Source organism: Microtus pennsylvanicus, chromosome 1, assembly GCF_037038515.1.
Source record: "Microtus pennsylvanicus isolate mMicPen1 chromosome 1, mMicPen1.hap1, whole genome shotgun sequence".
NCBI classification, from domain to species: domain Eukaryota; kingdom Metazoa; phylum Chordata; class Mammalia; order Rodentia; family Cricetidae; genus Microtus; species Microtus pennsylvanicus.
The window spans coordinates 198,935,399-199,007,487 of NC_134579.1; the positions used below are offsets into that span (position 1 = coordinate 198,935,399).

Genomic DNA, 72,089 nt, shown 5'->3' on the forward strand with positions numbered 1-72,089 from the left:
GTGGAATACAAGGCTGGTACCAGAGCGAGGAAGGCAGCAAGTGCCAGGCAAGGCATCTGAGTCCAGGCCATTGGTGCCGCCCTGAGTCCCCTGCCCTCTGCCTGTCAGGCATATCCTTGTGAGCCAGCGGTTGTAATGCCCTGGGAAATTTTTTGTTTCTGGCCTCTTTAAGTTAGCCTGCCAAAAATTTTGTTTGAGAAATAGCAATTTTGAGAATTTTGTAAGAAATTTATGCTTACTGTAAAGGGCATTGAGAAATGGAGGGAAAGGTATAAAGCAAGAGAAATCATTCCGGTTCCTAATGCTCTAACCCCATTGGTAATGCTGACATTTTCCAGCCCCATTTTGTTTCTGTTCCTACCTGGGTTTTCTAGCCTAACACAAATCGTATACTCCCCTATGGTAGAACAGTTTTTCCAAAAACACAGTATTATATCAGGCACACATGACCTATTTACCAATTTTCCTGAGGGTGAGAAGGTCAATTACTCCTGTTTATTTTGTGTTAAGCAACTTTTCCGGTTGTGGTGGTGCACATCTTTAATCCACAGCTCTTGGGAGGCAGAGTGTCTTTGGGATTTCAAGGCTAGCAAAGGCTTTATAGTAAGACTCTGTCTCAGAAAGGAATAAATACACATATAAATAAATAAAGTTCCTTGTTGATGGACAAGAGTCCCCTCCCCCCAATTTCACTGTGTGCTCTTCTAAGTAGTGCAGGGACAAAAATCCCATTTAATCTTTACAATGGTATTAGGATGTTGATATTGATTCATATTCCTATTTTGCAGATGAGCAAGTTACAAGAAAGATTAGGCAGCTTAGACAAAAGAGCAATACCTCGAACATCAAACCAAAGAAGAAACATCTAATAAGAAGCAATAGAGTTTCCCCCCCATACTTAGTGTCCTTGGAAAAACTGGGTCCAAAACTCTACATTTTAATTATTTCAAAAAAATAAATGATGATTTTTGCCTTCCACGAAGACTATGATATTCAGGTGGGAAATGAGTTTACAGCTTAACAGGTAATGACTAGTAGCTGTTTTCTTAAAGCTGTAGGTTAGAACGATGAATGTCTTGGGGAGGTCCTGCACCAAATTAGTTCCCCAGCACCTCCATGCAGGAACTAAAATCACCATGGAACTATAGTGGCAAGGTGTAGACTGGTGTTGCTTCATGTAGCTACGAGTAGCACCAACCAGCCCCTATGATGTGGACTCTGTTCTATCTCTGGAGCTACCAGTGGTTTGTGAGAAAGCTGAGCATTTTACCCAGACCACCATCCTCCTTCTTTCATAACTGAATTGTTCAACAAACGTAGTGAGGGGTAGAGAAGCAGTTGCTGGTTCTTTGGCAGAAGTAAATCCTGTATATCATAGGGTAAGACGGACTCCGAAGTCTTGTTTTACTCCTGTACCCTTTGGCTCACCGTGTTTTTATTGCTGGCTCTTCATAAAATACTAAATGGTTAGGATGGAGACCTCTGAGTACCTGTTTTCTGTATCTATTTATTTATTTTCAATTTATTAGATTATTTTTGATTTACATAGTAATTTATTTTATGTGCAAAGTGTTTTGGCATGTACCTCTGTGCATTGCATGGGTACCTGGTGCCCACGGAGACTGGAAGATGGAATACTTTTGTCCCAGTTATCCCCTAGAGCTAGAGTTTCAGAGAGCTGGGTTCACATGTGGATGGTGGGAAACAAATCCAAGTCCTATGAAAGAGTGGCCAGTGTTCTTAACTGCTGAGCCATCTCTCCAGCCCAATACTTGACACTGTTATAGTCACAGAACAGAAGGAAGTCACAAATCAAGGCATATTCCAATCACATTGGCAGGAAGATGAAGTAGGAAGGCCACAGTCAAGCAGGGAAACTGTCGTGCGTCCCGGATACTATTTGAGGACGTTCTTAGTGTTGGGTTGATGGAAGATAGTGGTCTGTTGGCACATTTCAAAGTGATTGTCTGATAGATGAGAGGATGCTAGGTCAGCTTCTGAGATGGACAATGGATGTCCTTTAAGGGGTCTCAAGATAACGCAAGGATCACTTGGTTTTGTCTGTAGCTTCCCGACTTTCCGTAGTTACAATGTTGTCATCGATCTGTCAGCCTTGGAAACTTATCCTTAATGCAGGCATGACCTTTTCTAGGAACTTCAGTTCACAAAACATGATCCAAAGCTGAGGAGATAGCTCAGCAGTAAAGAGTACTGGCTTCTCTTCCAGAGAGCCTGGGTTCAATTCTCAGGACCCATATGGCAGCTCACAGCCATCTGTAATTCCAATTCCAGGAGATCTGACACCCTCTTTTGACCCTGTGGGCACTTGATCCATGAACAGGCATGCAGGCAAAACATTCAGACACATAAAATAAAGATAATCTTTAATAAACATATGATCCATTTTAAAGAAATCAATATATTGCTACTTTCACCAGGAATATGTGTCTGGGATAATATACATGCAGATTCTGTGGGTCACAATGTCCTTGACATCTCTGGGTCCCAATTTCCTCAAACATTCAATGAAAACAGAGTCACAAAATCAAATAGTATTAGCTCAGCTACCAGACAGCCCTGTCGCAAGGCATGAGCTGAATACTTTGGGTCTGGGAACATGGTTGAGTCCCGAAGGTCCTAGGCTCTAGTCTGCTCTCTGACAGTTCTTGTCCATCTGGCTTCTGTGCCCTGGCCTTGAGGTCTTTGGAAAGACAATGGCTTAGCCATGGTCCTGGGGTAAGTGTAACTTCACACCCTCAAACCACTGAGTCAAGGAGACAGGCCAGGCCAGTTAGATATCCCACCCCTGCTATGGAGAGCTAGATTCAGGTTGCATGCTGAGTTGCACAGGTCGTGACTTTGAACACAGCATAAATAGTAAGACACACGCTGCCTGGATGCATGTCTCCAGCTCTCACCGTCCAATTATGAACGGCTAATGCAGCCTGAAGAATGCTGGTTCCTTGTGCTCCCCTTCTCTCTGCAGACTTCCTCAGGGCATCCTGGAGCTGTGTCCAGCTGGGGACAGCCCCTCACCCCTGTCCCATCTCTCCTGTGTTTGGTGTGACCTCATCCCTGCCCTTCCCTATGCTCTGAAGATGCCAGGAAGAGCAGCAGTGGAGGCTGGGGAGGATTATGGGTTTTCTCTAGGAGCTGTCTGATCTCGGCCAGCTGTAATCCACAGCCTCTCATCCTTCTGTGGATGCCTTCCTTCTGGATGGCCACGTTAACACACGTTAACCTCTGTGTGTTCAGAGGGCAGCATACAGGTTTGAATTAACTTGAACAAACAGCATTTAGGAAGTACGGTCTGCTTGAGGACAACCTGTCCTTGCACAGCCAGGCCCAGAGGCCCAGGTAGCTGGAATACTCTCTGGAGATAGAGACAGAGACCTACATTGGAGCACCGGACTGAGCTCCCAAGGTCCAAATGAGGAGCAGAAGGAGGGAGAACATGAGCAAGGAAGTCAGGACCGCGAGGGGTGCACCCACCCACTGAGACAGTGGGGCTGATCTATTGGGAGCTCACCAAGGCCAGCTGGACTGTGACTGAAAAAGCATGGGATAAAACCGGACTCTCTGAACATGGCAGACAATGAGGACTGATGAGAAGCCAAGGACAATGGCACAGGGTTTTGGTCCTACTGCACATACTGGCTTTGTGGGAGCCTAGGCTGTTTGGATGCTCACCTTCCTAGACCTGGATGGAGGGGGAAGGACTTTGGACTTCCCACAGGGCAAGGAACCCTGACTGCTCTTTGGACTGGACAGGGAGGGGGAGAGGAGTGGGGGAAGGCAGAGAGGAGTGGAGGGAGGGGGAAGGAAATGGGAGGCTGAGAAGAGGCAGAAATTTTTTCAATATTTATTAGATTTTTAAAAAATACCAATCCAAGTTCCCAGTCTCTCCCCTCCTCCCATTCCCTCCACACACCCTCCCACTTCACCCCCATCTAATCCTCAGAGAAGGTAAGGCACATTGCCTTGTGGAAGGTCCAAGGCCCTCCCTACGACATCTAGGCTAAGCAAGGTATCCATCCAAACAGAATAGGACCCCAAAAAGCCAGTACATGCAGTAGGAATAAATCCTGGTGCCACTGCCAGTGGCCCCACAGTCTGCACCAGCCATGTAACTGTCAACCACATTCAGAGGAACTAATTTGGTACTGTGCTTGTTCCTTCCCCAGTCCGGCTGGAGTTGGTGAGTTCCCATTACCTCAGGCAAACTGTTCCAGCTGATGAACCCATCAAGGTCTTGACCTCCTTGCTCATATTCTCATTCCTTCCATTCTTCAACTGGACTTTGGGAGCTCAGTCCAGTGCTGAGATGTAGGTCTCTGCCTCCATCAATTACTAGATGAAGGTTCTATGGTGATATTTAAGATAACCATCAGTAATCAGTCTGATTACAGGGCAAGTCAAGATCAGGCCCCCTCTGCTCTATTGCCCAGGGTCCTAGGTGGGGTCATCCATTTAAATTTCTGCGAATTTCTCTAGAGCCAGTTTTCTGCTAACGCTATAATGGCTCCCTCAATCAAAATATCTCTCTCCTTGCTCTCATCTCTGTCCTTCCTCCATCTCGACCATCCCATTCCCTCAAGTTCTCCTCTGCCCTCCTTCTCTTTCCTCTTCTTTTCCTACCCTCTCCTCTTTCCCCACCCCATGCTCCCAACCCTGTCAGTTAGTCCTGTCTGTTTCCAATTTCCAGGTGGGCCTATATAGATTTTTCTTTGGATTCACTTTATTACTTAGCTTCTCTAGGATCATGAACTATAGGCTCAATGTTCTTTATTTATAGCTAGTATCCACTTATGAGTGAGTACATACCATATTCATCTTTTGGGGTCTGGGTTACCTCACTCAGAATAGTGTTTTCTAATTCCATCCATTTGCATGCAAAATGCAAAATTTGTTTATTTTTTTTACTGCTGAGTAGTACTCTAATAAGTAAATGTGGCATATTTTCTTTATCCGTTCTTCGGTTGAGGAGCATCTAGGTTGTTTCCAGGTTCTGGCTATTACAAATAATGCTGCTATGAACATAGTTGAACAAATGGTTTGTAGTATGATTGAGCATCTTTTGGGTATATGCCCAAGAGTGGTACTGCGGGATTCTGAGGTAAGTTGATTCCCAATTTTCGGAGAAACCACCATACTGATTTCCAAAGTGGTTGTACGAGTTTGCATTCCCACCAGTAATAAATGGATGAGTGGTCCCCTTACTCCCCATCCTTTCCAGCATAAGCTATTATTAGTGTTTTTGATCTTAGCCATTCTGAAAGGTGTAAGATGGTATCTCAGAGTTGTTTTGATTTGCATTTCCCAGATAGCTAAGGATGTTGAACATTTCCTTAAGTATCTTTTGGTCATTTGAGATTCTTCTGTTGGGAGTTTTTCTTGGTCTGCTTTGTACTGTCAATGTCTGCCTCAGAAAGCCTCTGAGGTCTCTATGTGCCTGCTCTCTTGGTCTTCTCTCCTGGTTTGCTCTCTTGGTGTTCTCTCTTAATCCCCTCAGTGTTGTGGCGAGCTCTTGGTCCCTCTTAAGTCCCCTCAGTATTGGAGCAAGCTGTGTTTCAGAGTTCCACAGAGGTTGCAGGAGGATAATCTGGTTTGGGGGCAGGGTGTGGCTAGAAGTTTGGACAGTGCCTGGATGGGTTTGAGTTTGGGGGGGAATCCTAGTCACAGGAGGAAACTTCCAGCTGGTTGGCTAGAAAAGCTATGGGAGTTGGGGGAGGGGCCCAGGATTTCGTCCCACTTGGGAGGTCCTAGAGAGTGGGGCATCCCACCATGTGGGCTGTTCACTCACCTCTTAAGTCCCTTCAGAATTGGAGCAAGCTGTGTTTCAGAGTTCTACTGAGGTTGCAGGAGGATAGGCTAGTTTGGGGGCAGGGTGTGACTAGTAGTTTGGATAACGGCTGGATGGGTTTGGGTTTGGGGCATCCTAGCCACAGTAAACTCCCTGCCCGTTGGCTAGAAAAAGCCAAGGGAGTTGGGGGAGGGGCCCAGGGTTTTGTCCCACTGGGGAGTTCCTAGAGAGTGGGGCGTCCCACCCTGTGGCTGTTCACTCAACTCTTAAGCCCCCTCAGTATTGGAGCATGCTGTGTTTCAGAGTTCCACTGAGGTTGCAGGAGGATAGCTATTTATTTAATTTTCATCTCAAATTCAAGAATGGGTGAGTCTGTGTCTATAACTACCGAAAAGAAAGCAGGAATAGGGAGCATGAAATTCCGTGGGATGGTGTCACAATTGTTCCTTATTTTGCCCCCCTTGGGAATGTTCCATTTTGACATAATAACTAATCTGTTTATGTTTGCAAAGGTTTAGCTACGAATCCTACTTCTGGAGGAAAACTCAGACAAGGATTTAATAAATCTTCTTTAAAAGATTAACTCCTAGAGGCCAGGTAAGAATGAAGCCACGTGTATTCCAGTGCAGCCGGTCATGTAGGCTTGTGCAGGCAGGGCTCAGTGAGTAACCACTAAGGGAAGGGGCCATGAAAGCAAGCCATGAAAGGGCCTGTCAAAGCATTCTCTTGAAGCCCAAGTCAGTGTCAGCCTTGGGTTTCGTTCTTCAGGAACTAGCAGCCTTTCTTTTGAAGCAATAGTTCTCTCAGGCCTGGAATGCAACAAGTAAAAAAAAAAAAAACTGGATGGGTATTGAACACCAGGACCCCACCCATCTCTGCCTCCCTAGCACTGGAATTATCAACACACTTCACCATACCTGGCTTTAAAAGAAAAGAAAACATAGGTTCTGAAGATTAAAATCACATCTTCACACCTGTGAAGCAAGCACTTTATTGAGCTATTTTAGGTCTTGACTGGATTGGAGAGGGAATACTTCTCTTTGACCTGGAAGCTTTTCCATTTTTTACAAATATACTTCCCCTTTTAAAAAGGTATCTTAGCCGGGCGGTGGTGGCGCACGCCTTTAATCCCAGCACAGAGGCAGGCGGATCTCTGTGAGTTCGAGACCAGCCTGGTCTACAAGAGCTAGTTCCAGGACAGGCTCCAAAACCACAGAGAAACCCTGTCTCGAAAAACCAAAATAAATAAATAAATAAAAAATAAAAAAAATAAAAAGGTATCTTGTGCTCACATCCATGACTCCTACATCTCTGTCCTTAATAGTTCTGCTGGGTGTGCATTGAAATTTACTTTGAGAGACAAGGTGTCTCGCAGCATGACGGCTTGCATAGAGGCTAAGCAATCACGTTCCCTGCAACTTCAGAATCTGACTCCCTAGTTACCTAACATCTTCCATGTGGAGACTGAGGTAATGCTCATGTACTGTTTTCTGTCCTCAGACTGGCTTCCTGTTGCTCTGCAGCTTGGACAGTTGGGCACCCAGAAACACCTACCACAGAAGACCAGAAATATCTGTTCTCATCTGGCATCATTAGAACAAATGATAGACGTTTAGATCTCAAGTTTATCTACTCCTTTGATGCTTTTCAAAAGTTATTAAACTTATCAGCCTATATCATAATGTTCGGGTTAAAGATTCAAAGATTTCCTTGAAGTGTCTTTCATTAAAGAACGATGGCGTGTTTTTGTGTTTTTGATATTTGTATCTTTTTGTGAACTAGTCATTGAAGAACTATAGTTATCAGCTGGGAACATCAGGTTTTAACCCACTTCATTCAATGTAAAAACCGTAACATCCCAGTTTTGATATTTGTATCTATTAAGCTATAATTAGTAATTATTTCTACTTTATTTTTAATGTTATAAATTTTAGATACATTTAAAGTGTATGACATGTATTTAGATTGTATGCAGTATGTATATGTACCACATGTGTGCCGAGTGCTTGCAGAACTCAGAAGAGAGTGTCAGACCACCTGGAACTGGAATCACAGACATTTGTGGGCAATCATGTGGGTGATGGGAACCAAGTCCAGGTCCTCTCCAAGAGCAGCAAGTGGACCATCTCTTCAGCCACCCCCCATTCTTTACACGCTCCTCTATACACCAGATAGAACTCTTTGGGTTAAGCCAGTCCACCAAATGCTGTCTGCCCCCATATATACATATGTTTGTATGTATGTGTATAATATGTATGTATGTATATATATACTCATTATGTATGTAAGCTGGGCTTAAGAGTTGTAGAGATTTGACTACCCCTGCCTCCCACATGCTGGGATTGAAGATATGCACCACTCTGTTCAATCCCAGACTGGATTTTTTGGAGTGGAGGGGAAAGGTTGAAGATACTTTGATTCTCTGTGAAAGAAGTCTCTAAGGCAGTGCTTCTCAACCTCCCTAATGTTGTGACCCTTTAATACAGTTCCTCGTGTTGTGGTGACCCCCAACCATAAAATTATTTTTTGCTGCTTCATAACTGTAATTTTGCTACAGTTATGAATTATAATATAAATATCTGTTTTCTGATGGCCTTTGTGTGTCGCCACCCATAGGTTGAGTACCGCAGCCCTAGCGGTTTGTACCTCATATCTTCTAATCCTGAAGCTTCCTATTCATGTTTTTTATCACAGTTTTGTTTACACAGTTGTGTGTGGGGGGGGTGAGTCAATTCTTCCTTCTCCTCGACATCTTAAGGGTGAGGAAATATCCTTTTGTAGAGTCCTTTATATTTAGTCCATACTTCTTCGTTCACGAACATATTCTTAACCAGGGACTTCAGGAAAATTAAACTACGTTCTCTGTCAATAGTTTAGCAAAAGAATCCCGGGCTTTTCCCACTGCTGGTGCAGCACACTGAAATGCTCATGATCTGGACCATGGGGACCAAATACCATTGTTTCATGTACAGGAAAATCAAGTATTCTGTGCAACTGACCAAAGACTGCTGTAGACTACTATGTAAAGGTATTTGTGGAAGTGCCTGCAAGCAGACCTTGGCTGAGGTTGGCTATTGTTTGGGGAGACTGCTTTCCCACCCAGAGGAAAGGGGGACTGTGGGAACCAAGATATCCCAGAGCAGTAAATTCCATCCCGCGGGGTTATCTCACTGCCTCATTGTCCACTCTGGGTCAACTGTGGCTTCCAGACCCTGCTTTCATGGCTGATCCCATAGTGTTAACTTCCCTGTTACTGTCACTGGCTTCAACCCAGCCCCACCTTGGGCTTCTTGACAAGACTTCTTCCATATACAAATGAACTGAAGGCTAACCTTTATTTCACCCCCTCCCACTTAGAGCTAACACACACACATGCACACACATACACACACATGGGGGGGGGGGGCGACTGTCATATCTAGGGGGTAGAATGTTTTCTGAAGAAATCCCAATTAGCTACGTGAATTTCTCAGAGATACCAGAAATCAACTGTAAACACTACTGTGAAACTGAATCAGGGTAACATGGAAGAGACCACTCTGGTCTCTTCATCAGAAATAAAACATAGGACACTGTGACACTTTAAGACTCAGTGCCGAACATGTGACCAAAGCTTAAAGACTTTAAGTCATAATTTACTCAAAAGAGGCAAAAGTTCTGATGGGTGCTGATGCTGAAAATTGTGAAGAAGTAATGGCCCAGAGGAGGCGTGAGGGCACCAGGAAGGTTTTCTATCTCAATGGGGGTCTAGAGTCCATGTTGATGCCGGTGTCGCTAAATGACAAAATTCAAACCGGAATGTCAGATGCTTAACGTTTATTATATGTAGGATATATATGTCGGGAAATACAGTCTCAAAACGAAATACAGTCTTCGAAGGTTAGGCCTTACACTTTCAAACTCGATTAACAAGATATCAAGAGGGAGAGATTACAAGTACAGTTACATTGCTAAACGGGTTTTACACTTTCAAAATCGATTAACAAGGTATCAATTGAGAGAGATTACGAGTACAGTTACATTGCAAAACGGGTTTTACACTTTCAAAATCGGTTAACAAGATATCACTTGAGAGAGATTACGAGTACAGTTACATTGCAAAACGGGTTTTACACTTTCAAAATCGATTAACAAGGTATCAAGGGAGAAAGATTACAAGTAGAGTTACATTGCAAGACGCAATCCTCTTGGGATACAAACTAGTGTCTTAAACTAGTCAACTACAGATACATTTTTCTATTGGCAACTACAAACAATACTTCAGAAGGTAAGCAGCTTGAGTACTATTTTAAGCTAGTCAAGGGAGATTCTTATCTAATACACTTATTTTTCTAATTCCAGTCTATTTTCTTAAATTCCTATGAAGAACACAATGGGCATTCGAGTCAGCAAAATACTTCTGACTGATGCCACAAGGAGTATACCACTTAACTAGGCTACACAGTAATTTTTTTTCTTGTCAGATATAACTGACAACCAGTTTTGTCTTTTAAGATAAATGAAGTCATAACTCACATTGCAACATCACATGAAAAATACTGAAAACTACACAAAAAATTCACTTTAAAGATCAAGAAATCGATAACTTCACGAGAAACTTTTCCTACAAACTACAAAGTAGGCTACGAGAAGAGGAACTAAACTACATCTAACCCCGAAGGTGGAAGAGTCTCTGAAAAGAAACACACAGCCTAGTTCTAAACGCCATACGAAGATTACCCTCTTCTCTTAAAAACATCTTCCGAGGCGGAGAAATCCGCACCTTTCCATCACGTCCCTCGTAGGCGGTACTACACACAAAAGTTCTTAGTTAACATCATTACAACAAAGGCATACAATTAAATTCAACACACTTTATTTTACAAAATAGCAGCTGTCGTTTTGGATCTTGTTTGTGATTATAATATGAGTATATAATATGAGGATAATAATATGATAATAGTACGATACTACTTGCACTTCAACTACAGGATACGCACACGCTCACTAAATTTGGTACAAAGCATGAATACTAAGGATACTATATATTGGCACAATGCATGCAGTGAAGAGTATTCCTTTTCTCAAGCTAGTAATCGCGAATAAGCTAAAGCCCCAATCCTGGTTTTCAAGCTTCCCCTCAAACTGTTTGATGTTTCAACCTGTAACTGTTGCTTAAAACTCCTTCCTCCTCAAGAATTACGCCTTCTTCAAAATCAGTTTATCTGAAAGCATGATGAAAATGGGGCAGTATAGCAGTGTTAGTGCCAGTCGTGAAAACGTGGGGGATTGGGGGTAAAGGGAGCTGCCCCAGGCTCACAGTGGCCACTGCTATTTGGGCTTCTTGTGGCTGCGGCTGTGGCAGTGGCTGTGGCATTGGCTGCGGCAGCGGCTGAGGCTGCGGCAGTGGCTGTGGCTGTGGCTGCAGCTGTGGTGGCTGCGGCAGTGGCTGCGGCAGTGGTGGAGGCTGCGGCAGTGGCTGAGGCTGCGGCTGCGGCTGCAGCTGCAGTGGTTGTGGCAGTGCCTGTGGCAGTGGCTGTGGCTGCAGCTGTATTGGCTGTGGCTGCAGCTGCATTGGCTGTGGCTGCAGCTGCATTGGCTGTGGCTGAAGCCCCATTGGCTGTGGCTGAAGCCCCATTGGCTGTGGCTGAAGCCCCATAGGCTGTGGCTGCAGCTGCATAGGCTGTGGCTGCAGCTGCAGTGGCTGAAGCTGTGGCTGCAGCTGCATAGGCTGTGGCTGCAGCTGTACCTGCGGCTGCGGTGGCAGCAGCGGTGGTGGAGGCGGCAGCGGTGGTGACGGCTGCTGCGCCAGACAAGTGATTGTGTGGGTCAGTGGTTCCCCCGGCCCGACTGGGATGGTGTTATTCACAAAACCATTCTGGGGGGGAGGAGGGGGGATCTGCCAAAACCCCAACACGGAGGAAATCTCCAGAGAGGCAGGAATCGCTATGTTCACAGCATCAACTATCAGCTCTTTGGGCAGGGTGACTTTCCCAATGCCCTCCTTAGCCATCTCAAAACATGGGCTGAGCTTGAGAGGCGACTGAGGCTCTTGGATAGGCAATTCCTCAAAGTAACCCATGTTGCCAAAGCCTTTGGCCTCTGCTTTAATTGGCAGGCCTGCAAGTGGGGCAAATGAGGTAGAAGGAGGACTGTACTTCGGCTCCTGAAGGGTTTGGGGAGGAGAGGTGGGAACTACCCCAGGGTGCAGAGTGATAAGCTGCTCTGGCATTGGCTGCAGAGGCTGGGTGACCTGTTCTGGGGGAGCAAGCACTAGACCATGAATCTCGGGTGGCAAGCCACCAGCAAGCCCGTTCTGAGGGGGCACTCCTAACTGGAAAGAAGGCATGGTAGCAGCCTTCACCTGGAAGGACGGCGGCGCAACGGTATTAAAGGTGCTCACACACTCTCCTGCCTGCATACGCTCTTGCTTCAGCTCCTGCGAGTGTGTTTTCTTGGTGTGACGGGTGAGGTGGTCTTTGCGCCCAAAGCGCTGGGCGCAGAACTGACACAGGAAGTCCTTGCATCCTGTGTGGACCACCAGGTGGCGACGCACATCCTTGCGGGTGTAGAAGCATCTATCACAATGGTCGCACTGGTGCTTCTTCTCCCGGGGGGCATGGTGGGCTTTTTCTTCCGCGTGAGACTTGAGGTGGACCAGCAGGACCTCGGTGCTCCCCAGCTGGACGGCGCAGACGCCACAGGTGAGATCTCCGCTGCTGGCGGAATGCAGGGCCAGGTGCCTCTTGTAGCCCAGCATGGTGTGGTACTTCTTGCCACACTCCTCGCAGATGTAGGCGATCTTATTGGGATCGTGGGTCTGGAGATGGTTCTTCAGGTGGTCCTTCCGGTTGAAGGTCTTCTCACAGTGAGTGCACTGGTGGAGCTTCTGGGGTGAGTGTGTGGCCATATGCCTAGAAACAGAAAAGGGGGTGGGGGGAATAGTTTACAATAGAATCGTTTTATGATTGAAGACAAGGAGACAGCACTGTCATGATGTGACTAGCTATTTTTTCAAGGTCTTAGTGACATTTTAACTTATAAACTACTTTGCAGTATTTTCCAAACGCAGATATTTTATCATTTAAAAAGGCAAGAATTACTAACATTGCTTTGTGCACAGCTCTCCTTCCTCTCTTGATTGAGATTAAAAGTTTAGGTCAGGGGTAAGGTTCTTGGGAGCCTTTTTAAAAATTATATACCTAATCTCGGAGAAAGTATCCAACCGACCTCCACGTTTTCAAAAGTTTGCCATCCTCAAACTTGGGAAAGTTCATTTTAGTAACTAAAAACCCAAATGCTGTGCTAGTACTTCCCCTACAACACGACTTTTTGTGAGGATGTGTAGCTCACTGGTTGTGCGCAGGACACTTCATATCCCTGGTGACAGTGGCCCTTTAGCTCCTCATTCTTAGATTGTCTTCATCACAATTTCAATCCAATTGTAACCTTTGAACCAAGGCCTTTGGATACAAGAGAATTCCATATTTTACTCTATTTTTGTAATCTCATTAAGTCAATCCATTTTTCGGGTATATACATGATTATACATTTCATCCAACGGTCTACCTTGTCTGGCCCATCCCAGATCCACAGCCAACAGTTTAGTGGCCCCAATAAAGAAGACTGGAAGCCAGTTCAAAAACTGCGTTGCTGATCTGAATGTAAACTGTAATTTTCTTTCAAATAAGCAAACCACCACACTTTCCTCCTCACTTTTCTTCTTCTTTTTTTTTTTTTTTTAAAAAGCAGCCCTACTATGTACAGTGCTAAGAGAAGTTAGTTCCATCCCTGCCGTTCAGGTCACTATTACTGATTCATATAACATGGTGTGCCTTCACTTGACTGCTCTTATTTCATAGTGCATGAACTGAACGTTTTGGTATGTCCTGTAGTCAGCACAGACATGCCCCCTTTGGACAGCAGGTAGATCGTGCCAAGACTTAGAGGTCTTCAACATGCTCATTCACACTAAGACTTCCTTAGAGGTCAGCCTGCCCTGCCAATCAGCTTTTCTAGCCCTTGGCTGTCTCTTCCTAGTAGCTAGCTGTTTACCGTACCAGGACCCACCACTGTCTCTTTCTGGTTAAGTGGTCAGTTATTTTTCTTCAGTCTCTACTTATAAAATGGGTTGCGATGATGGGAACTGGATGGAATGCTGCCCTATCCCCTTTAAGACAAACCTAAGCATCCTGTTCTCTCACCACTTGCCAGTTCCCTAAAAGAGCGTGGACTCTGGTCAAGGAGCCAGAGGGGCTGAGGCAGGGACAGTGGATAATGTACACTACTTCCTGCTTTGGCCCACTTTCCACCTTGATGGAGCAAGACATTTCTCCTGAACCACCTCTCTGGCCGTGCATAAGGCACCAGTTCCTCTTACCACGGTATTCCTAACTAATTCTACTTATTGGAATAATCTGCCCTCCTGTCTTTTCTTCTCTCCAGGTCTCTCATAGACCCCTGGGGTGGTCCCAGTGACGCCAGAGCTACCCTCTGTGTTGGCGTAAGGGTGCCTACATGTATGCAAAATAAGTGTGATGTTAAATGGGGAGCCCTTAACACGAAATCGGTGCACATGGTAGCCACTCGATACGGTTGCCATGACAACTAGAGAAGGGCCTCCAACAGGAGACATTTGCATTTTAAAAGACAGAAGCATTTCCAGTCTTATTTTAAACATCAGCTCATATAGCATTATCAGTAATAGCGATGGTCTTAAGGTCAGGAGCAGAATTTATCTCTTCCCCTTTCCCGCTTTTAAGTGCCTTCCTCCAGAGGACTCCACGGCGGAATTGCTGCTGCCACTCAGATTGGAAGCCAGGTCGCGAATTCTCTCACCTTTGCGTTACATGTGAGTCGTCAGCGACTGGAAGCTTGAAGGATCATTTCTAGAAGACTAGAGACCAGCAATATGGAGAGAAGTAAGCAGACAGCATTGGATGCAGTCAGTCACACTATGGTCTGATTGCATAGTTTATCTTTCCTGTGGCATTACCAGAATCCATTGCGAGCAGACTATATACCTTGGGTACCACTTACCTTACAGTAGAGAGTACCTACTTGCCACTAGAGAAATAATTCATAATCATATGCCACCTCTCTTCTAGAGGACTCATCTGAAAACCACTGGCTCGGTGTACCGTGGACTCCTCTGAAAGTCTGAAAGGGGCACACGTGCGAAGTCTAGCTACCTAGGTGTCATAGTAATCACTGGAGATATGGCTTTAGAGAGTCCCTAAAAGGCTAAAATACACCCACACCCTGCCTTTTATGCTCCTTCGGTGAGAGCCCTGAAGGCCTGAAGAGACACTTAGAGGTCCAGGTAGAACTGCGCACCTTCGGAAAGCCTCTCACCTCATCAATTTATATTTAGAGACGAAGGCTTTGCCACACTCAGCCTGTGTGCACTTGAAGGGTCGCTCCCTGGAGTGTGAATAACTGTGGATGGTGAACTTCTCCAGGGTGAGGAAGGACTTGCCACATGACTGACAGCGGAATGGAGCCATGGCCTTTGCTTTTCACACCTTCTTTTTCAGATGTGCCGAGCAAATGCTCTGCCATCTAAAGCACAGGCAGAAAGAAGGGAGGGGCCCGCTACTGCTGGACTTCAGGAAAGGGTAGAGGCGGCACTGCAACCAAGCAGAGAGAGCCGTGAGGCACAGGAGGGATGCAGGGCAGGAAGGAGATTTTCATCACAATAGCTCCGCGTCCTGAATGGCCGTCTGTGGAGATAAGAGGAACAGTTTTCTCACACCGGCCATTGGAAAACTGTACCCGCCACCACTTTGGAGCCAATGACCCACAATTGGTATGCTTCTTTAAAATGGCTCAAATGGGCCCAGCTCCCCCATCCTCCCTTCTTGCTTCCCGCAGTCCTTCATCTGCCATTCTGGAGCCCCTGTATTCTGACGGCTCCTAATAAGAACTGCTATTTTCATAGACTCCAGGTCATCAATGGTTTCAGCTCAGTGTGAGACTCAGCGAACTGATTCAGCAGGGGGAAAAAAAACCAAAACAAAACAAAACACACAAGCCTCGCTCTTTGTACGTACTGTGTTGCCGGTTCACAATGGCCACCCTTTATTCAAACCACTAAGCTCTTTCCTCTTCATGCCCTGTTAGCATAAGAGAAGCTGTTGACAACACCTGTTTAAACTCTCAGAGGATGAGAAGAAATCATTTGTATACATCTCAGTGAATTTGTTTGTGGACTCACGATGCCCCAGGCCCAACACCAACCAAGTATGAGGCACGAGCCTTGCTGCCTTGAGGTGGGGAAGAGAGAGACAATGTTCCTGTGGGAACAAGACTGCGGACTCTAAGGAGAGCTGGAGCCAGCACTCTAGAGAGCCTTTGTACACTCCCTAGTTACCTGCGGATTAGCCAAGGATAGGAAATGGGTGTTTTGCCCCTTCAGCTTGTCTTGTCCCTAATCCAGATCCTTACCACACTTACAGCCCAGCCAGCACCCCAGAAACCCTGGATCTCCTTTTCCGACCATCAGTTGAGCTGCCTCAAGTGTCTAAGGTAGCACTGTAAGCAACAGAGCAGAGCACTGGGCAACCGAATAATTTTCAGGGAGGCATGCTAACTTTCTGTGGGTCAATACTTTTAAACGTTTAGGGTTCAGGTTGAAGATCCCGAACCTGAAAAACCGCAGTGTCCCCACATTCCCCCTCGGAAGATTTCTGAGTGTCAGTTTCTGCGAGTCCAGGAGAATTTCATACCTGCCTCCTCATGATAAGTCACAGTCAAGATACCAATAACTTGAAAACAATCATAAAACTGCCTCAGGCTATTGTAGAAGGTGGGTATGAAACCGAAACGTGACGAAACCCCGGGCTGAGGCTTGAGTCCCACCCACAGGATATCTCATTATGTTATACACACTTTTCCAAAAGTCAAACGACTCTGCTGCACTGAAATGCCTGCTCTCCCAAGTGCTTCTGATAAGGGCTGTACAGCCTGTACATTAGGCTTATGTTAAATACACGTGAGGCGCTTTTGTGCACAGTCGGCCCTTAGGGCAAGACTTTAAAGCTCAGTTGCCTGTAGCCTCTCAGTTACTGCTCTAAATCTTTAGAGTTGCCATTTATTGTTAAAGATTAATGTCTACTTCCCTCTTAAGGTACCTTCAAATCAAAAACCTAGGTAACACGCAAGCATGCCCTTAGGTGGACCTCAGTGAGTTCAAGGCCAGCCTGGTTTACAGAGTGATTTCCAGGACAGCCAGGACCATTACACAGAGAAACCCTGTCTTGAAAAGCAAGCAAGCAAACAAACAAACAAACAAATAAATAAATGAGTGATTTTAACTGAGTCCCTGCATTAGCTCTACCCAAAGCCCTCTTTTTCCCACCCCTCATTCCTGCTTAGTATTCTCGTTCATGCTCAAAGCCCTTCCTTGAGTCATATCCAACAGTCCTAACCACAGACTGATTCTTCTAAGAAATTCTACTGTGTGTGTGTGTGTGTAGAAAACCGTAGTAGTGGGCCAGCTTAAAAAAAAAAAACCACATTCATTCAGTTGAAATTGCTTGCTGTTCTTTCCAGGTCTTGTTTTTGAAGAGACTAAAACACACACGGATTATGAACTGCTCCTCCCCTCCCCCTTTCATAGCTAAAATAACACGGAGCACTCATCGCTTTGGAGGCGGGGAGGGCTCCGTCTTCCCCTCACCTTCTTGCCAATTCCAGGTTCATAGGCTGTTTTCAGCTTATCAAAGGGAATTCATTCTCCCCAACCCTTGCTTTAGGAGAGGAACAGTGGGCCCAACATAACTTCCTATGATGGAAGTGTGATACAAACAATGACGACCACACACTACAAACACGCTGCGCGGAAACTGCAATTGCCGTGTTAGACACCCACAGGCAGCTAGTGGCTACTGTAGGGGTGGTGCGGGCGTACTCTTAGATTCCCTGTCAAGACTATACTACTGATTCACCCTCAGGTGTTTTTACAGAAACACAAGAGGGATTTAGAGCAACTATTTGATTAACATGGGGCGGGGGGCAGGATGAGGTTCCCCAGTTCATACTTCAGCTCTATCCTGAATTCCAGCTTCTTGGTTGATATAATCACATGATACATGCAAATGGTCTATCGGAGACAATCAGCTGAAACAACCTATCATCTTTCCATTTCTGATTGTAACCTGAAAAGAAATCACAATGTATATTGTATTTATAGAATAAGAACCGTGTGTCAAAGTGCAGCTAATGGTTCCTAAGCATCGAGCGACATGCGTGATGGAGAAATGATACATGTTGTCTTCCTGTGTATGCACCATCAGTTACTCACCATGTGAGAAGGCAGCACAGACCAGATACGTGTAGAAAGACAAGAAGTGACAAGCAGAACAACCGCCAGCAGTTATGAACCCTGAGTGACCACCTATCAACACACCCTGAGGACAACAGCAACACAGTCTTTTCCTCCATTTCTGAAGTTGTCTTTCGACACTTGCCGACAATGTCAGTGCTATTCTCTAGTTACTTCTTCCCTAGGCTGCAAACACCAACCATCATGGACTTCACCCATGCCATGTCCCCCAGGCCTTCAGAGACTGGGCACAATCAGGGATGGTTAGATGTGGCTATGATTTACTTAAGAGTGAGGCAGATTTCTCTAACTTCAAGTTCCCGAACAGGAGAGCTCCTCACAAAACAAAGGCGATCTCCTCGCTTCAAGAACATCTTTCCCTAAACCTTCATCTTGCTGATGTTTAAGTAGGGTTAAACATATGCAGCCTAACGCAAAAGGCAAAACTCATCCTCAAATGCTGAGCTAATGAAGCACACCACGGTGACCACTCCTTAATTCCCTTGGAGCATCCTTAGAGATGCCCAGTTTCATAGTATTGTTATTACACTCAACATCTTTGCATATTGTATATACATGGGGCCTGAGGCCACTGTTCTCAGGACCTAATCACAAACTTCCACAAAAAAAACTTTTCACAACAGACAATAAACTCCTCATGACTAAGGATCAAACCTTGACTGCTAGGAAAAAAAGCTAACAATGTGGATATATACACCATCTCTCAGTCACCTCTCACCTAGTTCATACTAGCTGTATACTGATGATCCTATGCTTCAGTTAAAACCTGATGTACTTAAAATAAACCATCAACAACTACAACAAAGCTGAAGGGGGACCATGGTCCCCCAAGAGAGCCAGTCTCTTCTGTGTCTTGACACCCAGATCTCTTTCGAATCTTAAACATACAGCTATTTCAACACCTGTCACCCTGGAAAGATAGTAAGTCTTCCCCCCAAAACATCTCAGGACTTAATTTTCAGTCCCCCTGATTCTAAAAATACTAAGTGAGTGATACAGATCCGCTAGTGTGCCAAAGAAGGCTTGCGCCATCTGCTTCATTCTGCTCATGCTGATTATTTTAGGGATAAGAGAGGATTGGACTGGAATAAGAACATATATATATATATACATATATGGTAACAGCCAGGAAGACTGTAGTCCCATGGGGGCTAGGAGTACTCAACAGTAAAGCAGAAGGTCAGAACACAGATGTAGACCCAGGACTTCCCCAGTACTGAGAAACACAATCAGCTAACGGGGAACAACTGTTTTACAGAATTCTCAAAATAAACCAGGACTTCTGGCTCCTGTTCCCATTGTCCCCAGTAATACAAAGCGAGGCCCATTGCTGAGAGGAAATGAGATTTCCATTTTGGTCTTCCATAGTGGATACTTTAAGTTGGTTGGCTATTTTGGTTTGGTTTGGTTTGGTGTGGTTTTGAGCAGTACTACTTAGAGTTTAGTGGGTTCTGATCCAAAATTTCTCTCTCACATGCCCAAAACTTGGGACGGTTTTTATGTATTCAGATCAATTTTAAAAGGGCTTTTTAACAAGGTTGGGTTTTTATTTGCTTGCTTATCTCCCTTGTATTCACCAATTACGAAGGAGCCAATTGTCAAAACAGGAAGAGAAAAAATATTTTTTGTATCTGACTTTAGGATGCTTTTCTCAATTCTTTGAAGGACTGACTATCAAGTCTTCACTGGCAAATTAAAAATACACCCAGACACATCAGCAGGAGGAGGGAGCCTTGAAACATCCTACCTGTTACTACCTATCTTTTATTCTGTGCACTCATTACATCTGGGCGTAAAGGACACATGCGAAACTCCCAAAGAGGTCATTGCTACCTCACCAGCACTGAGACATGAGGCCCACAGCTAAGTAGCAGGCCTGTGAGTTCTCTGAAACGCTATGCAAAATTCACGTGCATACTGAAATTTTTATAAGGAAGGGAGTCATCATTTTCTTTACAATTTTAAGGGGTCTTACAGGTTTACAGGGCACTTCCTGAGGTGAAAAATGGGAGGGAATCCTCCTGGGTGCTGCCAACATTCCCCTCAGATGTTTACAATGAACTAACATTTCCTAATTCATGTGCCTGTATTGTGTGCCCATGTCCCATCAAATTAAAATGGAAGGTTCTATGACGTTTCTGGGGAATTTAACAGTAAACAATCTATACAAATTGATTTTAAATGTGGTACAGGTGATAATAGAATAGGTTCTGTCCTGGATGGCAGGCTGCTCACCCATCACAGGGATGCATATTTAAGCGTTCTGTGGATTATACAATGCTCAATAGTAAGATATTATCACTAAGTCCCCGGACATTTGAGTTGACACATCACTTAGAAGACGCTTGCCTGCGATGAACTCATAAATTGGCGCCACAAGACCTGTCACCCTGCCATGTCTGCAGACCGCTCTCCCATGGTGGCGCAAAGGCAATCAAGGCCAAAGATCAGGCCACTGGGCTATTTCCTTAATGTGCTACATTCTCTTATAGCAAATGTGTTTTCCGTCCTCTCTGCCAGGCAAACTCCTGCTTCCCCTCTCTCCCAAATAAAATTACTCTGGCCACTCCGGAAGGTCCCCAAGACAAGTACCAAGTGAGTCCTCAACGGTCCGACTGTGTTACTGGACACCAGGGCCTGTGTTGATGCTGCTCCTTAGGTATGCATAGCGTCCGTCAGTTTTGTTAATGACACACAACTCAAAGATCTAAGAGAAAGTGGCTAGTGTGGGCCAGAGATTTTGAGACCATTTGGGTTTCTACTCTATCTCTAAAGAGAGACTGCTGACTTGTCCAAGGAGAGAAGAGGCTTTGCTGATACCTTGTGGGCAGAGTACTTAGCTTAGTGGTTGGTAGTAAAGAAAGGCTAAAATCTGAAGGAAAAATCCAGCAAAAGTTAGGAGTCAGCCATTCTGGTTCAGGTCTGGGTTGTTTTTTTTTTTTTAATGTCACCTAATAGGTGCTCAAGCCACCAAGGAGATTGGAAGAACTAAGTGCCAAGCTACCGAGGAGAGAGGGAACACACCCTGTAGCTTCTGGAAAGCGGGTGACACAAGGAACAAGGCTCATCTAGGTACCTTTAGAAATGATTCAACTCTCCGCGGGTGGTCTGGGAGCCTGACAGAAAGCTTGTCACTGAGCTAGCAACCTTGACTGTCAATATTTCTCTTCCCTAGGGTGGGCTGATGAAGCATGCTAGCCCTGGGGTACAGAGAAGTTTGTTTTCCCTATGGCAGGCTGCAGCTAGAGCGAGCTTTTCTCTTAGGTATCTATCTATTCAGGGCTGTGGAAGGAGAGCAAAGCAGGAATGTAGGCACATGATGTTCCCAGAGCCCCAAAGACAGTCGCCTCTGCCCATAAATTCTCCGGCTTCCTCCAGGGTAAGACGTTGAGGGCATGGGCCACAGTGAGGAAGAATGAGCAAATGAGAATTAAGTCTCGTTTCCAAAAGCTTAGTAAGAGGCATCTAAGGAACTTGTGTGCAGCGGAAGGATAAAGGAGACCCAAATGGCTACAACCACCATCACTATTCATTAGCTTGATCCCAGCAAACTGTAGGCTTTTTACACATGGGATCTCTTTGTTATAGACTGCTCCCTTCTCATACAATAATCCTGGATTTGAATTTATATGCATGTATATACGTCTGCAGGTTAAGAAGCCAGAAAAAGGATCACGAAAAGGAAAGAAGAGATGGGGGGGGGGGGGCAAAAATAAAAAGAATATAATGGAACACATGTGACATGAGAGGTAGAAGGGGGAGGCTATTGGATGGGGTGTGCGGGGGGGGGACCAACAGGACGGAGAAGAGAACGGGAGAGGGGTGGGGAAGGATCAGTAGAACAAAAGTATACATAAAAGTGTCACAATGACTATTTTATATGCTACCTTTAAAAACTAATAAAGTTTTCATTCAATGGGTTGAAGATGTTATCCGCCCACACTAATCAGTGGCTCCGTACACAGGAAGGGAGAGAGGAAGAAGAGCGAACAATGGGTAGAGAGGTCCAGCAAAACCATCTCAGCTGGAATGGGAAGTATACGAACCTCAAAGTGCCACAAAGGAAGGCGCCATACCAACACAGCTGCTTCCGGTGGGCAGAGTGTGGGCTTATCGCCATATACGAGTGCCCTAATGCACAGGTCTGTGGCCTACCCCACCCCCACCACCAGCCCCCTTCTCTTCCCACACTGTCATGGCCTCCTGAAAACAGGAGAGGAGCTATCTGTGCAGACCCTTGCTCCCCAATGCCCCATCACACACTGAACTCTTAAGCAGAAGATTCGGGAAGAGAAGAACGAATGTCTTAATTGAGCTCAACAGACAGGTGCACCCAGAAAGACAAGTGTGGGGTCCAGATGGGCTCTGAAGCTGGGACGGGTCATCTTCGTTTTAAGACTACTCCTTGAAGGAAACTAGGTAGCCTGGTGTGAGATAAGGGGTGGAGGGCAAGCCCACCAATCCAGACAAAAGCTTTTGGTATTAGAAGCAGATAGTCTAATGTCAAAGTCAGGATGAGGCTGTTCCTTTGCGACAGCTGAGAACACATGCATCCCCCCGACCCGCTGCGGGCGCCCTCCCTGTAAATCCTTCCGACTGACCTTTAGACCTTTGTGCTTCTCTAGCTGACAGCTGATCTCTTTCCCTGAAACTCTGTATGAAGGGAATGGGGAACCAGAACTCTAATTAGCAGCATGGCCTATTGTCCCGATAAGGTCATCCTTCAGGGGACGGAAGAAAAGCCGGGGTCCTTTTTAGGAAGTGAGAGGGTACAGGCTAATATTGAAAAAAACAAAAGCAACCTGAGTTCCACCGGCGAGGGGAAGCCAGATCCATGAGTTAAGAGTATCTGGAAGAGACTTACAATTGACACTGTCCACAGGGGACACTAAAGACTTGGGTGGGTCGTGTAGCCTCAGACAGTGATCTCTTTAGAAAAACAGGAAAAAAACCAAGAGCCTGGACACCCCTGTGCCTATAAGATGGTCTGGAAGATCTGAGGGTATAGTTTTTTGCTACTTTTGCCAAGTGTTTGCACAGCCTAAGTTCTGATCGCCTCCGTGCAGGCTCTTTATACTTTATGCTAAGTGGCCAAGGGGGAGGTGCTGTATGCTGTAGCCAGAGGAAGAACAGAATAGGAGAGGGATGGATAGGGAATGGTGGTACCTCGGGGCATGAGGTGAGGGATGGTGCAGTGGAAGAGTCTAGACAGGAGGCCCTTCAGGCATAGGAAAGAGGACTTATCACCCAGGGAACTGGGAGTTCGTGGAGGTCAGAGCCTGGGAGCAGTAGACGGCTTAACCGAGAGGCCAACTGCCATGGCTGCCTCTTGCATGACTATCTGAAAGGAACGGGAAATCCAAGGCCCTGCTCAGAAGTCTCTGATGAATCTTTCTCCACACAAGATTGAGTCCAGGACCAAGTCACACCAGACACGCTTTTGACAGGCACTTTCAAAATGACAGCGCACGCTATTATTTTTAAAAGCTCTCTTCACGGAGGGTTACCCAGAACTCGGAATCTGCAATATGGAAAAGTGAATGTTCTTTATCTGTCAAGCAAACTGTTCATCTAGAAATAAATCTGGACTGTAAAAAGTATTTAATCACCAGATCTTTATAGTTCTCCCTCTTAGATTTTTTTTGTTGTTGTTGTTTTTTAAGCTGGTAAACATTTTATTGGGTTTCTGCTTTGAAAGTGGCAAGAAGAGAAGGCAACTTTTTTAAACTTCTGCACGGGTTTCTCTAAAATGGTGGGGGAGAGTGCTTGGGAATGGAGGGCTTAAAAGGAAAGAAACACTAGCTAGACAGGCCTCCTCTTTTTTTTTTTTTTAACCTTGTGTCTTTTTCCTCCCCCATTCATAGCTTTAGGCCCTTTGTTTGTGTAACAGACCATTACAATCATACCCGGTTCGAAGGGGGAGGAATGGGAACTCTCTAAGTAGCTGTCCCAGCAGTCCACATGTGTGGTCCCTCCCCCAGCACAGCCGGCCCCATCTGCCTTTCTGAGCTCCAAGCCTTCCACAGGGCAGGCACCTTGCTCACAATAAGCCCAACTTCCCACTGAGGCATGCATGTTGGCCCTTCCCAGGAGCCTGCAGCCTCCCCTAAGCCTCTCTGCTTTCCCCACTTTGGGCCTTGGCCAGTCCCCTTCAGCCCCTTAAGAGAGCTGTCTCCTGACAAGCTAGCCCTTTTCTTTCTGCAGCCTGTGGGCTCTCTGAATTCTAGGCAGACACATTCCAGATCTCCCTGGCTATCACACACTCTGTCCTCTAAAGTCATGTACATTATAAACAGAAGACGAGAGCCGAGATTCCTCTCCTCTAGCCTCCCCAAACTAATTACAACTCCCTGGGCCTTTGTCCATTCTTGGCAGATAATGCTGACCCTATTGCTATGAATTTCAATTTCTTGGTTAATGAATCAAAATAGTATTTAGTAACTGTTGTCTTTCCAAAGGAAACAAAATATTATTTAAAACAATACTATAGTGTTTCAGTTGAGCTCATAAAGCCTTCCTGCAGTGTTCAGTCCAATTTCTACACAAAGGCCTACCATACAGCCAGAGAGGCAATGGGACTGCGTTTGATACTCAATGAATTGAATTTCCCTGTCCCTGCTAATGAGATACTGGACTGAGAAAGTGCGTAGGACATGGTGAAGTGCCTGGAAAGGATTAACCTTCTGCAATGGTACGGATGAGGAGAGCGCAGAGCAGAGGCTACTCTAGCTGTCCTAAGCTAAGTCATGTGCTCTTGGGTTCCCCAGCAAACCATTTGGATGAGCAGAAGAGCTCTTCAGCCCATAACTTTTACCAAAATGGGCTCCCTGGTGAAGCCAAATGCAGCCGACCTCCTCAGGTTTATAACTCGCCTCTTTCACAAGGGAAGAACAACCTGGCAATGTCTTCGGCTCATGGCTCTGTCATCAGAGGCAGCCTAGGGGTTTCTGAGCTGTCAGGATTGTTAGCAGAAGATGCCATGGACCTGCTAGGTAGAGCTGGGGCTGCAGACAGGGTAGGGGAACTGCAGAGGATATAAAATATTGCTATTTCTGTATCACCAGAGCGCCTAAGATGGAGACTATACTGTTGGTTTGACAAGACAAAAGAATCCTAAAGTGTTGTGGGCTTCAAGAGGTAACTTGGGCCTTAATCGCATCTCTTTATCCCTGAGTTTGCCATGTGCTTCCAAGTAACTCTGTGTTTTGAGATTGTGTATCCCTGACTGGCTTGGAACTCCCTATATAAACCAGGAAGGCTCTGAAATCATGAGGATTCACTTGTTTCTGCCTCTCATGTGCTGGGATTAAAGGCATGTGTACCACCACATCTGACCCCCAAGCGATTCTTTTCAAACACGTCCAGGCAGAAATAAGTTTTCAACTTTCATACCTGTGTGACCAGGAATGTGAGCTGTTGGGCAGGTATGGAGTCCTCTAGAAGTCTGTCTGAAGACTCGAACCTGGAAGAAGAGACTTTGGACATGCTCCCATGATTCCACCACCTGAAACGGTCATGAGGGCACATGCCCCATTGCTGTGGTCTAAAGGCTGTTTGTTCCCTATGCCTTCTCAAGCATCTCCAATGATGAGTTTTATTTAAAGTACACCCTTTGTCCTACACACAAATGCATTAGGGCTCTGACATTTTCCCCTGCTTTCTGTGAGCAGAGGGGAAAAAAAGAACATATGAAATTGCTTACATAAAATATTCAAAACAGCACTCGGAGGAAATGGTGTTTCTTTTAAAACAACAATATTTAAATGCCGTAAAACAGGTATGCAAATCTACGCAGTAACAGAACCTGAAACAAACTATGAACCAGAAGAAAGCAGTAACTGGGCGGCATGCGTTTTCAACAGGAGTTTTATGTAAGCATATAGATTTATCAAATCCGCAGTGCAAAAGGCCGACATCTCTGAATACGCAGTTTAAGTGGGCACTAAACCTGACTATGCGTTAGAATTAGCAGGGAAACCTTTTTTTTTAAATAAAAACTAAAAAAACAAAACAACAAATTCCAAGGCTACCTCACAAATCAACAGACTGAACCAGCTTGACTGGGGCCCTGGAAACTGATGTTTCTCCCTAGCTTCAGTAACCTGGTCCTCATACCAATCTTGTGCCACTGAACACTGGCACACACTTAGAAACCCACGTCCCTGTTCATCAGTTGATTCTACCACTTGGCCTCCTTGAACTCAGACTTTCCTGCCAAATCGATTTTCTTGGGATAGAGAGGATGCCTCACGATTTTCTTAACCAGGATGAAAACACTTGATTGGGAAAGCTAATTCTAGCCCAGCTAAGGAGTTTATCCCCTTGACTGCCTGTTCTCTTCATTTGATCAAAAAGGCTATGGCTGTTTGTTTCATATGGAAAAAAAAATTGTAGCTTTCTTTAGACATTTAAAAAATAATCAAACACAGTTCGTGAAAAAAAAAATCAAAAACACAAACTGGAAAATGACCATGAATTTGTCTGAATCTGTTGGTTTTCCATCTGGTCCGCATTCTGCTTGTGTAAACAGACTGTGGGCACGGTCCACCTCATTCCAAAATGTTCCATACCACCTGTGGACATTTAATTGGGTGGTCCCCAGAGGCCTGCATTAACTTTTTTTCCCCCAAGAGATTTAAAACACATGAAAGCAGAAGAATGAAATGAGTCTGGATGGCTCCTCATTGAGTCTGCCCATCTCCCCAGCCAACAATACCAATTTATGTATTCAAAGAGCAGGGAACTCGCTTCTGCTGCCCAGGAAGGGGCTTACAGAACATGAGGTACACAAGCCAGGCAGTAGAGTGGCTTGGCTTTATTGTCAAAATATTCAAATGATCGCGAAGAGAAAGCCATGCCTTTCTGCATTCAACAATACTTGGCCTCGGCCAGCTTATTCTTCAACTGCACAATATGAGCAGCAGTGAAAGAGGGGGAACCCTGGCAGGGAGGGGATCAAGCCCCTCAGCCTTTCCCACCTGCCCACCCAGCACTGCCTCCCATACACACACAGAGAGACTGAACAATGGGGTGGGGGAACACAACCTGGAACAGGCCCGACCAGGTCCAGGGGACAATCTTGTGCACCGTGCAGTGTAACATGGCAGAGATGAGACCATCAGGGGAAAAAAAAAATCACCCATCTTGGCTTGACAGAATGCCACTTGCAGACTGTTTTTCAGGTCTTAGATTTCAAAAGCTGAGAAAAAGCGTCTTCAAATGTCAATTTAAAAAAAATGAGAGGAAAATGACCCTATAAAATTAAACAACACTAAGGCAGTGTCCCAACAGTCTTGAAGAGCAAGAAAAATCACATTTTTCTAAGAAGGGAGTTTGGCATGCGGTAAATAGAATTACATTAATTATTTTAAATGGATTTTGAATGCCACTCATGGGCAAGAGAAATGGAAGGTTCGCCAGCCTAGAGGATATGATTTTCAGAAGGCACCTCTGCCTTCACAGTGTGCCTACACTTTAGAACATGCCTTTCTCCAGCTAATGAACTGGGCTCGCTGCTGGCGGAGCCTTCACTGAAACTCAGATTGAACAAAGAGATTTCTTCCAGTTTCAGCTCGCTCCCTTTGAGCTGCTCCTGCCTTGAGTTAAGCATATGCTTGAAACTTACTTTTTTTTATTATTTATTTCTAAGGCTCTGAGTGAGGACAATTGGGGAACCTCAGATACTGGAAAGCACGTTTTAATTTTCAGTAAAACTCCTCTTGCTAAAGGTGTGTAGGGCTGGCTTAGGAACGCCTCTCAGATATGCCTGTTTTCTACTTTCTAAAAAACCATTATCTCTTATGCAACGGGGCCCTCTAATTTGGAAGCTTACAGATAAATAAATCTTATTGCAGAGAGAAGGATCACGAATAGTGAAGTTCTATCTTTGAAGAGACCCTAGGGGAGATTGCATTCTCTTCCAAAAGATGTTTTTAAAAGATGCTACAGAGGGGCAGGCTGACCAAGGGTCACATGAAATTTTAATAGATTTGGGGACCTCATTATCTGGCCTCTGTTCTCTTATTGTAGATAATCTTTGTATTCCTCATTCCTGAAACTCAAGGTTCCAAATCCTTCCTGAGTTTGGAGGCCTCCCAATTTGCTGTCTTTAATCCTGAACTTTCTTACAAATCCTGAACGGAAGTGTCTCCCTTCCTGCTGTGCTCCTCATGGCTTCCCCTCCAAACCTTCTAGTGGCCCCTGTCCACTGCCTACCAGCTTAGCCGCTGACATCACTGTGTAGTTACAACTGCGAACTCGTGGATGCTCCCCAGGTGATGGACAGGTGTTCAGTACCTCCCAGCCTGAAAGACCCCAGGAGTGAGCTCCTGGACAAAGGCAGACGTGCTGGTATGCTAACTCGCCTGACCCTGTAACTGGCCAACAGCTGAACAGGGTGAAGATCAGGTCCCTGCCCTCTAACCTCTTGGCCTCCACAATCAGAAAATCTGCACTCACCTGAGATCCCCCTCCTCCGCCCGTGAACATGCTGCATAGATTGTGTGTGCTGACAGGCCCTCAGATCTCTTTTCTTCTTTCACAATTCCCTACAGTTCAAATGCCTTTTCTATGGCCAGTAAATCAGCATGGTGGGAAACTTGGGAATTTTATTTATTTATTTATTTATTTTTGCCAACAGTGTCCCTTGAAAGCTCAATTTAAACAGGTGGAAGAGTTCCAACCTTTCATATTTTCTCCCAGCCGAAAGCAGACAGGACCTAAAGTCTGTTTGTTAACATTTAAACCTGTCACGGAAACTAGGCAGGACTTAGAGTAACTCAGGAAGGGAGGATGGAAAGGGGGGAGGAGGGTGGGGAGGGGGAAACTCTTCTCTCCTTTGCCATGTCGCTCCAGGCCCAGTTTAGAAAGGAAAAAGCATTCAGTCTGTGCAGCAAGGGGGCCCCACCTGGCAGGGCTGGGGTAGGATCCCTGACCAGACTGCTGCCTGCGTGGGAGCATCCGTGCCAGGGAGGGAAACTGACCTCCACTGGGGCTCCAGCCTGCACTCCTCGACAGCTGCAAGGCTTCAAGTCACCACCGCTGTGATGTATGGAAGGGCAGAGGGTCAGTTCCTCACCTTCCAGGCGCCATGAAAATCTCTAGGTTCAAGAAAACACGGCCAGTGTTTGCAAGGCAGCTAAAACCAGTCTAGATGGCGTTCTTTAGATCGCCATTCTGGGAGCCAAGGATGGTGGCTTTAAGAATCTCTCTGACCTTGGACGGTGAGATTCATATTTGTGGGTGCCACCTCAGTAAAGAAGCCAAAAATCTTCCTTAGAATTGTGCCTCTCATTGAGACTAGGACCTCTGGGACTGCAAGCAATCTGTCAAAAGCAATCAACAAAGGCCACCTGGGTTTGCAGAGAGAAACATGGGTGCTGAAGGTTTGGGTGACCTGGGGGAATCCTTTGTTTTAGTACCCTAAAGCAGATAAAGCAGGAAGATGGGGGGACAGAGGACTGCTGTTAGATTATGCTCACAGGATTAACTCCTGTGCAAATACTTAGAAAGGGAAAGGCGCAGGGTGTTATTTTAAGGCCTTTATCCTAAGCTCTGAATTGCTAAAAGCAAACAAACAAAGACCAGAGGGGGAAGTCTGCTTGGAAGAGGCAAGAGGTAGGCCAAAGCAATTGCAGGCTGAGGTCCAGGAAACCGTGTATTTCCTAACCTAGATATGCTTCCTAGTCACCAAGCTGGGACAGGGAGTGGTCAGCTGATTTCCCTAAGATGAAAATGAGGAGCGCTAGAACCAAGGTGCTCTGGGAGAGAGGAGATTCTATACCTGATACAAAGGGGAAAAAATACTCAAAACCAGATGGGTTAATTCAAAGGTGCTTGAGGTACTAACGACGTGTCTAAGTTCATGGAAAGGGGACAGTGCTGGGCTCTGTCGTCAATCGTATCCTCCAAGTTCAGTCTATGGCTGGATGTCTGGGACCTATAGAAGAGGTTTACAAAGGCCTTGATAAAAACCCGAAGAGTGTTTGGGATAAGCCAAGGTCATCGGCCACAGTGGAATGTTTGGAATGGCAGAACCCCCAGATAGGGTCTAAACCTAAAGGGTCTGTGGACAGTGCGGCACGTGTTATGTCAGATGGCCTGCATAACAGTGACACCGCAGACTCGGCTAAGATGGTTCACTTCTTCTAGGACACCAAGCCCCAGCTCTCTGTATTCTGAGAGCAATGGACGTAAGCTAAACTGTACTCAAGAGAGAACGCAGAGGAAGGGAATGTGGAAGTTAAGACATCGGGCAAGGGAGATAAGTGGGACCACTGTGGCATAGCAGAATCTAAGCCTCTGTTGGCACTCGTTTGCCCTGCCATAGCCTGTGAAATCCAGAAGGAAGGAAACAAAGAACCAGGTAGTGCCCCCCCATAACAAAGGCAGCCACCTAAGGGTCCTACCCTCCCATCTGTGGTGCCTAACACCTTGGAGGAACGAATGGGAAGAGTACTAAGGGAAGGACCTGTCCGCTGTATTGATCCAGAGAGAAAGTTCCTGTGACTTCTTTGAGACATCCCACCAACCCAATGAGCAAGAACCCCGAAGTCAGGACTACCGAAGGGCCATGTCCACATGTCGGAGAATGAGGGCCACGCTGGCCCCGGTGTTTCTGGACTGGCTCCCCTTCATTCTAAATCGCAACGCTCCTGTCAGGGTGGTTCTTACTAACATGCTAGCCTATTCCTGTCACCTGCCTGTTCGGAATTTCTCAGTGGTTCCATTAGTTTCCGTCAACTGCCACCAACCGAGCCTTCTAACGGGGACCACTGCAAGGTTCTAATCAGCAAAGCAGGAAAGGCTTGTGTTATAGAAAGAGACCACGTGCTGTAGGTAGAGATTACGCCTTCGGATTCATCGCTTCTATACATTACAACAGGTAAATAGCAATTTCCACACAGGGGGAAAACTACCACCACCACCAACAAAATACTGCCCACAGAAAAGAATTACCGGAGCCATTCTGCGTTTTTCTATAAGAGCACTTACGGAGTTTGTACTCTTCCATGAATCATAACCAGCAGCTCTCCTACGCACTGTGAATTCAATAGAAGGGCCAAATGAGAAGCGTTTAGAGAAAACAACATGAAATGGCCCTGATCTTAATGTAGCTCCCATTTACATAGTGATTGTGTGCGCGCATTATGAATCACTTTTAATTCCTGCCTCTGAGATAAAAAGGAAGAATTTTACCTTGGTAAATGCTACATAATGGGTCAATTACGTGATTCTCTCAATAAAGTACATTTGTTATGGTGTAAACACACATCATTTCCAGCATTGTTTTAAATACTGACAGGAAAATGTGCTACATGGGCTAATTTTAATAATAGCCAACATGTTCCTCTGAGGAGACTCGCTGCTTTCATTCCTGTTTTAATTGCTAATGGGGAAGGGGAGCAGTTTTAGAGATTTATTTATTTGTCATGTGCATGAGTGTTTGCTCAGAACATATGTGAGTGCACCGTTTGCAAGCCTCCTACCCACAGAAGGTAGAAGACAGTCCTGGGTCCCCTGGAACCCGAGTTATGGTGGTTGTAAGCTGCTGGGAACTGAACTCTGGTCCTCTGCAAGAGCAGTAAGCACCCATAACTACTGAGCCATCCATCTTTCTAGCCTTGGAAAGTAATTTAATGATGTTCTTTAGAGAGCAATTTTTCTTATGTAAAATTGGCACGATGGTTTATTTTATTGTATTTCATTCCATGTGGGACACATCTCCAACTTAACACAAGGTTATAGCCCTAAGATGAAAGAAGGAAACAAATGGCAACGTTCGGCTGTAGAACCCAAGACAGAAACAGCAGCAGCCTTAGGGTTGGGTAGGTCCAGGTCTGAACAGTGGCTCTATTCTTAATATATGCCTTCAAAATAGACAGCTACTATCTCTCGGTTCTGTACGTCACGTATGAAAAGACTCCCCAGTTCTTACGTCGTGTAACAGCACTTGCTGTGATTTTAATTTGGTGTTACATTTAACGACTGAAACCCATTACAAACAGGCCTGAAATGAACTGGTCTCAGAAGCGTCACCACGTCCCTCACAAGACGTATGAAGCAGTTCACCTAGGACTTTGGGAGTTTGCTAACATTTCTCTCCCGAGTGTGGTGTTGGGAAGTATGTCATTTGCAAATAGAGTGGGAGAAAAAAAAGAGGCATTTAATACTTCAAATGGACACACCTAAATACCTTTCTACATTAGCTTCTTCCACCTGAGGCATCTGGAAGTCAGCCTCCAAGAGCATAGAATTGATTGGGAAGCTATTTATAAAGTAACTTTGGGGGAGGGGATATGAAATGTGAGCTGGAGTGAGTATATTTACAAAGCCTAGAATTTATTTAAAAAAAAATGGCAGCACAGTTTTGTTTTGTTTGAGTTTCTCTGTGTAGCCCTGGCTATCCTGTAACTTCCTCTGTAGACCAGGCCAGAGTCAAACTCAGAGATTCGACTGCCTCTGCCTCCTGAGTGTTGGGATTAAAGTCGGGCACCACATGAGAATTAAACGCATGTTGAGGGGATCCCATAGAAATGTTGACTAGCAATGAGGCTGGAATCGTGGCCATTAATTTGAAACGAGGGCACAAAGCAACTATGAACGGTGGAGAGCGAGAGCTAGATCTCCTGGAATATCCCGAGGACCCTGACAACCATGAATTCCTTCACAGAAACACTGACCTACTTCACAACTCTAGGGACAGAACGCGCACCATGGAGAATTAGCCCACAGTAGCATTCCCTGCCTGCCAGACAGGGTGGGACTACTCCCCTCACATCAATGTGTTTCCTCTTCCAGGGGCTTGTGTGCTCTATCTAGGTGGCTCATCGTCACCATTTCACAACCCAGGAAGCCTGGGGAGAGAGAGATTAAGCAGACTACATGCGGGTTTTTGTGTGGCTCCAGGAGGCGCTGGGATTTGATCCCCTAACTGCGCTCTCTACAGAGAACCAGACTAACCGCTAAGCTGGAATACGGCAGGGTGACATGTGACAGACACTGTGACCTTTACACCTAGACATCTGCCCACACATGCCATTCCCGTTCCCCCTCAAAGCCTTTGCTGGCTTTCCTATTATGTTTCCGTCTAAGGCTGCTGTCACTCCTGATGTGGCCCCTGCCTCCGGTGTCATCTGGGGCTCCTCTGTCCCCTGCATAGGAAGGTAATATGTCTTCTCTAAGCTGTCATATGTCTGCCCACTCACTCTCCCCTGGGCATTCTTGAGTCAGCTCTTGTTTTTTTCCTGAGTTGAAGCCCACACAGTAGAAGGAGTTGTGAGAACATTCCAGAAAACATTGGCTGTCAGAGATTGGATTTGAGAAACCCCAGGCCCTGGATAGAAGCTAGAATTGTGGGGGGGGGGGAGATTTGGGAAACTTGTTATTTTTAAAGATCTCCTATCTTCTCGCTGCTTTTCTGCCTCTCCCTACTTAGATATGTTGTCACAGGGATTTACAGGGATGGGGAGGACTGAACAGCCAAGTAATGTGCTTAATGCTTCCTAGCTACAAGTTAATAGTTTTGGAGGTAAGCATCTACCAGGGATCAAGCCATAGTGATACCTGCTTCAGAAGAAATCTGACTTCTCTATCCACCCTCCTGGGCTCAACACATTTATACAACCTGTACCAACTCTTCTTCCCCTATGGGGTTCCTATAGCTGCCACTTCATCCCTGCCTGATTTCTTTACAATTATCCTTAGTATAAAAATAAAACAAACATGAGACTCAAACCCTGTTCACAGGCTGTGCTGTCCCTCACACCTCCCAAAATTTCCCATTATCACTTTAAGAAGGGATTTCTTTGAAGAATATTAATATCTCTTCCTTCCCTACATCTCAAGTTTGAAAATAAAAAAAGAAATAGTTTGCAACTTGAGAAGAGTTCAGTAGTTGGGTTTGGGTTAGGGTCCTATGAAATCCAAGTGGTTTACAGGATTGGAACTTCCCTCGTTTTTCACTTGGGGGTGGGGGTTTGTTTCCTTTAACAAAGAATGCATAGGGTACAATGGTAGAAGGGCAAGGGAAGCCAGGGGAGGCTTTATTCTATATTATCAGCGTATCATAGAATTAAATCATATTCAACACAAGCTCTATCCACCTCAATCACTAAATTTAGTCAAGTGAAAGTCTACAGGACTCTTCATTGATAGGCTTTTCATCTATCCACCTCAATCACTAAATTTAGTCAAGTGAAAGTCTACAGGACTCTTCATTGATAGGCTTTTCATCTATCCACCTCAATCACTAAATTTAGTCAAGTGAAAGTCTACAGGACTCTTCATTGATAGGCTTTTCATCTACTTCATGAAAATAACTATACATGACACCAAGAATCTTTAAAAAAAAAAAAAAGAATGAAAACAGAAACCGGCCCCTCAAAAGACAATGTCCTATGCTTTTAATGCCTCCTCCTAGAAGGGCTGATTGGCACCCCACAAACTTACTAAGGCAAAAAAAACAAACAAACAACCAAAAAATCAGTGTTTGATATCTTCCATAATGGAAAGATTTTTTTTTAAAGAGTAATAGCGCTGATCAGGTACAATAGACCAATCAAGTTTTCCTAAAATTTAGTATTTGCAGTTGAAGCCTGGGTAAGTAATTACACTCACAGGGAGCCATCAATCCCTATTCATTCAGCCACATTTAGTGAGCCAAGAGATTTGCGAGGCTTGAAGATATAAAAATGAATACGGCCCAGCTGCTTTACTTCCAGCTAAAAGAATACACCTAAACAAAGAGCTCTGGGGGATGTGTTAAGTGCTATGATGGAGGTACGCACAAAGGGCTGGGGCCAAAGGAAAAAGCCATAAATTCTTGCTGGGAAATGAAGCAAGCGAGGGGAGACTGCTAAGAAGGGGTGAGATACTTCCTTGCGATAAGCTGGAGAATTTTCTTTCCTCTGTTCTGCAAAGGAAGGTAGTCATTTTAAGACTTAGAAACTATTGTTATTCTGCGCACTATCTTGGGTCCACTATCAGTTTCCCTAACATCTGACACACACTTTCATCTACAACAGTGTAAGACCAGAAAAACTTTCTGATGGGTAATCATTACATTCCCACCATAACCACGCAATATGGGAAGGCAGGAGTCCCCGGCATGAACTTCGAGCTCAAGTTCAAAGATGTTTTGAAACAAACAAATGAACAACAAACTTTGGAGAAGTCGCACACAATATTCATGCTTCTCCTTTAACATAAAAGGAAAGGGCATCACCTGATTATATCACGGCTCACATCTGTCTTTCTGTCTGTGCTTCAGAAAGAGAAGGGGATGTTGAACGGGCGTCTACTTAGCTCCATTCATTATGCAGACCATATTCCTACTTATAGCACAGTTGTGACAAAACCTCCATTGTTCATGGCACACTAGCCCCAAACTTGAATCATCCTAATGTAAGCATGAGAAACTCTCGGCTCCTTTGGGGTGAATTTCCAAATTCCTCTGTGTTAAATTGAGGTCTAATTTTCCCTGTGCCTGGTTTTCACAAGAAGGTCCCTTCCACCCCGTGTGCCCCCTTTCAGCTGTCAATAAACAGAGGCAGTGAGTTCCCTACAGCTTTACAAAGCCAGTTAGGCAGAGCCATTCATTCCTTCAGGAAAACAGGGCATTGATTTCAGTGAGTTCCCAGGGAGCAGCGGGAACAAAGAGATCAAAGTCCCACCTCTCTTTCCCTCCAAAGCTTTCATTAGACCCGGCCCAGACAAACTGCGACAGGTCTCCTTGAGACCAGGAGAGGGCCCGACGGACCACCTCATGGTTCAATGCAAATTCATCCGTTTCCTACATTCCAGTGACAGTCCAGAATGCTACCCATGACAAACCGACACAATCGTCTGGCATAATATACTGCTCGCTAGTTCATCCAAGGTCAGAGGGAGAAAACAAGCGCCGAGGGAAGTCCTAGGTTTCTGGGGCCTGCTGAGCCTCAATGGCCCTCTGACAGTCCATAAATAAACTCTCGCTTTCCCCCTTCTTTCTCCATCCCATATCTTTAGGAGTGATGATCTCACTTAACGGTCTGAAATTTCTTTCACGCCACTGAACCCAAACTCTCTGGAAACTTTATTTTCAACCCGAGAACTCTAAAGGTGCAGCCCTTATCAATCTATTCCTATATCACAGCAAACCTGTTACACCCAGCAAGCTCTGGTTTGCTCCAACTGAAAACCGTCATTTCTCATTTCTAGGCTTTCCCAAAAGCAGGATCCCCAGGGAAGGCCACGCAGCTCAAAGAGGAGCATAGTTTGTATAAATTCTGTTTGCAAAACAGAAGTGGGAACGAGGATGGAACAGTTACTTTTTTTCCCCTTTTGGTCCAGGGAATCACCGGAGCTGGCTCACCAGGTCCTAAATAGCATCTGTGTGTGAAAGAATGTTTGTATTTGAGGGAGTAAAGAGGGCTAGCCAGGGGCAGGGTGACCCGGAGGGAGTCTAAAAAAAATGTGTTTTCCCAAGGGGGGTTACCTCTATTGAATAAACATAATTAAAAGAGTTTCTAAATTTGCCCTTGAATTCAGAACTGCTCCTTTGACACAGCCTTCACAGAACCCCTGTAATGCCATGTGCTCCTTTGACTGTGGTTCACGCCACATCTGCCGCTCATCCCCAGTCAACACGAGGAGCGATGGGTTACCTTTCGAAGTTCCCAAACTGAATGGAAAGTAAACAACATTGGAATGAAAGACACGGAAAGCCTACTTCTTGACGCAGAACATCCCCCACATGTCCTACCCCAAGCCTCAGGACTATCCTGGGGCTCACCACAGAGTTCCTGAGGCCTCGATTCACTGACTCTTGTCTCTCTTCACCTACGGAAGAGGTACCACAGAGGGGACTGAAGCCCTCTGTGAAAGCTTGCCCTTGTTTTCAAAGTTGGACAGAAATTAACTAAGAAAGCCAGGGCAGGCTGACTTAGCACACGCCTCAAGTCTCAGCATGGCACCAGACACTGGGGCTGCTGGGCTACGAGTTCAAGGCCAACTTAGGCTCTATAAAGAAACCCTGCCTCAGAAAACTGAAAAGTGAGGAGGAAAGAAAGGTGGCTTGTGACGAAGACAAGTGATGTCAAGAATGTTAAAGCTAAATCTGGCCACTGACTCACGTCAGGTTCAGGGGTTACACTAATGCCTCTGCCTTCCCAGCCTTCTGAAATGGAGACAGAAATATCTGTCAAGATATTTTTTAGAAGGTACTGTGAAATTAGCATGCCTCGAGAACTTGCTTCATTATAGGGAGCTGATCTTACGAACAGCTTCCTATAATTACAGGTCACTCTAACTCAATCGAGGTTCTCTGGAAACTCATTAAGTTCCTCTAAATCAAATTATTTTTCAAAAGTACTCATGAAATGTACTACTTACAGAAAGCCTGTGGCAAAGGTCACATACACTCATCAATTCATTGACCCATCTTTCAGAAGCATTTGCAGAGAAGGCAGATATTACAACTTGATCCGCCTCATAACTGAGACGTTATGAGTCTGTTTTTCAGAGGGGAGAAAATGGGCTCCAGTGAGTGGAGAGACTTGCCCAAATCATACAGTAGCAGGGCCGGAACTTCAAGGGTTCAGACCTCACACTGCTCCCAGTATACCATCTACTGGGTACTCTGGTTATAATTATCCACAGAAGTCCTGCGTCCCTAGCTACATTTAATAAGCTGTAATGTTACTACCCTCAACACCCTTTTTAGTATCCCACTTTCTGATTTCTGTGGTCTGTCTCTATCTATCTATCTATCTATCTATCTATCTATCTATCTATCTGGCAGTTGCATTATAATAGAGATCCTTTATAAATCCTTATTTCTCATTTAACAAATACCCTTGTGCCATTTTTGAGTTTGTTATAGAAGACTTTCATATGGTAAATGGATTTTTTAAATATCAAATTACTATCACTGCCTGGGGTGCCTTTATTTTCATTATGTTAGCAATATCTTCTGACAGTTCCTAAATCAATATGTTGAATTTTGTTCTAGAGAGTTCTGTTTCACCCGTCTTGGGGATATCAGAAAATAGACACCAGTCTCCAAAGTGTTTGTCTTAACTTGCTTACTGGTTAGAATGTTAATTGACATTATGTAGCAAAGGGCAGTATGGTCCTGTAATTCAGGGGGAAATGTGTCAAGATGTTGGAGAGGAGGATTTTTCAAAAGTGGACAAAGAAAGACCAAATACCAACTTACAAAAGCCAACGACTCGGTGTGCAAATCCGGCAGGAAGAACCTGAAAGCAAACAAAAGGTATTTGTGAGCACCACACAGCACTGAGCATGCCCTGGTTAAGGGTAATTCTGAGACTGTTGCAGATTCGAGTTCAGTTTTTAAAGACGGTCTGGAATTAGTTTCCCCAGCTTCAAGATTTCACAAAACCACGTATAACATTACAATTCTATTAACACAGTTCAGTCTTTCGAGAGGTCTCCAGTTTCATTGGAGATGAACATTGCCTTCTGTACAGCTCTGCCACAGGCACCAACCATATCACCACCAAGGTCAAGACACACAGAGCAGGTCCACCAGCAGAAGCGGCACCCACACAGCTTTTCTACAGCCACAGCCGTAACCACCACCATCAGGCTGCTGTCTGTTTTAACATTAAATATCCATCCACTTATTAAGGAAAAAAATAAAGACATCATTCATACCTAAGAGACCACTACTAAGTAGTATATCAAACCATGATTAATTAAAGAATTCTGTTCTTATGCACTGGAATAAGTTTTAATTCAGAAAACAAATTTTCTTTCTTCTCATTGCTACTACAGGATAAACCACTTATTTCTAAGCCCAAACAGTAAAAGTAGACATGTTCTTTAAATTATCATTCCATATTTCCAGCATATCTCTAACAAGAAACCTTTGGCCCTTTACCATAGGACCATGTAGGGTTGTTTTTACATATTACTTCACTTAATATGCATACTGTTATCACCCCTGTGTGACCAGGGGGAAACGAAGACCTTGAGAAGCTGAATAAGTTTTATATGGCTTAGTTAGCAGTGTTTGGGAGCAGATAATTGGCTTCTAGGCCCAAATATCCCTCAAGAGGATAAATATTAATAACATTAAGATGTGTTGTCACCACAAAACCCCCAATTATTGCTAGACTTCATCATAATAAAGAGAAACTGAATAGGAAAAATGGCCCCAAATAATGACGCCAGTGTTTTGTTCTTTTGTGAGACAAAACACATGTTATATAACCCAAACTGGGCCAGAATTCTCCCTTCTGTTGTTTCGGCCTCCCAAGTGTGTGCCGCATTATCCCAAACAGTAATTTACAAAATAAAAATGAGTCTTTATTCAAACACAAAATGATAGAAAATGGTCAAAGCAAAACAAAAAAGCAAAGACTAGAGCACAAAGGAAGACCCCTATTAGGAAAACGAACCATTCGGCAGCCCTTGAATTGCTAGCCCAGTGATGTCAGGCGGTTACAGACACGTAGTCAGGCTGACCTTTGAGAAAGCGCATTCAGCAAGCAGAGGTGATGATGAGTGGCGACATTTTCAGTCACAGATAAAAAGCCTCGAAATTAGGCTCTTTAGCCAATAGAGACATCAAAAAGCCTAAAGGTAACATCCAGATAATGATAATAATTCAGCTGCATACCTATCAGGACGGAATTTCTGTAGCTTTATTAGCTTAATGACACCACATTATTACTGAAGATTAGTAGCTATTTTCTCATGCAACCAAACAATGCATTTATGCATAGCTGTGGCAAATTGGCCAATTCAGCAATACTTAAGAGGTACCTATCCAATAAGCCACTGATGTCCTGTCCCAGATACTCGGGCTCCGCTTTGTTTACAAATGTCTCCTTCATGGTCTAGGGTCAGGAGGTAGCCAAGGGATGCGAACTCATTACTAGCATGCGTTAGTGTGCATATTAGCTATACATAAAAACGAGGGGCGATGGGGAGCTTCATTTCCATATGAAGCCACATCATTTTAAGAGATGGGGACAATTCTGCCTTACCAACATTCTAATCTATCAGCAACTTTAGAATGCTTATATTTTATTCCATTTGTGGAAGCCATGATGAATTATTGCATTTTAACTAAACTTTCTCTTCCCTCTCAGTTACTCAAACACGATTTCTTCACTGGGGGAACATGAATGCATGCTGAACTCTCTTAACTCTGGCGGCTTGCCCTCGCAGAGACTCCCGAGACTGTCCACCATCATAATGCCTCCCCATACTGTGGTCATTTCACTCATTTCTTCTCTTCCTGCTGCCCTTCCTATTCCCAGTGTTTTACACGTGTCTGCCAGCATCCTTCCCTCATGGCTCCCTGAGAACACAAAAGCTATCGGACAGGGCATCTCACCCTTTTAACTCTGAAACTGCAGGCTCTCCTCCAACCATGGGAGAACATCTTCCTAAAACCGGAAGCCAATCCTACTGCTCCATCTAAAGTTTTCTCTACTTTACCCCTCCCCCACTTTCCACTGTGACTCATACCCCCACGATACGGCATACTCTGGTGTGTCCCTGCTTTAAAAAACAAACATGCCTTGACCCAGCGGTGCCCTCCAGCTCTGACTCAACTTCCATCCTTTCTCAGAGAAACTTCGAGAAAATCCACATTGCCTGGCTTCCTCCTCACTTCCTAACCTTCTTTGAGACACTTTGTCAAAGGATCCATATTAATGCCACCGAGGAATTCTTATCCTTATTTTAAAAATTGGGAGGTGGACGCTTAGGAGACAGCGTGAGGGTGAGAGCGAAAAGGCCTCTCCTTGGAGTGACTGGGGAAGCCCAGGGCTGACCCAAAGCATTCTTTCAGGGTACCAGACTGGGGACTTCCTTCCTCTCTGTGCTAACTTATTTATGTAAGCTAATTTGCTTGGCAACCTGAGAAACAGGTGATTTTTATCTCCTTAATGAAATTCGACCATGACTAAAAGGGAGTAAGAATCCTTCCCCGTGTCGCCTGAGTGGAGCAAGCACTTGACCTTGGTCACCTGCATTCCTGACCCTAGACTCCCTGGGTTTTGGGAGGGCTCCTTTCTCTTAGCTGTCCCCCTTGGATGGTGGCACCGTAAGAGAGCCACTCGGAGATCCGTGACCCAGTCCTGACACCTCCATGAGATAAGAGAATTTAGAGCTGCTGTAAAGTCATTACCGTGCCTCAGGAACTGATTGACCTGTCACAGCAGGGCTGTGACAATTTGCATTGTAAACCTCAGAGGCGATTAGAGTGGTTACCTCCCCTAGCTCTACCCCAAAGCTGAGGTGGCGTTAGGGAGCACGGGAGTGGCCTATAGGTCACCCCCACGTACGACTACTACCCTCGTTTCTTCCAGGCACAAAGATATGTACTTTCTTAGAACTTCAGAAGGCCTGGGTGGACGCTGGCTCTGCGTCACATCCGTGCTTCCTTCTGGACCTTCCTCAGCTGTACAATCTGTGAGCAGGCACATGCAGCTAGTTCTAGGCTATAGTAACCAGGTTAACTGCTGGGAAAAGAGTCATCAAACATCCTTTCCTTGCTGTGTACCCAAGAAGACTAAGTAGTCCAAGAAGTGTTACAACTATAAGATGGGTGTATATTAACAGACTTGGGTCTCACTGCCTGGAACAAATCCACGGCAGACATTTGTATGAGCAAAAAGGAAAATTTAACTTTTGAGTAAAGTCACGGAGGACTGTTGCGCAGCTTGCTACCACAGCATGGCCTTAACGCATCCTGACTGCAGTGAATTTGGTACCAGAAGTAGGTTTCTGCTTTAGCAAAACCCAAAATACACATAATCTTGATTTAGTGGTCAGGAAGCAATGAGGCAGCCGACCTCAAGAGGCAGGAAGATGCTGCTGCGTTCTATAGAGTGGTGAGACATGGCGTTAAGCCTTTGTCTCCGCCAGGGCAGGACATACACCTCCTGGCCTAATGACCTTGTTAGTGGCTCTGAGAGAAATGAGAAAAGAACAAAACATTGGAAGTCTGGGGCTGCTACTGCTTCTCAAAAGGGATTCTGAGAAAATTTAGTCAGAAAAACAAACAAACAAACACACGACCAGTCTCAAAAAAAGGCACTGGAGGTTGAGAAAAGACCATCATTGAAAGTTCAAGGTCAGCTTTCACTACGTGGTGAGGGCCAGCGAAGAGAGGAAGACTGTAAAGGGTGTAAGGTCAGGAAAATGTTGCCAGATTACATGGCTTCAAGAACACATGACAGCAAACGGTCTGAATAAAAAAGAAGCTTTCTAAGAGAAGCCAGGGAGTCCCAGATGGCTTCTCTGGGGTCTAAGAGGAGCCATAGAAACGAGACAGTAAATCTACGGCATTCAGCTGAAAAGGAAAAAAAAAAATCAAGGGTGCGTTTATTAATTAGCATACAGGACCGCCTGAAAATACAATACATAAATAAATACACAAGAAACCTTCCAAGTTCGGAAGATTATTGTGCTGCCAAAGACAAAAGCCTCTCAGAGAAGTGTTAAAATGACCCGTTGGCTGGCCCTCACACTTCCACTTGTAGGAAGTGAATAAAAAAATTTTTTTGGTTAGTCCCCAAGTGAGGCAATTTCTCTAACCCTTGCTTAGTCCAATGTGACTAAGAACAGGAAGATGCTTAAAACAATGACCAAACAGACTCAGAGCCCAGAAAGAAACATTCTGCTTCCTTTGGGGTATCCCGTTTCAAACTTGCTACAAGTCAATCAATGACTCTTTCAAGTATAAACTTATAATAAAAAAAATGTCAAAGACTAGGTTTGGATCTGTATTATTCTAATGATTCCAAAGAGGAGTCGGGAGTTTCTAATTTTCCTGTACAGCCCAGATTTCAAAGCCTCACACTGAATGGCATGCGCTTGTGTGCTCCATAGCATCCTCCGGGGCTGTGAATACCTTCCCTGGGCTTTTAAAACGCAATTCTCTAGATTGCAGCTTGAAGTATCTTTTTAGAGTGCAACAAGTTATTACACTAAAAGCATATGATGCGGACACACTTTACAGGAGGCCAGCCCAATGAACAGCTCCGCCTCACACACGCTCTCAAAACCTCAGCCAGGAGCCAAAGTAATGGCGATGCGAAAAATATCTGACATTATGCCTGGGAGACGCACGGCAGGGGCTGAGAGACTGACTGCATCCTAAACACAAAAGCAGCTAACCACCTCCATTTCAACATCTTACTGCTCTCTCTGGGAATGATTCGGGTACAGCTGGAATGGGTCCCCAAGTCCCTCACAGTCCCCATCTCAAAGGGCAACCCCAGGTGAGAAGGTATCTAGAGACAACACTGGCCCAGCAGTGACTTAAGTTTGGATGAGGCCAGAAAGGTGGCGTCCTATTCTGTCAGAAAGAGAAAAAAATGAGAAGAATGATAACGTCACATACACCCCCAACAAACATACATGCAGAGAGAGTCCAACCAGAAATTAAATTCTATAACACCTTGGTCTTGGTCTTTAAACTTCTATAAATGTGAAAAATGTAACTTCATTGTTTCAGTGGCCCTGACTGTGGTGTTCTGAGCAATGTGACTAAAGGAGAAACTAAGCAGAGACAGTGTTTCTGAAAATAACCATTATCATAAGAAACAATGCCACACACACACACACACACAAACACAAGCTACAATAAATCTCAAGTTCCTATCTTAACCCTAAAAGATATGAATGATTATATTAAGGAGCAAAATGAGTACAAATATGTTAATTTATGCAATTACAAAAAAAAACTCTTCTCTTTTTCAAATAATTCTATAATAAAACTGATCCAATAGACGAACACTAACAAGCCTTTTTGGTTCTGTTTGCTTGTTTGAGGCAGGATCTTATGTAGCCCAGGCTAGCCCTGAAGTTTCTCTGTAGCTCAGTATAACATTGAATTTATGATCCTCTTGCCCCTACCTCCTGAGTGCTGGGATCACAGATGTGAGCCAACACACCCAGCTTAACATTTTTAAGGTTTTTGAAATTATTTTTTTAATTTAATTAACATACAATATAGTGCAAAGTTGTGGTTCTTTCTGTTTGTCTGAGCCCACTGAAGAATACTTAAAATGTATCCATTAGTAACAATAAAAACTAGAAGAGGCATCTGAAGGAAACCAGTGTCGGCTAGTGGGGTCTCAAGGGCAGACTCCAAGAAGCACACTGGCAATGGAGGCAAAGCCACCTCCGTGTCGCTTTATTGTCAATTAATTTCTACGCCATAATTTCATTTATTTAATTAATTTGACTATTTTTAGCACCAAGGCACTACAGCATAGACAAGCAAGAGCTGTGGAATCAGACAAACCAGTTTTGCAACTTAGTAACTACATGGTATTGGGCAAGTTTCTTGATCTCTTCGGCTGAATTTCTTGACAATTGAAAACAGAGACAACACTACTTACCTTGCAAAACCGAGCACGATTATCATGGGTATTTAATAGCGGGAGCTATTTAGCAATAGTGTTTTGTGTACTAAGTACCATGCGGGGCGTTTGAACAGAATCTCTAAGAACCTGACCAGCTGGACATGACATTTAGATTTAAAAAGATGGATGGTAAAAGCTAACCATTTAAGAAGAACGCTAGATCACAAATAATAGGGTTCTGATCTAGCTAGAAGGATTACAGCATACCCTCAGAATAGGGCCTAGAAAGTTGCAGTCACAAATTAGTTGAGGTGAACTGATTAAAGATAGTAGAAATAGCAAAGCAAAGAATGTATCCATTGGCCCAGTAGAGCGAATCTTCTGGAACTGGTGAGAGGTGAAGGCTACCTGACCACTGGACTCAGGATAGGAAGAAACATATAGGGGGAGGCCAGCAATGAAAGCCGGAAGTGAGCAAGGAGGGGTGACTGCCAGGCTAGGAACAAAGAACTTCCTTTTCCCAAGAACTGGAGTGCCAGAATGTCTTAGTAAGTGCTCATCCGATGTGAGGGTAGGAAACTTAACAGCAAGGAAGACCACACAGGAAAACAAGGGCCTAAAGCTAGGGGGCTGGGAGGCATGCAAAATATAGGAAGAAGTTAGAAAGGTTATTTTTGTCAATTAAGAAGATTAATGAGTTTGCCTAATTGGTACAGGTAGGTCCATCTCTCAATATTCAAGGTAATCCTTTCTGACCCCTGAAGTTCTCAAGGACATGGATGCATTCAAACCAGCAAAATGTACTGCCTGGCCTGAAAGTGCTCAAAATATTGTTGGTGAGTAAATATAAAGCAAAATAAATGTTAAACACAGAATTAAGAAAGCCAATGTATGAGTAATGCAATACAAAGAAGACTCACTTTCCCTTTCTGCAGAGCAGGATTTGCCATAATACATGCCAAGTGTCGAATTTGTTCATGCAAAAGCTAGCTCTATCTCTAGCGGATCAAAAGACTCAGCTAAAAATCTGAAAGGTTGCCATCTTGGTTGCTAAGCTCTTGTGCAATACTGCTTTGGGACTCGATCATTCATTATGTTCTTTGCTACAAAAAACAGTTGCTTTATGACTCATAAGCATCACACTAGAAAGTAGATTAAATCCCAGTCGTAGATATATGCCCAAGGTTTACTTAAGAACATAAGCTGACTTGATGACTAAGCAATGGTTAGCGTAAAGTCATCTAACGTGCTAAGAAATCAAAGAAGAAAATGAAATGAATGCTTCCTAGAAGATAGGACCAATTCCTAACCCTCACTAAGTACCCACCCAATAGTCTCACCAACCTCTCAGGAGAGATCTCTGTCTTCCATATTTTGTACTAAGCTACAGAGAGGCTAAACAATTCCCCAAGATTATACTTCACAAAGGGAGAGAACTAGGAGATGAACAGAAACAACTGGGCCTCAAAGTCTAGCAGATTAGAAAATGAACTTAATAAAAATCAGTTATCCTTCGTGATGCCACATCTCTGAGCATGGTGGGACACGGCACTCCCGTTTACCTTAGAAGCAAGATAAGAGCATCCACAATCACTATAGCTAATTTTTGTTGTCCTGGCCAGTGAAATAACATAAAGACAATAGAATATCACATGACCATCTTGGTCTCAGATAACACATATGGGTGGTGGGGGGCGCAGAAGGAAGAACAAAATTAGAGAAGCTACAGGACCAGCAAGGGCTTTAAATGTAGAAATGTAGCTTAATTGTAAAATGTGTCTAATAACCACGAGGCCCGTGTTCAATGCCGAGCACTGAAAAACAAAAATTTACTATAAACTATGTTAAAACAGCCCGATATTGACTCAAGAACCAAAAAATAATCTTTTAATGAAAAGATCATTTAATGAAAACTAGACTTTTTTCAATTAATCTATATAGTGGTTGTTTTCCCATACAGAAAACACGTCATCTTGATCCTGACTTAATGCATATACCAGGATCGAATAGCAATAATTGCAGATCCACTGTGAGAACTCAAAGGACAGGCCTTTGGGAAGAAGCCTCAGGTAAATGAGATTGTGAAATCATTTATGGGCAGGGCTCATAGAAGCACTATTGCCCCTTTCCCCACCCCCTAAACACCCTGATGGACTGAATGTCATAAAAATAATTCTGCTTATCAAAAAGCACCATTAAATTAGGCTGGAGTGTATATATAATTCCATGATAGAACACCTTCCCAGCCTGTGCCAGGCCTAGACTTGAGCCTCATCACACACACACACACAGAGGTGGGTGGGGTGGGGCAGGAGGGAGGATTAGGCAAATGACAAACCAAACCTCAAAGGCAAAAATTATTTGTAGACCAGCATGATGTCACAGGCCTTTAATCTCAGTACTCAGGAGTCAAAGGCAGACAGATCTCCATGAGTTCAAGGCCAGCCTGATTTATACAGGGAGACTGAGGCAACCCAGAGCTACACAGTGAGACCTTGTCTCAAAATATAACAACTTGGAAGCATGTACCTGGTAAGTCTCCCATCCAGAAAATATAAATATAAAGCAAACACAAATTTAAAATTGGAAGAAGTGCTTGAACAGGCACTTCGTCATAAAGAAATTGTGATGTCTCAGCATCCAGAGGCAGAGACAGGAGTTCAAGGCCAGCCTGGACTATATCCTAAATTCGAGGCTAGCAAGGGCTATATAGTAAGACCCTGTCTCAAAAAAAAAATGTAAATGCTAATCATTATAAATATTCATGGAAATGCAACAAGCCACATATTCATCTTCTTGAGCTATGCAGATTGTATGTCCCTTTTCATTTGAGGTTTTTTTAATAAAAATATTAATATACATAAGATATTTTTGGAGTATGACCTAAGTCTACACATAAAATGCACTTACTTTAGTTGTTTATTTATTTATTTACTTATTTGTAGTGCTGTATTTTATTACAAATTGTACTTATTTGTAGTGATCCCTGAGCCTCGGGGTGCTAATTTTGCATGTTATTCAGCCCCCTTCAGTTAGGTATCATACATGCTTCATACAAATAGCCTGGAGGCAATTTAATAAACTATTTTTATTCATTTGCGCTTGACTGAGACGTCTTATGTGAGGCCAGGTGTGGAATTTCCCACTTGTGGTATATTGATACTCAAAAGCTCAGCAGAAGGAGCAGTTCAGAAAGACGGGGGTTGAAAACGGGGGACATTCAATCTGTACCCAAGAGACATAGCTTAAAGAACATTTGGGGCTGGAGATATGCCTCAGCAGTTAACAGCAAGTACTGCCCTTGCACCAGTCCCCCAGTTCAGTTCCCAGTACCTGCTGGAACTCCAGCTCCAGGAGGGATCCCAGCGTCTCCAGCTTCTGCGGGTACCTGCACTTACCTGTGTGGAACCCGTGCAAACACGCATACATATGCATAATTGAAATAAAGTGAATTCAATTGAAAAAAAAAAGCAAGAACATTGTAGCAATTCAACTTGTAACAGTCCAATACTGGAAACAACTTGAATGTTAAATGAAAGGGCTAAGGTGTTAGTCATGAATATTGTTGAAGTGGGGCAAATAAACTTTCTGTTAATAGCCAGAAAGTAAATACCTTAGGCTTTCTGGGTCAGATAGTCTGGCATAATAAACAGAGAAACAGGCTTTGGCCATGTTCCAAAAATAGTTGTTATATGAAAATATGTAATGGGCTGGAATTTACTAATAGGGCACCGTTTGCCAGTCCCATATAGGAAGGAAAAATAAACAACTTTATAATACTGTATGAATGGCTCTCCAGAACACAATGTGAGAAAAAAAAAGTACGCCACATTTTCACATTCCCGGTGATTGAAATCAAGAGAGTTGAGTGGGGGGAGGCCGCGCTCCACAGGAAGGAGCTGGATTGAAAAGGCCTTATGACCTCATCTGGAGAGTCACACAGGCATATACATTTGTACATTTCATTGGGCCACACCCTTCGTTTTTGCCTTCTCTACACGTCGTATTTGCAAATAAGATGTAACTCAATTTGGAGAAAAGGGCAAATGGTTTTGTCTAGAATATTGATCTAAAGAAATAATATCTAGAATTCAACGTGGATTAAAACCTTAAAAGCCAGATTCAAAACTTAATACATCTAATTGTGGTTCCTAATGAACAGGGAAGGGGGGGAGTAGGTGCCCAGGGGACAATGAAATCAAGGGCAAAACTTCCCAGGTTTGAAAAAGAAGCCTTAGGTGAGAGTGTCAAATGCATGGTCACACGATACATACGTCATCTTGCCCAGAAAGCCTTTGATTACATATTCTTTGTGATCATACCAAGAGCAATTAAGACCCTCAACAGTAAGCAAATCAGTGGTATTGACACATGTTCTGACTGTGGGGCAAGTTAGAAACCAGGAACAAGAGGGAAATCGCCTAAGCCTTCCACACTGGAGGCAGAGAACACCTCTCAAGACTCTCACAGTGAAAGAAAAAAAATATACCGTAATGAAAACATGTTTAATCCTTAAAACAGAACCACATACTACATGTAAAGCAACAGGGCATAAAAAGTTGTAATCCTTCCAGATGACAACTGGCTACAGAGCCCAGAGGCAAGTCCAAGCTAATCTATGCATCGCCCATGGCTGAGGGGGTGCAGCAAGCCCCTGGCACAGGGACAATCGCCTTCCCAGGAGAGAGAGAGAGAGAGAGAGAGAGAGAGAGAGAGAGAGAGAGAGAGAGAGAAACACAGCTAACCGTGTGCTATCTTCACCACATAAACAAAGCATGCACATCCACACCCACGGATGCATGAGCTTCATAACTGTGGGCAAAATACAACTGTGAACACTTCAGAAATCATTGTGGAATCAAGTTCATTAACAGCCGAGTTTTTCTCGGGGGGGGGGGGGGGTTGTTGTTTTTTCAATCAAGACACACGCACCACAAAGATTGCCTGTTTATTATCTGAAAGTTTCTTCAACCACGACCCGCATCCAGAACATTGTTTCCCAAGAGAAATGTGCTATGGTTGGAATGTGCTGGTCTGTAGCATAGGAATGTGTAACGCAATATAATATATAGTTACACGCAAAAATTGAGTACTAGAAATATGGCCTGAAGCCCCTGAATAGCGGAAATGGAAATAAATACCACAGCATGGCAGCATTTTAAAACCCAGAGCGAAGAATTGAAATTTTTTTTGTGCTTTGTTACCTTTTTAGTATTTACATTTCCCCTTAACAAAAGCCTGTTGAGCTTAAATTGCGAAATAAAATATAATTCCAAGCCATAGCAAAGTTACTTTTAAAAATAGCATATTGAATGATTTCAATTTTCTTCTAAGCACTTTAAAAAATATATTAAATTTTTTAAGGCATAGAAAAATATGATGAATTTAATGACTAGCAATGTGCCCACCAAAGAAATTATGAAATGCGATGTTAACGCTGTTGCGTTTCCTAGGTAACTCTCCCTGATCAGGACTCTTTATGACGCAGTGGAAAATATGAGATTTCAAGCCCTGGATACAGGCTTCTTCGTTTTCTTTAATATATTGGTGGTGGTGGTTGGGGGGGTGGGGGTTAACATTTAGACCTATGTGTATCATTTAATAGTTTTTAATCCTGAAACGTGGCCACTGGCCAGAAGAGTCGTTAATGTTCCCTCATACCCATTTGCCCCCCCTCCCAGGAGGTGACCATCAATGACGTTCATAACATTAATTTATATTTTTCCCTTTATGATTTTTAATCTCTGTGCTTTCCTACACAATAGCTTTGCTTGCCAGTTTCTGAATTTCACATAGATGAAATCATGCAATATTAAGTAACTTGTTTTTATTTGTTTTTCTCCTTCACACTGAGAGGAGTCTGTATGGAAACACAGCACCACCTCATTCGCTCCTGTACCATGTTCCATTTTATGACTGGTACATAATTTATGTTTCCCCATCAGACGGACATGAAGGCTTTGTCCAGCTTTGTGGCCCTACACAGGAAGCCTTCTTCTGTATGTCCTCTGGTGCATATGAAAATTTATTTAGGGCAGTGGCTTTTAAACTTTTTTGACCATGACTCATAGTAAAGAATGGCATTAGAACACCATTACACACATATGTGTGTATAAAACTAAGGGGGGGGGGGCGAGTGGTCATAAAACAAAGACCCTCTGACTTGAGACACATTTTTATGTTTTCTCCGTTTGGAAATTTTCAATTTTTTAAAAATCACCCTCTACTTAATTGATTTCAGAACTCATGAATAGGAGCTTCACGTTGGGAACAACGCTGCTCTGTAAAGGATTTGTACGGGACCCTGAGGTCGGGAAATGCAGATGTCAAATGTCGTCAACTCTGAGTCGTGACTTAAATGACCGTTCTCATTTACTAGCATGTAAATTTCCCACTGTTTTAAGAGCAAAAACCGCGATGCAACAGATTTTATCGTTTCATACGTCACTAAAATATTGATCACTTACCATGCGCTAAGTAAGCAGCCAGAGACGCCAACCCCAGACCGAAGGGTTACTACGCAGAGGAAAAAGGAAAATGAGGGGGGGGCACTTCGGGGAGCAGAACCTTGCCAAGGCTCCAGAGATCTAACAGTAGGGGCCCTGAAGCGCCTTGGAGGGTGGGGTTCGAGAAAGATTCCTAGAAGAAGAACCTAAACTGGAACATTTCTATTTTTAATTTTCACCCGATTCCTAAAACATCAAAGTAGTACATTTGTTACGGGGGGATTCCCACCATTTTCGGACCCCTTTTCAGTATAAAGCGGAAAATCTTTCCTAGTGTCCTTAAAGTTGATGCGGGAACTGGGGGAAAAAAGGACACAAGTTGCACTTTGAATTCTCCCAGGAATTTTTAGGAGTCCGATGTTCTCGAGAAGCTTTAAGAGCACAAGTGAGAACGCAGTTATCGTTAAAGCATCAAAAATACGTGCATTTCCCCAAACGGACGCAAATCACTTCTCCCCGACTTTCTTTTTAGCCTTTGGTCGAGTTCGGAGTGTTTTCAGATCTTAAGGACCAAGACTAAGTGCTGCATACCACCCAACGACGGGTGTGAGCCATCGCGGCACTAAGTGCCGTTTGGAGGGATCCGGAGTCTTTCGCGGCATCCCTGACCGCAGTTGGAAAACCCAAGGTAGGAGTTTGTTACTTAGGTACCCGAAGGGTCCGGAACACCGAGGTCCGCGCATAGTGCGGCAATCCTCCCCGTGGCATTGCCGCGCCACGTCGCCAAAGCGCCCAGATCACCCACATACTTACCCACCGAGGGTAGCTGGACTCAGGCGAGCCGCCCGGCTCTCAGCCTACGCGACCATGGCGGCAACCCGGAGGTGGCCGCACTCCGTTCTCAGCTCCGCTTGCCGCGAGCCCCGTGCTCGCGGCCGAGCCTCTCCGAGCGTTCTCTCGCCTGCCAGGCGAGTGAGGCTGGAGAACGCCCCAGCCGTGTCTTAATAAAGGCTCGGGGCGGTCCCCGCCCCATCTGAGTGACAAATAGCAGATGCCGTGGGCTTTGCCGCGCAACACGGCAGCCAAAGGGATCGCTGCACAGACGTGGCTGCGGGCGGGGCTGCGAGAGGAGCTGGGCCCCCGGGTGTCACGTGGGAGCAGGAGGCCCGGTTGGGCTCTGGGGGTCTGCGGGGGAGGACAGCCACGCAGCCCGCCACGATGACTCATCGGCTGTGTGCGCAAAGCCAAGGTCGCCCAGGTGCCGCGTTGGCGCAGGTAGCGGCGACTCAGCCCTAAGATCCGTGATGAGGGTTGATTGCGCCCGTACCCTCTGGGATAATCAACCCTCGGCCACATCACAAGCCAGAAACTGGGAACGGGGTGCTGCGGGGGTGGGGGGGAGCAGCCAGAGGCCGAAGAAGCTTAAGTCTCTGCGTGATCAGGGGTACCACGGTTGGAGTGGGCTTTGAGGACCAATACCCCAAGTCCTATAGCAGTCCTTCTAGAAACCATACTCTTCCCTGTTGACTAGCGAGAAAACGAGATAGATTGGAAGTAATTTTTGTGACCAGGGGCTCGCATTGTTCACACTTGAACGACATTTGAAACATTTTTCATTCTTTAAGCTTAAAAAGAGCCCGAAGCGAAGTCTCAGCATTTGCTTTCGTCCTGGTAAGGCATAAATACTGAAAAGGGGTCCGTGAATGCTTATGTGGGAAAAGTAAGGAATACAGGCAGTTTCCAGCGCGTTTCAGTTTCACCGGCTCCGAAGCGAGTGAAGACACTTAATCTGTGTGCTTGCTTTCTCCCACCCTCACCCCAGACTCAATTTTCCACTGTTGTTTATATTGCTTTGGGCTCATTAGGAGCGAAATGTGTGGTCTTAACTCTAGATTTAAATGAACTTGACGGTCACCGTAAACCTTTCCTGGATTGCATTTATCTAGTATAGACAGCGGATGGGCGATCTTTTTTCTTAATCCATTTAAAAGTATGTGGCTTCCACGGTACAGAAAAATATGCTTTTCTCTACATGTCGAAAAAAAAAGGTGTTTTGAATTTCCACCTTATAAAACCTCACAGAACATGAAAGCAATTTCTTTACAGATTTTTTAAGCGCGCGCGCGGGGCGGAAGGGGGGTGTCTCATATTGTCCAGGCTGGCCTTGAACTCCTGATCATCTTGCTTCTACCTCCTAAATGCTGGTTTTACATGCTTGCAACACTGTGCTCGGCTACCTCACTGTTGAAGAATCTCCCAGCAAAGGCCTGAATCGTGCGTAAGCATCCCTCAGAGAGCCCTCGGTTTTTCTGCTTGACTGCCTGAAGAATTACTTATCAAGGACCAACCGGTCTGCTTCACCCCGCCCCATATATATCACCATCTTTTATTTTTGAATTACATTCTTTAATGAGTTTAATATTCCATCCATGTTATTATATCCGGAGCAGCTTCTGTTTTAGGGCCGAGAGCTGTTTTTGCAGACTATTTTTCCTGTGGATTCCTTAGGTTTTAAGGCAAGTACCGGCGAGAGGAAGACAGCGTATAGAGACAGCTACGACTAGAAATACAGCTTGCGTAGGAAACTCGACCCTTGCCGGTAAATCCTACAGCCCTGCACCAGACCCCTCCTTGGTAGAAACAGTCCCTTCCCATGAACTCCAGCTGGGGTTTTCAGTAGAATGCAAATCTCCAGGAGGTGAACTGAATAGCAGCGTTGCGTTTTCAGTCTCCTGGAGGCTTCACGAGGATGCTACCGATTGCTTTCCAACGGGGAAAGATTTAGTCAGATTTTTTTTTCAACATATCTCAAAAGGGTAGGAAGACAGGATGGATATAGGCATATTGTGGACACACAATGCTTAAATAAATCTTAACTTTGCTATCTATTCTCAAACTGGACACCATAAAATTGCCACAGGTAAAGCGTAGTCCGTAATTGAAGCGCTCCCTGAAGGCCAAAACAGAAGAATGGAGTTCAAAAACAGCCTGTGCTGAGTAGCGAGACCCTGTTTGGAAAAGGGAAAGGAAAAGAAGAAGGCAGAATTTTTTTCCCGTGGTTATTTTCCCTGCTGTGTTCTTTCCCTTGGGTGGTCTAATTTGGACGTTTTCCTGAAATATGCTTATACAGAAATCTCTCATTGATCGTAAATCATATGAAAACGTTTTTTCCTATTATGCTATTTTCAGAGTGCTGTTTTTGAATGTGAATGGGTTTCCCTGGTAGCTGTGACATGGAAGCTTTTCCTCAGAAACACAAGCCCCCCGAAAGGTTTTAGGACAGAGGGCGGTAATAAATCTCCACAAGGTCTAAACTAACGAGGGATGATGGCTCTCCCCTAAAGTAGGGAGGAGATGGGGTGCTGTACCACACATGCTGGGCTGTGAGGCTGCCTTGCAGCCACTCACTAGCGCCCTCCAATCTGTAGATTTCCTTTTAAAGAATGACACATGGTATAACCCTCTCCATTTTGAAACACCACAGACGTCAAAAGTGTCTCTCATGGCGAAACCCACCCAGAGGGGCTGCGCTGCAATCCCCTCAGCAGTCAGAAACCCTGTAATTATTCGTTTTTTTTAAAAAAAGTACTTCCAAGCATAGCTTCATTCCACAGACTCTTCACGAACTTCTTAAAATGTCTTTATCAGTCAGGCATGGTGGCTCTATGACCCAAGGACTGAGGAGGCAGAAGCAAGAGGCTTAGGTATTCAAGGCATTCAAGGCCTCCCTTGGCTACATAGTGAGAGTTCAAGACCAAACTGGACTACATGAGAAACTAGCAGAAAAAAAAAGAACATTTTTCCTTATCAAACAAAAAGTAAGAAGATTGATGCTGAAGTTTATATTGTGTTAAAATGTCTCAGAACCCTTCACTATCAGGGAGTATTCCCTAATGGGGGTAACAGCTATGACAGTTCTAATATTTACCCCATGGAAACTGACAGTTGATACAAACTAGGAACACGGTATCATTTTTCAGTCATGTAGAAAAGACATTGAGCAAAATCTGACATTCATTCTTGAAAACAAAAAGCAGAGCTATAGGAGACCTTCCTTGGCCTGCTAATGGGCGGGCTCATTTCCTATAGTTGTCATGGACCATTACTACAGATGGCTGCTTCAAAACAAGAAACTTATTTTCTCAAAATTCTAGAGAAGTCGGAAATTAAAGTGTCAGCAAAGATCGCATGCGCCCTCTGGTGGCCTTTGAGGAGAATCCTTCCTTGCTTCTAGCGGGTTTGGGTACCGGTACTATCCCGTCTCTGCCTCCAATTCAAAGTTGTCTTCTTGACTGGTGTCTCTACTATGACTATCTTATAAAGACTCTTTTCCTTGTATGGTATTTAGGATCCATCTTAATTACTTCAACACCGGTTCAGCACCTAATGTTTTCATGTGGAATTGCCTCCAAACTGGACCTCTGGGATTCATGGTCCTTGCTGTACAAATCCTTAATTTAGAAGGTAAAGCCCCCCTCCACTCTCACTTTATATATATGTAAATCAAATAAAGTAACAAACGCAGGTCCCAGGGATTAGGACATAAACGTGCATGTATTGGGGAAAGGTATTATCTTTTAATCCTCTGCCCTGGGTAAAAAAAAAAAATCCAGATCTAATTTGTTCTAGAAATCTGATGGACTGATTATAACTTTATATGGAAAGAAAAGAACACAGAAGAGGAAAACCAACCTTAAAATGTAGGTCTGGGTGTACCTTAAGAAGGGGAGGAAAAGGAAGAGGAGGAGAGGAAGAGATGGAGGAAGAAGCGGGTGGAGGAGGGAAGTAGAGAGGGAGAATGAGAGAGGAAGGTGGAGGAACAATGATAAAAGATGAAGAAGACAAGATGATTGAAAGGCTGGAGCTATCTGGTCTTAAGGCTTTCTTTAAAACCATAAAAACTAAGACTGGAAGGGAGAAGCAACAGAGAAAATTGAAGCAGAATAGAATCCAGACACAGATCTGCATTTGTTTCATTTGAGACAGGGTCTTATGCAGTCCATGAACTTGACGTGTATTGGAGAATGACCCTGAACTCTTTATCCTCTTTCCTCTACCTCCCAAGTGCTGGGACGACCGAGAGACATGGCCATCACTCTCAGCTTCAGATCTGTTGATTTTTTCAGTGGGAGTATGATCAACTGGGAAGAGAAATAACAGTGTGCTAACTGGTTGCTCATGGGGGAGGCAAAACCTTCTTTCTGTATTTAAAACAAGAACGTGAGATCAAACCAAATCACAGATCAACATAAAACAAAGGCAATATAGAAATTCCGAAACTGCTTTATTCATTGTAATAGCTACTAGCTCAGTTAGCACCTTAACTGCGGCTAGTCCAAACTGAGATGAACCAACCTGTGAAAACTATATTTCAGTTTGCAAGGTCTCTGGATTAAAAACAACATACAATGTCACATTAATAACTTCATAAGATGACTGGAAAGATGGCTCAGCAAAAAAAAAAAAAAGGCTCTTGACACACAAACTTGATGAGCTACATGCCATCCCGGATGGAAAGAGGGAACTGACTCCACAAAATTGCCCTCTGACCTCCAGATGCATGCCATGACATTTGTATGTCCCACTACACACAACAAACGCATACTAATACATGTTAAAAATAATTTTGTACTAATCACATGTTGAAATGACAATGCCCTAGAAATATTAGTTTGAACAAAACTTGAGTTTGCTGAAGGAAGCTGTTTTTTTACTATCTTATTGTGGCTGCTGGAAAAATCTAAGCTGATATGTATGACTCACACTTCTGGCAACTCTTATCTTGACAAAACCCTGGGACAGGCAGTTAGTTGTTCTGCGGGCAATGATCCATCCTGAAAGAATAAATTGGTAAGTGGATTTGCTAAAAAATAAAATCGTCAGTTCTTCAGAGGGACCACTTAAAAAGATGAGAACTCAGGCCTCACACTGGGAGAAAATACCAACAACATGTATCTTTGACATGGGACTTGGGATGTTTGAAGGACTGGCGCAGCTCAACATACAGTAAGAATGCCATAAAAAATGAGCAATACTTGTGAAAAGAAGTTGACGAAAAGAGGGCAGCTTCTATCTAGCAGTCACACAAAAGATATTTGAAATTATTTCCCCGGCTGAAATTAAAAGGAAAGCGAAATACTACTATCTGCCTGCTCTTGCAGCAATCATGACAAAGACCAACAATGCTACAAAGGGGGAGAAAGTGCCTAAAAGGAAACATCCCTAAAAGAAAAAGAAATTGTTGCAGTTTGAAAGCTTCTTTGTTTCTTTTTTTTTTTTCCTTCGGTTGGTTTTTGAAATAGAGTCTCAGTGTATAGCCCAGACTGACTTGGAACTCATGTAATCCAGACTAGCCTCAAACTCTGGGTGATGCTTCTGTCTCAGCCTCCCAAATGCTAGGGATACTAGGTGTGGACCTCAATGCTTGGCTGCAATATTATCTTACAGAGCTAAACATTTGTTTGTTTGTTTGTTTGTTTGAATAAGCCAGGACTCCTGATTTTATTTAGCCAAGAGAAATGGCACCATGTCTATGGAACTCCTTATACACAAATGTTCAAATTGGTCCCAAACTGAAAACCCAAATGTCAGCAATAAAAACAAGTATGTTGATATTCTGAACAGAATAAAGGAATGCATAAAACAGGGTTCTGTATCCAAGGCATGATATGGGAAAGTAATATACTGCACATGTCTTGGTTTCTCTTACTGTTTCTGTGGTAAATACTCTGACAGAAACAACTTAATTGGGGTGATTTTATTTCCACTCACAGTTCAAGGTCACAATCCCTCATTGCAGGAGCAAACACAGTGGCAGAAGCTTGAAGCAGCTGGTCACATTTGAACCTACAATTTAAAAAAAGGACAAAGAAATAAATGCATGGCTGCTTGCTGGCTTCTCTGCTCCCCCTTTCCACGTACATAGTCTAGGATCCCATGCCTAAAAAATGGTCCCACCCAAAATGAGTGAGTCTTTCCACATCAGTTAACACAACCATGACTACCCGCCTCACACACACACAGAGAGATGTGCCAGGAGGTCCATGTCGGTAATTTAAATACCTGCCAAGGTGACCAAGTGAACCATCATTCTGTATTATGACATTTTATACATCAAAGCTACAGTGACAAAACTCAGATCATCTCTCCTCCACTTTCTGTGTACTGAAAAGCAAAATCTGGCTTCCACTACATGTTTCTACCATGGAGATGTTCCCATCACAGTGATGGTTTTTCCAAGTATGTGGAACCAAGAAACCATGAAATGAACCCTCATGAACTCATAAACTAAAAAACAAAACCAAACCATTTCTGCTTAAGCAGCTTCTACCAAGTAAGTATTCTGCCACATTGATGAAAAAAACGTAACTGTTACATAAAATTAGTTCTGAAGGCCTGGTCACTGCTTTGATTAAATCTTGACTGTGACTGACAAGCCTTTGGAACTGGTTTGTAGGAGGAGGGACGCAGAAAAGTTTGGAGATGTGGACTACAGAAACCCTGAACGGTTGTAGGTAGAGCTCAATGGGCGATTCTCGTGGAACACCCTACAGCCAGTGCATTCCGAATGTACTGAATTGTGAGCAGGAAAAATGCATAATTAGGGGCTGTTTGTGTCACGTTCCTATAGAAAACCTTGGGTATGTCTAGTCCATGCCTTGAAATATTGTGGGAAGCAAAGTTTAGGGGTTGTGGGATAATTAATTTGGCAGAGAAATTTTCAAGGCAGCATAGGATTGAAGTTTTGTTTTGTTTTGGTTTGGTTTTTGTTTTTGAGACAGGGTTTCTCTGTATAGCTTTTGAACCTGTCCTGGAACGAGCTCGGTAGACCTGGCTGGCCTCAAACTCACAGAGATCCACCTGCCTCTGCCTTTGAAGTCCTGGAATTAAAGGCGTGCACCACCACTGCCCGGCTGGATTTAAGCTTTTTTGTTCCTTTGTGATTATTGCCCGTTACTTTCAGCCAGGTTTATAGTGAGTATTAGTAGCACAATGTAGAGCAGGAAGACTTGGAAAACTTACAGTTTGGTCAGAAAAGCCTGTGTCCAGTTGGGGCTAAGGAAAGTGTAATTGTCGTGGGGGTCCACACCTTTAAAAAAGCATCCATAGACTTTGCACTGGGGCAATATGAGAGATTGCTCAAGAGTACCAAAGGGATAAGTTGGCTCCATTGAAGACAGTCTCCAGAATTTGAAGAAATTGTTCCATAAATTATTTGAGGAGGTAAACTTGTCATAATGATCATGTGATGGTCAGAGAATAACTTGCAGGAATCTATTCTCTCCTTCCACCATGTGGATTCTTAGGGATAGGATTTAGGTAGTCTAGCTTGGTAGCAAGTACCTTTACCCACTGAGCCATCTGTCTGGCCCAGCCTCCAGAATCTGAAAAGAGTAAAATCATCTGAACAAAGCTTAGGGATGTGTCTTCCAGGATTCAGCTTCTCGGGCACTCCCAGAGGCTTGCAGTAGTTCAGAGAGATCCGTAGAGATTCAAAGACACCCATATCACCATCCTTGTGAAGCTGGTTTTGCAAGCTTGGAGAATGCAAGAATCAAGAGTGACCCTTCTTCTAGAGGCTTCTATCCAGATTTCAAAAGAGCCTGAATAGCTAGGCAGTGTGTAAGAGAATAGGAGTTTCTGCGGGTCAGGTCATCCCTGACAGAGTGACTTATGAAGCAATAAGGGTGAAGCCTAAGCTGCAGTAGAGACCTCAGGGTATTGATGAGACCAGGGACATAAAACGTTTACCAAGGAAGCTGCAAAAAATGAAGTCAGCCTAAAAAATAGGCCATGTGAACTGCTCCTCAAGATTATTAAACCTTGCTTCACAACACATCATACTCCAGATGCCTGACATGGAGTGATAGTTAATGTTTTCCTTGCTGGGTTTGGGTCCTATTCACCCTTGTTAATGTTTTCCTTTTCCCTTTTAGAATAAGCATGCTTGCTCTGTGGCAATATATGTTGGAAGTATACAAAATCTTCACAACCAAGCCTTTGTCTTGAGCTTTAAGAGAGACTGAACTCCAAATTTTGAATAACGTCGGGACTGCAAAACTGTAGGGACTTGGGATGAGTATATTTTGTATTATAGGATGTACACAAGCCCTTCGGGAACCAGAGGTAAAATGCTATGGCTTAAAGTGGTGTGTTCAGGTGTCAAGTTGACAAAAGTGTTTAAGGGTCCTAGATTAATGTTGGAGCTGGAAGCAGATTTTATGATTGTATATATGATGCTGGTATTAGAAGCATCCAGAATGAAAGAATCACGGAGTACCTGAGGATACCACTTATATTTCTAAAAAAGGAAGGAAGGAAGGAAGGAAGGAAGGAAGGAAGGAAGGAAGGGAGGGAGGGAGGGAGGGAGGGAGGGAGAGAGAGAAAGAAAGAAAGAAAGAAAGAAAGAAAGAAAGAAAGAAAGAAAGAAAGAAAAACAGCCTGAGAGGCCAGGCTTGATTAGATTAAGAAACACTAAGGTGATAAGTGAGGTTTACCTCTCTCTGGGTATGTTATGAGGGTTCTCTACTAATCAACAAATTGATAGCCTAATAGATTTATAATGATGGTATTGGAAAATGAGGGGAGGATATAGGATCTGGTTGAAGGAAGTTCATCATTAGCGATATGTTCTTGGGATACTATCTGGTTCTCACCTCCTGCCCTCTAAGAACTAAAGAATAGCCTCTACCTACCACAGGCTCCCATTTCCATGGTACATGGGTGCTTCCAACCATGAATGGAACCCTGTGAAACCATGAGGCAAGATAAATGTCTCCTCCTTTAAGTTATGCTAGACATTCTTTCATAGCAAAAAGAAGAGTAACTACTACCACCATTGCTTCTTGGTGACACTTGTAGTAAGTCAGTTTGTCAGTTGACCCATTAAAAAAAAACTAGTGGCTGGAGATATGTTCAACCAGTAAGAGTATGGCTATTGACCTGAGTTCAAAATCTTGGACCCACATAACAACTAGCAATCATGTGTAATTCCAGCCCCAGGGTATCCAGTGGCCTCTTCTGGCCTCCATGACCATCAAGCACACACATGACATACAGACATACATGTGGACAAAACAAGCCATACATATAAATAAAAAAATTAATAAAGGTAGACATTGAAGAATCATGAAAGAACTTCTTAAGGTGATGGAGATGATCCGTATTCGGATTGGTAAGATTATGTAGGTCTGTTTGTCAGATGATACTAAAGGACACACTTAAAATATAAACATCTTCATTACATGTAAATTAATCTTCAACAAAATTCCTAAAATTCTTTTATCATAGTTTGCATAGGGCAGGGAGAAAATGGGCACCACTTTCAGCCTTCATCCCAGCAGGTTGCATTATAATGTGCCTTCTTTTTCTCTGCAGATTTTTGCATGAATGCTCCCCCTAATATCATCTCACCTGTGGAGTAGATGAAATCAAGCCCAAGCCTTCCTCTCTCACCCCTAATCCAGGCTCTTGCGCAACAGTCAGAAGCCACAGGGAGCAACCACGCTGTGCCGTTTACATCCTGCAAACCAAATTTTGAAACTAAGAACTTGAAAATAATTCGTCTAAGAACGTGAAAATAATCTGTCAGTGGTTCCAGCTAAATATCCAATAAGTGATTAGACTGAATGCTCTTGAACCAAAATGGGGAGGGTGACATTTTAAAAGCCTATTTAAAAAAATAAAAGTATGTGTGGTCCACACTGATCCTGGGGGTTCATGGTGTGTGTGATCTGTGCTGTCCCCCGAGGCCATGTTGATGGCTGTGGCCTATGCAGCCACCAAGGGTCACGACACTGTCTGTGGTCTGAGCTGCAGCCATGGGCTGTGTTGATGTTCATGGTCTTTCCTTCCAGCTGAGGCCACGATGAGATGCATGGTCTGTACTGCAGCAGAAGGCTGTGAGGCTATCCGGATGTGCGCGGTCTCTGCTCCCCCTAGAGGCCATGTTGACGTCCATGGTCCTTACTGAAGGCCCTGTGGATGCTCGTGGTCCCCATCGTCAACGGAAACTATGTGGAAGTCCATGATCCATGTTGCCCCTGACTCTGAAGGATAAACAAGCTTCTTTTGTAGTGGTATCAGTGACTACAGACTCACAGTTGAGAATGCTGAGGGAAAAAATTAAAAAGAAAGCATATATAGCTCTTCAGGATCACGATTTTGGCCAAATCCCGTCTCACTGGGGTTAGCCTGATACTGACCTCTATTTCAAAGTCTCTTATCCTTTTTAATGAAACTTCCAGCTTGGCTGACAGAACTTCTCTGCTCTTGTTATTATTAACAATGACCTCCTCGTATCCAAGTATCTCTCAAACCAACCTCTCATGAGAGGAGATATCTCTTCCATAAGCAAAATGAATGTCTGTTTATATCTTCAGCTGATGGACATTTGGGGAGCACAGGAGGGCCACGTGATACTGCTTGGTATTTGGAGTTCTTTTACTGGCAAGTCTTTATCTGGAAAAACATTCTTTTAAGATCTTCTGTGCATGTGCAAGATGCGATCAGATGAGGGTCCCTTAGCCTTATCCCAAGGGCAGTGATGGCTAATCTTGTCAAACCTATTATATGGAGGGTATCTGGAGATTAGTCAAGTACAGCACTGGGTATGTCTGGGAGGACTTTTCTAGAGCAAATTGGATTTTTTTCAGCACTGATAGAATCACTGGTTTAATCTACGGAAGAATTCAAAAATTGGACAAACCATTAAAAAGTGGCTAAACTGTGGACAGAGGAGTCTGGGTGGAGAAAGGAGGTCACTGAAGGGGCATCGTCAAAGGCTTGTCCTTGCTCCACCCCTTCCTGTTATTCCTCTTCTCTGCTCTCTGTCATAGGTGAGCAGTTCCTCCATCTTCTGAAACAATAGACAAAATGAACCTTCCCCCATGAGATTGCTTCCATCAGATATTTGGTCACAGAAATTACAAATGCAATGAACCAGACGCTGTGCCAAGAGCTGGGGTACTGGGGCTCCCACAAAACAAAGAGGCCAAGAGTGGTCCATCAATTCAAATCATTTCTCTTTTCCATGCACTTTGTACTTCTGTTTTGTTTGAGGCAGGCTCCCTAGTAGATCAGGCTGATTTCAAGCTCACTTTATAGTGGAGGCTGGTCTTTAACTCCTAATCCTCCTGCCTATTCCCCTGCTGCAGGGGATTTGTTCACACTGTCTTTCTGAGACTGCCAATAAAGTTAAACCACAAATCAGAGGGCAGGGTCCACGTACAGAGTCCATGGTTAACTGGCCAGGATGAACCATAGAGTTTTGGTGCACCCAGATTAGGATAGAGAGACACATAAAGGAATAGGGTGTGGCTTAGAAAGATTCAAGGGTCTTTTTGATCTGGGGAGGTGGAGAAGTAGGGTCAAATGCTCATTTCTCTATCGCTCTATGGACCTATCAAGTTTCTACCTTAATGACTGACTCCCAAGTTTTTATTGATAAAAAGAATAACTTGGATGAATGTTTCACTCCCTGGGGTGAGGTTCTAGGCATATGCCACTATACCCACTTTCTCTACTTTTTTTTTGCATTCATTTCCCTCTTACCTACTCTACATGTTCCCTGACTCAAGTTATAGAAGGTAAATATTCCCTTCTATAGTTTTGTTTTTCCTTAAGTGCTAGGAGTTTAGCCAAAGGCCTCTCACATGCTAAGCAAATACTCTTGTCACTGACCTATAACCCCAGACACAGGATTAAATATAAATTAGATATTTTTTAGTAGGAGAATTCAGTGTCTAATATGAAACTAAAAGACGGCATTAAAAATAGAAAGAGAACAATCCCGCTTTTCCTTTTATTAATAAGCAGCTGGGATGGGTGAGCAGCAGTTTGAAGTAGAAGCAACTGCACTTGTTTTCCTCTCTGCTTCATACAGCCCAACATAAAAATAAAAACAAAAGGCAGCAAGCTGGCAACGACCGACCAAAGACTAACCTCCGAAGCAAACAAATCAAAAGTTTCAGATGTCAAATACTGATATTCATTCTACTTTTCTACCTACTATAATTAAAATTTCGTCAAAAAATTAATTTTCTTTCTTCATTTTTTTTGGTTGTTTTTTGAGACGGTTTCTCTGTGTAAGGGCCCTGGCTGTCCTGAAATTCCCTTTGTAGACCAGGCTGACCTCAAACTCACTAAGATCCTGCATCTGCCTCCCAAATGCTGGGATTACCACCCGGCTCAAAAAAAAATCATTTTCAATAGGCAAGATGATAACGAAAAGGGGGAAAGCGATAAGTAATTTTTATAATCTAGGAATAGCAACTCCTTTGTTTATTTGAGTTAGGTATCCAAGAAACCTGGAAGAAGAACCTGAGGCTCCTCCCAGTTCTCCCAGCATCCATCACTGGTACCTGTGGTTCCTCCCAGCTCTCCCAGCATCACTCATTAACTGAGGCTCCTCCCAATTCTCCCAGCATCACTGGTACCTGTGGCTCCTCCCAACATTCCCAGTGGCTCCTCTCAGCTCTCCCAGAATCATTCCTTATATGTGGTACCTTCCAGCTCTCCCAGCATCACTTGGCACCTGTCTGCCAGCACTTCTAACACCACCAGCTACCCTAAACCTGTCCCTCCCAGGAGCTGGGGTTCTGCTTCTCTTTCCCAAGCCTGATCCCCTGATCCCTGTATAATTCATCCTTTTTTTTTTCTTATGCTAGCTTTTTGGCCCAGGCCATCTCTCTCGATTTGTGGCATCTCTCTTGTTTTCCCTCCCCCTCACTCCTCTTCAAGTTTGGTGTAATCTGCCAGCCATGGTCACCTGTGCCTTCTTTCTTCCTTATATTATAGTAAAAAGTTGGGAGTAGCCATACCCTCTTCTTTTTGTTTCACTTTTCATTCAGTTTGTTTTGTTTTGCTTTTTGTTTTGCAGAGTTTCATGTAACTCCAGACTGGCCTCAAACTTACTGTGCAGCTGTCCTCAGAAATACTGGCATTACAGCTGGCTGCCATATCTGGTTTTATGCAGTGGCAAAGACTGAATCCAAAGCTTTGTGCTTACTAGGCAAATACTCCCAAATGAGCTACGTCCCAAACCCATTATTAGTTGTTTTGCTTTGTGTTTTTTTTTTTTTTTTTGTAGTATGGCAGTCAAACTTCCAGCCCTGCACATGAAGGCTCAAGTACTTTACCACTGAGCTAATAAGTCCTTGGCCTTTCAGCTGCCTGTTCTAATATAAAAGGATACACAGGCTAACCAGACCCTTTTATTCCTCTTCTTCCAAATGCTGCTGAAACAACGACATTCAACGAGAGACGTGCAGCAGCTGAGGGAGTTCAATGGGTTCTAAAAGACAATTTCAATGGCTGGGGAGAGGGCTGGAGCACTAAAAGGCTTGCCTCTCAAGGCCCTTAGTGAAAAGCTAGGCTCCTGGTGGCCATCTGTGAGACAGGACCCAGAGCAGATGGATCCCCAAAAGTTCACAGACCAGCTGGCCCGGTCTGCAGGTTAAGGAGAAACACTGTCTCAGACAATAAATGGGAGGCACCTGAGGAGTTACAAGCTTTGTCCTCTCCTCAGCATGTATAAACACTCATACAAGTGTGTAAACAAACACAGGAACACACCAAATTAATTCTGAGAAAGGGAAGACTGGCTAAGTAAACTCCGGGCTCAAGACAGCAGGATTGGGGAGCAAAGTCAAGGTGAGGGATGCTGCAAAGCCACCAGCTAAACCTTCACAGTACAAAGGAAAACAACCCCAGAGGTGGGGAAAAAAAAAACAGCAAGTTGTCACCTGTACAAACTAAACTGAGAAAAACCCTGCTTAGAGACCCAGAACAAGAGGCCTAAAGAGCTACCAAACTCTCAAAATGGAATATGAACTACTAGGGTAAGTTGGATACAATACCTGCAGTCTATATAGTCTAACGCCTATGTCCCTACAAAAACCATAAGTACAGTGTTACAAAAAGGGGAAACAGTAATTTTCAATGGGAAGAGACCTACTGGAATCTACCTTGAAAAGAAATTAAAGTTAGTACCATTTCCACTTTGTAATACAGAGCAAGGATAAGAAAAGCATCCATTCCTTGCAAGGAACATAATATCAGCTACAAAAACATGAAAGCCTTTCTGTGTATGTGGGACTCTAGACATCTAAAGGGCATGAAATCAGTGTGTGGAAGAGCTGCCTCTACTCCGCACCCACTGTGGCTATACAACAGTCAGAATATAGATATTCAAGCTAGAAGATGGATGGATTCATGTTTCTCTGGTGATGATTGAGAGCTGCATGAATCAGTGGTAGAATATATTCTTAAAGATTTAAGCCGGGTGGTGGTGGCACATGCCCTTAATTCCAGTATCCAGGAGGCAAAGGCAAGGATAGTCAGGGCTATACAAAGAAACCCTGTCTCAAAAAAAAAAACATAGGATATATTCAGTTGGAATATTCTTCCATCTTTAACGAGAAGAGTGAGTGTTTTGTCAGGCGAATACGCTGGGCATAGAAAAGCAAGCACCGCATGGCCTCACTTATCTGCAGAGCCTGAAAAGACAAACTCATGGGAGTAAAATGATAACCAGGAGCTTATAAGGAATAGGCTGAAGAACCATGGGTCAAAGGTCACATCGTTTTAGTTACATAGGAACAGCTAACAACAAAATAACATGCACTTGATTACTAAGAGGACTGGGAAGGTAGTACAGTGATGGAGGAATTGAGTCACATGCTAGATGAAGCCCTGCCTTCCATCCTCAGCATCCCACAAATGAAGCACGGCATTGGCCCCCCATAAACACAGGAAGTGAAGGCAGGAGGATCAGAAGTTTATGGCTACCTTTGTCTGCATAATGAGTTCAAGGCTAGTTTGGGATACATGAGAATACCTCAAACAAATAACTAATGTATTAAAATAATGACTTCTAAGCTCTCACAGCAAAGCTATGATAAGTATGAGACAAGATATATAAATAGCTTGATACAGCCATTCGACAGTATATGTGCATATCATGTTTCACCCAACGTATGCAACCCATGTGCCGATTATACAAATGAAATAATGAAAATGAAAATTAATGCCTGTTGCTCTAACACTGATTTGAAATATCCCAGTAATACACTTTTTTTAAAAAAAGCATCACCCATAATGCCAAACTAGCAATTAGTATATGCTTTCTAAATCAATATACTGAAAAAGATATATCACATATACAGCATCCTGTAAAAAAAAATTTTGTCTCAATATCTAAATGATGGAATAATTAGTAAACCAAAATTAAAGTACATAAAAAATTTTTACTTCAAAAAACATTATTTATAAAGAGAATAAGTCTGAGATTTCAGAGTAAATGAGATTAAAAGCACAATACCCAAACAACTCCTGGCTTGCTTGTTTTCATGATCTAAAGATGCTAAAATATTGGATAGAACTGAATGTGCCCTGTACCTTGAATAACGTGGGTTGAGTTTGCTAAGGAGAGTAACTGATCCATAGTTATACAGGAAAATGTCACCATTCCTAGGAGAGACATGCTGAGGAATATAAGGTTAAACAATCATAAATCTAATTTACCTACTCAGCTAGCTCAACAAAATAAATAGACATTATATATTACTGAATATGAAGAGATGAGCAGAGAATTATATTGCACTATTCTTCCGGCTTTTAATTTAGAAAGATTTCAGAATCACAGAAAAGTTATTACAGATGAAGAAAGAAATTCCTCCAGGTCAGATTCAAACATCTAATTATGAGGCTCCTTCATTCAGGCTATTGGGAACTTCTTAGGGACACCCCCCCCCCCATAAATGCAGACACCGTTCCCAACCGAGTTATACTCAGCATTGCCTCCAAATCTTACTGAATTGTTACTTAAATGCCCCCCCCATTGTTGCATTGAAACTGCAGTCCCCAGTGTGATGGTGTTTGGAGATAGAGCCAAGGAGGGATGGTGAAGAGAAAGTCAGTACGGGGCCAGAATCTTCCAAAGGAATACCACAGAAACAGCTTCCTCTCGCCTGGCCTCCTCTTCTTCTTTCTTCCTCAAAGACCACCGTCTGAAAACCAGGGGACCTCCACCAGACCCCAAACCCAGGCTCCACTATGGCTGCATTCCCAGGCAACAAAACTGTCAGAAATTAGGCTGCTGTTTAACACATCGGCCAGAGCCAGACAGAGACATGTCTGGGATACAAGAGGCTGCTAAGTATAGAAGAGAGAACTTGCCGGAAGCCTCTCCACTGGTAATTTAGTTGAAGTATGCACTACACTCCTCCACAGAACCATTAGGATGACAGGAACATGATGAGAGAGGGCAGGGATGGACACTAAGTGGGTAGGTAATGAGTCACTCGGACGATGAGCTCTGAGTGAGTTCACATGCGATGCTCCGGCTAATTGAAGCCGGAAAAGGATTTCACACTCAGGGTTGAATTAATCATGTCGCAGGATAGGCAGGGCGAGACACTCGAAAAGTTCAGTTTTGTCAGAACTTTTTATAAAAGGGAAATTTAATTGTTGTTCTAAGGTTTTGTTAACTGCTTGTCAAAAAGAAATCTTTCGTCTTTACATAATCTACAAGGCACCACACTATTATTGCACTTGGCCAGCATCTAATACCTTGTACCACTTAACTGACTGCAGAGGACATCTTTTCAGAGAAAATAGAACTCTTACATGAAAGTGTGTGTGTGCGTGTGCCTGTGAGTGTGTGTGTGTGTGTGTGTGTGTGTGCACGCGCGTGTGTGTGTGTGTACATGTTGATGGGGTGGGAGCCAGGGGTATGCTTACTCGTGTGTGGGCATGTGAAAGTTTGGGGTTAATATCTAGTGTCTTCCTCTATTTAGTTTCCCCTTTAAAACACGTGTGTGTGTGTGTACGCACACGCGCACACACACATGCGTACTTGCACGTGCACATAGCCGTGTACTTGCGTGTGTAGCCCCAGTGTCAGTTTCAGGTGGCATTCTTAAAGAGCCACGCACCTTATACCTTATTATTTTAATAAAAAATAAACAAATTGTATTTATTATTAGTGTTCTGTGGGTGCAGGTGCCCTCGTGGACTCATATGCCTTGACGGACCCGTGGAGGTCAGAGGGCCACTTTGTGGAGTTGGTTCTTTCCTTCCACTTTCATGTGGCTTCCAGGAGATTGTCTGGCTTGTGCATCAAGACCCTTTACCTGATGGACCATCTTGTTAGCCCCCATCTTATGTTTGTAAGGCAGGCTATCTCATTGGCTGAAGCTCACCGATTAGGTTAATTGAATTGACTGATAGGTGAGCCCAGGGGCTGCCTGTCTCCACATGCCGGGAGTGGAGTTATGAGCATGTGCTACCAAACCCTGCATTTTACATGAGAACAGAGGCTCAGAGTCAGCACATGGCAAACCTTTTCCAAACTAGGAGGCCTTTTCAAAGACGGTTTTTAAAATCCACATGCCGAAGACAAATCTGCTCAAGATACTTGGCAATCATGTATTTGAATAAAGGCTTATGTTCAGATAGACAAGAAACACCTAAAACTTTAAGACAGCCCAATTTAAAAAATAGACAAAAAAGATCTAAACAGAGTGCAGCAAAGGAGTATAAACAAATGAAGAGATGATCAATATCATTTGCCTTTAGGGAAACACATATTAAAAAGACAAGATATCATTTTAGGATGGCTAAAATCCAAACTTCTGACTAGACCGAACGCTGCCAAGGATTTAGAGCAAGAACCTATCATTGTAGATAGGGCTGTAAAATGACCCAGTCATGCTAGAAGGTGACTTGACAGGTGGCTTCAAAGTTAAAATCTTGCCACATTGTCCAGCAATCACACTTCTTGGGATGGAGATATGTATATATGTGTGTGTGTGTGTATAATATATATTTGCTAAGAAACATGCATATACATACAGAAAAAACCCTACACATGCATGTTTATAGCTTTCACCAAAACCTAGGAGCAACCACAGCGTTATTGTGCATGTAACTGGATAACTAAAAGGTTTAAAAAGACCGTAGGCTGCAAGTTTCCATTTTCATATTGAAAGGGGAAATATTACATAGGGAAGACATAGAAAATGACTGACCAGGTGAACATGGGACGCGTGCTTAGGACTGCAAAGCTCTTCTGCATGATGATGTCGTCGTGGATACGTAGCTGTATGCACTGGACAAAACCACAGCATCTTACTGTACAAACAGTAAAACCAGGGATGGACGCAAGTCTCAGAGGTCAGCCAGGAGGCCACGGGATCCTGAGGGAGAGTGCTGATGAAAGAACCCAACTGAACTTCTGCTACTGAGGAATGGGACGGAGCTATCAAAACGGGGGGAGGGAGGTGGAAAAAGTGTGCTGACCTAAGGAAGTTGGGAAGTGACTAAGGACAGAAAGCAACTGTGTTTGAAAGAGTCCCCACAGCCTAGTGATAAAGATGTTTCCCACCGCGTATCAGTGGACGGTTCTGAAAGCACCGATTATGCCCGCTAGAAGTAGGGATGGGGACAAAGCTTTCTCATGACTGGGAAGGGAAGCCATAGATAAGCCAGAGCGGGAGCCTGCAGTATGCGGTGTAATATTGAATCAGCCAGAGACTGCCCTCAAGCCCTTGTTTGACTTAGGGCAGACACTCATGAGTCTGTAATTATATGGATCTATGGACAGGCATGGGTGACTAGATACACGTATATTTTCTAGCGCTGTCTGCTGATTAGACCTACATGCAATAGCATCAGAGTAGCAACCAGAGGGCTCAACACCTAGATTTCTGCTTCTAATACTGCTCTCCAATTAAATCAACCGGGACCCTTGAAGGAATTGCTGCTTAGGGCTCAGACAGGCGCGTATTATAAGGCTAGAAAGCAAGGGAGTGTCTAAAATGAAACAAGAATGGTGGCATAGGAATGGGACCCAGAAGCCAAGTGAAAAGCCCTCCAAAGGATCAAAACTGGAATCATTCAAACAACCAGATAGCTCATGTAGGATTGAATGGGAACCAAAGTGGATGGTAAATAGCTATTTATATCAGCATGAATGTATGCTGACATAAATATTGAAAAAGGAGAATTCTGAATAATTGATATGGATACCATGCTCTCAAGGAGGTGGATCAGAGCCCCCCCCCCAGGCCCATCACTGAGCATGGGACTTTCCTTCCAAAATGCAACATAGAAGCAGAGAACAGGAATGGAGCTGCGTGGTGAGGAACCCACAGAGCTCGCCTCGTGCAGGCGACGCATATCACCCGTGGTAAGATAGGCTTAGAGCACACCCTCTCTTTCTTCACGTCTGTGGTCTCCTTCCTAACCGTGAGGAAACCTTCAGAAAACCCAAACCAAATGATTTTATGTAACACAATTAACCATTACTTATTAGACTATCAAAGTCATTAAAAAAGGAAAATACAAGAGACTGTCACAGCCAAGAGGTCCCTAAAGAGGCATCACTAAATACCACAAGGATTCTTGATGGACTCCCGGAACAGAGGAAGGACAGCAGGAAGGAAGAGAAGATGAACGGGTTCAAATAAATGATGGCATTTTGGTAATAGTAATGGGTCGTTTCTGGCTCATTAATTATAACAACTGTACTATAGCAATATGAGACCTGCCGTGGGAGAGCTTGCTGTTGTTCATACAGGTACTTCCTGCATTATCTTTGTAAGCTTAAAATAAACCTAAAGGTATTCTAATATAAAAGTGTGTTAAACACACACACAAACACACATACACATGACACATGCACAGGATAGGTGGGAGAGGGGGAGAGAGAAAAGAGAGAGAGAGAGAGAGAGAGAGAGAGAGAGAGAGAGAGAGAGAGAGAGAGAGAGAGAGAACCTGCTTGGGCTTTCCCTGAAAAGATCTAAATCAGCCAGAATAGGAACACCACCAGTCACAGAGACTGGCAGAAATACCATACAAAGTGAAACTCTGTTTTTGAAGGACTTTCTGTCACTTAGCCCACTCCTTGTGAAGCATCCACTTCTGCCATTCTGCACGTATTGTTCCATATTTACAGGGCCCTAACCTCTTCAGGGATTGTACAAGGTACTGGGAATTCAAATTCCCCAAACAGTGGGTCACAGGCCATCAGTCACTCACAATCAGTGCAGAGCACAACCAGCAGTATTTGTCTCATTGAAATGAAAAATAAAAAGGTTTTCTATTGTTCAAAAAATATATACCATAATGCAATTAACATAATAAAGGATTGAGAAGGGGTTTATTTTGTGTATATATTT

The 72,089-nt window shown here is 43.9% G+C and overlaps 1 protein-coding gene across 11 annotated transcripts; it reads right to left on the reverse strand.

Annotated features, from left to right (window-relative positions):
• Window positions 1-9,604: 9,604 nt before the first annotated feature.
• Plagl1 (PLAG1 like zinc finger 1) lies at window positions 9,605-52,029 on the reverse strand. 11 transcript variants are annotated; one of them, XM_075948852.1, is made up of 5 exons: window positions 51,725-51,891; window positions 38,326-38,365; window positions 15,835-15,897; window positions 15,137-15,504; window positions 9,605-12,696 (listed from the first exon to the last, which is right to left on the reverse strand). In XM_075948852.1, exons 4-5 carry the CDS (start codon window positions 15,286-15,288, stop codon window positions 11,004-11,006), a joined length of 1,845 nt encoding a protein of 614 aa, XP_075804967.1. In that variant the 5' UTR covers window positions 15,289-15,504; window positions 15,835-15,897; window positions 38,326-38,365; window positions 51,725-51,891; the 3' UTR covers window positions 9,605-11,003. The 11 variants fall into 11 exon arrangements, 10 of the variants coding, with proteins under 10 accessions (XP_075804967.1, XP_075804949.1, XP_075804941.1 ...); XM_075948834.1 differs by having other exon boundaries at window positions 51,721-51,891; XM_075948826.1 differs by lacking the exon at window positions 15,835-15,897 and having other exon boundaries at window positions 15,137-15,411; window positions 51,721-52,029.
• Between the last annotated feature and the right edge of the window lie 20,060 nt (window positions 52,030-72,089).

Bases quoted from the DNA above. Each gene is read 5' to 3' on its own strand.
- Plagl1 (XM_075948826.1), bottom strand. From the start codon at position 15,288: ATGGCTCCATTCCGCTGTCAGTCATGTGGCAAGTCCTTCCTCACCCTG. The intron at 12,697-15,136 runs GTGAGAGGCTTT...TTCTGTTTCTAG, and splicing joins TCTAAATATAAATTGATGAG to GCATATGGCCACACACTCAC.